Source organism: Ascaphus truei, chromosome 2, assembly GCF_040206685.1.
Source record: "Ascaphus truei isolate aAscTru1 chromosome 2, aAscTru1.hap1, whole genome shotgun sequence".
NCBI classification, from domain to species: Eukaryota; Metazoa; Chordata; class Amphibia; order Anura; family Ascaphidae; genus Ascaphus; species Ascaphus truei.
Genome location: NC_134484.1, coordinates 67,895,718 through 67,967,806, shown reverse-complemented (window position 1 = coordinate 67,967,806; position 72,089 = coordinate 67,895,718). Strand labels below are relative to the sequence as shown.

At 43.5% G+C, this 72,089-nt stretch overlaps 1 protein-coding gene and 1 long non-coding RNA gene across 2 annotated transcripts; one reads left to right on the top strand and one right to left on the bottom strand.

Moving 5' to 3' along the window:
* The first annotated feature begins 13,247 nt into the window (after positions 1 to 13,247).
* Positions 13,248 to 28,127, top strand: LOC142488099 (uncharacterized). Its single transcript, XM_075588473.1, has 4 exons — positions 13,248 to 13,618; positions 15,416 to 15,493; positions 15,859 to 16,850; positions 28,098 to 28,127. Exons 1-4 carry the CDS (start codon positions 13,342 to 13,344, stop codon positions 28,125 to 28,127), a joined length of 1,377 nt encoding a protein of 458 aa, XP_075444588.1. The 5' UTR covers positions 13,248 to 13,341.
* Positions 28,128 to 31,068: 2,941 nt separating this feature from the next.
* Positions 31,069 to 37,584, bottom strand: LOC142488515 (uncharacterized). Its single transcript, XR_012799461.1, has 2 exons — positions 36,418 to 37,584; positions 31,069 to 35,061 (listed from the first exon to the last, which is right to left on the bottom strand). It is a non-coding gene; the product is annotated as an uncharacterized LOC142488515 (long non-coding RNA).
* Positions 37,585 to 72,089: the final 34,505 nt, after the last annotated feature.

The following is a 72,089-nucleotide window of genomic DNA, read 5'->3' as shown; positions in this document are numbered from 1 at the left end:
AGGGATATGGGGTGGAACCCTTACAGAGAACTCCCACACAGGGATTGAGAGATTCCAGTCTCAGTCAGGTCTTTGGTTAAAAGCAGCAGCAGCTCTCTTTATTGTACATAGCACCCAGCACCCAGCAGCAGCACAGTGTTCACTCAGGTACAGGGTCTTCTCTCCCTCCTGACTGCACACCCTCAGGATGGCTCTGGATCTCTGTATCCCTGCCACCACCCCAAGCCGCGGGGCTCAGGGTGGGGCTAGCTCTTCTCTCACCCCCTAGGCAGGTTGAGAGGCACTGGTCCACCGTAGCTCTATCAGCTCTAATCGGGGCCTGCCTGATCTCCTCCAACTGTGTCACACTAACAGGCTCTCTCTCACCAAAGAACTGACACTGAACTGCACTGCCTGTCACTGACAGGACCTGGCAACTAAATAGAGACAGCCCTGCCCATCATGATGTCAGCAAACCCCTCCCCTGTGTCTCTTGCCTTCCACACAGGGTCAGGTGGTCTACCTTCACCACTCAAAGCAGGGCTTGAGGTGGGGGAAACCCATGATAACTACTGGCAGCCTGCCCTTAGCAGGACTTACACCAGTAGGAGGAAAGACATATAGCCCTATTTCTTACGAGGGCTACACTTGTAAAGCACACCGAGCAGAAACCCCCCTGAAATGTAGCTGTCATCGGAGACAAGGACTTTTAACATTTATATTTTTCTGGGTTCACAAGGCGAAACAAGATGGTGGAACAAAATGAGGTTTATTCGGGTAAACCCGTGTACTCACAATGAAATACAAAATACAGACACAATCACACTTACTGGGAGTCTGGGGTTGAAAACTAGCCTGAACTAGTGCAGGGTTCCTGCTTCAGCAAAGGCTTACCCTGTCCGCTCCACGTCACTGGAATAAACCTGGAACAAGCAACATTATTCCTCAGAACTTGTCCTCAGCTAGGCTAGGCTTCCCTGGCACCTCAATGCCTAGTGCTTTGCTATTGCGAGCAAAACACCTGGGAAAACCTGCCGGCGCTTCACTGGACCCAGTCCCAAGGTCCCAAGGTTACCTGTAAGTCTGGAAGACGGAGAGAGCTCTGATTGTGCAGTCCTTTACATAGACTTCGGAATCCTATGTCTAACATGGAACAGAGACTAGCGGCCAATCAGAGCATGGGAATATTTCCCACCAGCCAATAAGAGCGGGGGCTCATCTGGCTGCTGATGTCAGAGGAGGGCGCATGTCAAGCCGGCTTGAAAAACCGGGTGGGCGGGAAATATGAATTAGCCAATGGGAAATGCACCCACAAACAGCAACTTCCCCCAGCTAATTCATATCCCACCTGCTGGCCAGGCCACACCAGGTCTGGCAGTTACAACGGGGCTCCAGCGGGGTGCCCCCTGTTCTCTGGAACTCCTTCCTCCTTTTAACTTTAATGTCTATGCAGACATCCCGGCACCTATGTAAATGAGAAAACAGAGTGCAACAAAGTGCAAATAAGGGTGGCGCAGTGATAAAGGGCATAAAATAGTGCCGTCAATATGTGAATATATCATAAAAACTTTAAACAAAGTGCAATAGTGTGTAATAAAGTGAAGAAAGTGAAGAAATAAAGAGATTTGAAGCTCAAAACCCTTTAAGTGGATGGTCTGCTGAATCCACTTCAAACGTTGATGGCCTCAAGGTACAGTATGGGGGAGTACAGGTTCAATATGTAATAGAAGATGAATAAAACATAGTGCAAATACAGTTTGTAACCATCGAATAAGTTAGATACTCGATCAAATGGAGACTCACGTGGTGTCAATCAAATTAAGGCGTTTCAGATATCAGTGGCAATGAGCTTGACTCTGGTGTATGGAAAATGCAGGAACTTCAGTCAGATGGGATAGTATACGGTGTCACTCAGGGATATTCACCAATCAGGGTAAGAGAGAAAAGACATCCATAGCGTAATCCAATATAAAGAATATTTTATAGAAACAATTAAAAAATGAACACTTACACAGTGTCATAAGAAATAAGACACACAAAATGCCGATGTCATCAGATTGGCTTGCTCCCCGTTACCTCAGTCACAGACCTCTCCGCTTCAGCTCACCGCTGTCCGCATCAGTCGTGTGTGAAGCTGCATATAATCCGGCAATTTCTTCCGCTCTTCCATCGTCCATCTCTCTATCTGGAGTTCCTGCAGTGGATGACAAGGTCCAGGAGCTACAGTCTCACTGGAGGAGGATTCATGTTAACGTAACTAAAGCCTCCCTTCAGCAGAAAGATCATGTGGATAAGTGTCGGCGGCCAACTCCGCAGTTCCAGGTTGGAGATCATGTATGGCTATATCAGGAACATCCGTCTGAAGATTCCTTTTCTGAAGCTCGGGCCCAGGTTTATAGGTCCCTATAAGATTGCGAAACAAGTAAATCCGGTCGTGTTTAAATTGGAGCTACCAGATACCCTAAAGATCCCTCCGGTCTTCCATGTGTCTCTCCTACAGGCAGTTGTGTGCAAGAACTTCTCTTCTGCTCCCACCCTCCCAGGCCGGTTATGGTAGATGGCCAAGAGGAGTATGTAACTCATCGGATTCTGGATTCCATAGATCTCGAGGCAGTCTCCAGTATCTTGTAAGGGATACGATCCAGAAGATAATTCTTGAGTGAAGGCTAGTGATGTCCACATTTCCTCCTTAGGGTTAATACGGGTTAATATGTTAATATGAGATCGATTCGGGGGGGGGGGTGGAAGGGGGTACTATGAGGTTTGTCAAAATCCTTTCTGGGTTTTCATATTTTCGGTTCGGGATTTTTCTCTTGCTTGCCCTCTGTGGCAGAATTATCCATTTTTGCTCCTGGCAACTTCCTTTAAAAGGACAGCCCTGTAGCAGGAAGTTCCACTTCATGCTGAGTACATGCAATGCGCTTACCTATTGTCTTCCTCATTACCAGACCCGGCACACGTACCTCGACTATCCTTGTCTTTAGCCTCTCGACTTCTGCATCTACTCTGACTACGCAACTCTGCTGCCAGCCCTGACCTTCGGCCTACAAATCACAACTCTATCAGGACTCTTTCCCTCGGCCCAGGTCGGTTCTTTCCACCTCCTACCTCAGCCCTGTGGGTCTGTTTCCTGCTTGAGACGAGCATCGTTACACCCTGAGACTGGGAGGGGAAAAGGTTGACACCCCCTGGGTAGATAAGGGAGGGGGTTCAAGTCTGTTGAGAGAGAGTGTGATGGGAGAGAGAGTGTGCTGGTGCAGACAGAGGTTCCCATGCTGGAGGGAGCAGGGCTATAGCCCAGGTTTATATAGGGATCTGGGGCTGAGCCTGCTTCATCCTTAGCTAGGGTTGGGTCCTAGCAGGAACTGCAGTTAAAGGGGAACTGCTGCAAGAGAGACCAGCTGAAAACCTGTTCTGTTTATGCTGTGTCTGCTGGTGTGCAATAAAAGCAAGCAACCTGTTTAAAAGTTCCTGGTGCCCTGTTCTACTTATTCTACATCTACTCCTCACTATAGCCTTGGCCTGGATCCACTAGAGAAGCCTCGAGACCAGAGGTAAAACTGACTGAGCTACACTATGCTGAAGCAGGTGGAACTCCTGTCAGCAGAGTTGAAAGAGACTGATTTCATGTATACCCTATCTCCTTCTGAGGGGGTGGAGGGGTAGGGAGATAGGGGTGTTATAAGTGATTAATATAACCACAAGCACATGAATTACAATGATGTGGGTATAATCTGGCAGGGCTGCTGACTCAATTTGTGGATTACCTCAATACAGTTCCTACGATTATCCGGTTTAGTCTATCATGGAGTAGGTCTACCATCTTATTTTTGCATGTGGAGAACTATATTAAAACTGGAGCATAGTGCCCCTGGCTATAGCCTTTCCACTGGCCTTAACACTAAGTCCTGATAAGAACAGGCAGTGTTGGGGTCAAACACCTGCACAGGGCCTAGCTTGCAGTTGCAGCTTGGATAGATACAATGTTACTCTATCCAGGCGCAGGTCTCACGGCAGTTGGAGTGTCATACCTGGGAGGGTATTGGCTGGGTCACATGCCAGTGGTGTGATGCCTGTCAGTACCTGGACCTGCCTTGTTATGGGGCAGAGTTACAAACCCCTTCCCAGGTATAAAATCTGGCACACCACTAAATTGTGGTTGTTCTGTCCCTTCCCTCTGGGGAGTGGGAACTACTCCACCTTACCCCATCAGGGGTAAGGGGGCTGAGGATGGGCTCATAGGGCCTCAAGCCCCTTGGTTGCCAGCCCAGGGCAGAAAGAGAAGGTTGGAGTGGATGGAACCTAGCTAGGGTGACCAGACTTACAAAAGTAAAAACCGGGACACATTAAAAAAATATTTATAAAACAAATGACCACCAACTGTTCCCCTCCCATTTATGTCTCTCCGCCCCCCCTTCTCACCCCCCCCATTCTCTCTCCCCCATCCTTCCATCTCTCCCCACCCCTCCATTCTCTCTCCCCCTCCCATCCTTCCATTCTCTCTCCCTCCCAATCCTCACTCCCCCATTCCACAAGTCTCCCTCCCCTCCATCCCACCATTTTCTCTCTCCCAACCATTCTCTCTCCCCCATCCCTCCATTCCCCCGCCCTCCCCCCCCCCCATACCTCCATTCTCTCTCCCCCCCCAGTTATCTCTAACTAAAAATGGTAGCAGGCTTATTTCAGATCGTTATAAAAAAAAAACAGATAGAAATAACATGCTAATGTCTACCAGTTTCCACCCCCCAGGTTTAAAGAAAGGATTACCTACAGGTCAACTACTAAGAATAAGACATTTCATTTCAAATGACACACTATATGATCTAAGAGCAAATGAAATGATTGAGAGGTTTGTGGACAGAGGGTATAATATTATATCATTCCCTAGTATTTATAGTATAATAAATATTAACTACTTTTTAAAAAAATGCACAACTACAGAAAATCCAACGACAACATTTATAAAAGCCTAAAACAAAGGATTCCTTTTATTCCATCTTTTGATAACTCTTTTGATATTAAATATAAGGAAAACTGTTAAAATACTGTCCCTTTATGCAAAGAGACCCACACTATGGAGATTATTTTCAAGAACGCACCCTGTTTTCATACAGAAGGGGAGGGGGAGGAATGTAGGTAATTTACTGAATAAAGGAGACATTAAAACTAGAAAGTAATTTCACCACCAAAATGTAAAGAGACATTCCCATGTTCACATTGTGGCAACTACTGTACAATAGTATTATGAAAGGAGCTGCAGTTGTGCATCCCTCTAAAGGTTATAGGATTCTATTAAAGTTTTGTTTCCACATGATGTGACACAATGTTTAATATACTTGCTAAAATGTCCATGTGGCCTATGTTATGTTGGACAAACTAAAAGACCAGTTAAACAATGTATATTTGCACATAAAAGTAATATTAGGACCTGTAATCCAGAAAATGACAAAAAGAAAGAGTCGCTTATTGGAAAACATTTTAATTTAGCAAGACAATGTGGCACAATGGACAATGGATGATCCTAGAACATGTAGTTTTACAGATAGAGGAGGTAATAAAGAAAAAATCCTGCTACAAAGAGAATTATATTGGATAAACTTATTAGATACAGTATCTCCAAAAAGATTGAATGAAGAAAATTATAGATGTTTTCTAAAATGAAAAATTGTACACAGAGAAAACTGTATGAATACACTTTTTGCTGCTGCCACATAAAATACCCTTAATAGCTTTAATAACTGAAATAAGATATTTGTGCTCTCTGTCCCGATGCTCTCTCAAATATTTCTAGTACATTTATGTAAGTGTAACATGTTAAGTCCATTCTACCTGTCACGTCAGTCCTAAGCAGTTTGGGCAGTGACAGGTTAATCTGGGGGCTTTTGAACCCCTCTCTTGCTCCTCTTATGTGTGACAGAAGTGTGGCGGTGACTCATGGCCTGTGTGCAGCCTATCTGGTATAGGTACAGACCATGGGCCCGCCCCTTCTGGTTACTCATGGGAGGAGTGCCCAATTTAATCAGTCCTGCTCTGGAGGAGGAAGAGAGCTGGAGGGCTGTGAGTCTCTCCCATCAGGGAGGAGCGTGCCCACCGCCAGTCATTAGGAGCTGGGGAACATCTGATCTAACAGGAGACCCTGTACTGCCTGGAGTCATCTAAGACCTGCAACGCTGTAATGCCATCTATACAGTGAATGCCTTAATAAAGCCCGTTTTAGTTTCACACCTGCCTGGATCTGAGTCAGTAGCAGACTGTATGAGGATGTGCTTCAAAGGGGGGCTGCCTCAGTTCTATATGGAGCCCACTGAAGCTGGAGGCGCTGTACTAAGGATGAAGAAGCTCAGGAGACCCCCTGCTACAAAACTGTAATTTTTGAATTTTAATAAAAACCCCGCGATCGCCTGTGAGAGGCGCGCTGTTAGAGTGACTGATTCAGACTCTATTTCTGCACGTCTATTCCACAAAGGCAGATGCCGGTATGATTCACACAGCATGGGTCCCTGTTTTGGGCATCTAATGCGTCGAGAGTCATTTCAACAAAAATAATGCGCCAAAACTGGGGAGAATTAGGGGATTATATCGACTTCCAATTTGAGATCCGTTCGAATAACGGCCGCCCCATCAGTAAGTATATATTAACATGATGTTAACAAATGATATATTTGTACTTAAATATAAGACATATTACGAATATTATGTTTTTGACCCAATTCATATAGAAGTTCCCTAGTCTGGTATTTATATTGTGGTAACATTGCCCTATTGCCGCCTTTTTCTTTACTCATGATTCTCTATGAGGCATATCCAAAAACTCTGCCAGAGCGTACATAGAGCAAAGAGATCCCTTCAGGGTGACACTCCACCAAAGCAATTAACGAGACATTAGTAGTTAGTATAACTTGTAATTTTTAATTGGCATACTAAAATATATACAGCTTAGAGATACATGGTGTGTGTGTGTGTGTGCGCGCTCCTAGACTACAGAGAATTAAAAGAATGTTCTTCCCTAGGAAAAGATACTGCACCAGACTCAGGGCTGTGTTAGTAATGGTAGCTAGGTATTTAACGTACAGCAGGGCCCCGCTTCTCGGCGCCCCGCTTTTCGGCGATCCGCCGATACGGCGGCACAGAGAAGGGGACCACCATCTTGGATCTTAAATCACGCGTGCGCAGAACGGGCAATTGCGCATGCATACTGTAGTTTGCACGCGCTGACCATAGGTCGCGCATGCGCAGAACGGCAAAAATGCCGATTTGCGCATGCAAACACCTGAAAATCGCCGGATTCGCTTTCTGGCGATTTTTACTATACAGCGGGCCCCTGGAACGGAACCCGCCGTATACCCGGGGCCCTCCTGTATATGTGTATGGTGTGCAACTGGCAGGTTGACACCCACGGTTTTGCACGGGAAACCAGATGGATCAACACGCAAGCATCTGACAACCTGCGAGTGTGCTAGGTGAATTTTCTATATTTCTCTTGGCAGAAGTGCTAAAGGCCTCTCCCATTCAGGTCCCACTAGCTCAATCATACCTGTTTTCCCAAGTCTTCTCAGTGAGCTTAAGTAGTGGGTACCGGCAGTACATATGTGGGGACGTCCTATACAAGTGAAAGCACCGCTTTGGCCCTTAATCTCAAAATTCAATTTTACTCGAGATGAAATGTTGTTGTAAGAGAGGATGGTATATTTCCTGAACCATGCAAATGCATCTTTAACAGAAAACTGTAATCCATTCCATTATTAGGCTGCATTCCAAGTGTAGTTTGCTATTTGCATATTGTAATGTTAAATGAGCCTGTTGTATTATGCCTAATTTCCCAGGATCATTCTCAACATATACTGATACAACCCATACAACACTAGAGGAAACTCCACTATTAAGGTAAATGGTGTGGAAATAACAGAGACAGTTTCTCTTTAATCGGTATTCAATTATGATCTCAATATTTAGCCCTTACATTATTTGTATCCTAATCTCAAAGAAGTGTACGTATTTATAAAGGTATATAGCCATGGCTGGTCCAGCTATATTTCTGACCCCGTCACGTAAGTTCTCCTATGTGCAGACAATGACAGGCTATCCTGTGGGGTTTGCACCCCTTCACACAGCCTCCCTGCGTGGCAGGACCGTGTGCCGTCCCCTTTTGCATGAGGGAGGATGTTCTAAATTATAGGAGTCCATTCTCTACCTCCCCTCCTGGGGAGAGGCTTGTGTGTGTTGGAGTGTGGGCTTCAGCCCCTCATGGGTGGAGGAGCACAAGGCCTCCTCACATTATCTGCTGACCAGCAACATCCAACATCCAAGCACCTAAAACCCCTACTCTACAATATGCAACGCTGTTATACCATCCTGCGGTGGTTGCTATAAATAAAGATCCCGTTTATATACTTCTGGCTGAGATGCCGTCTATTAGCCTGAAGTATAGGAGTAAGACTGTCATGGTACGGACTGCCTGCAGTTATACTGCATCCTGCTGTAACAGGAGGCGCTGTCACCACAAGGAAAGAACCTAAGGATCACCGAAAGCCTGTCCTGTTACCCCACAACATCGCGGACACTCGGCTCTCCTGGACCCTCACAGGAATGACCGCACCACAGACATAAGTAGCAGCAACATGTTTCCAGAGAGGGAGGGAAACAGGGCTACAGGTACATAAAACCCTAACATAAAAACTAACCTGATGATTATCTTTAAAAAGATAATAATCATGCATTAATATAGCCAGCATCATTGATTACCCATGATGGGTTGTGATATATTGTGATTAACTGAGCAAGCATTACCATTGACTTTTATATAAAATCATCTGTGTTATTTCAGCATATATATGGGTTTGCATGCATTGAATTCATGATCATAAACTCTGTTAATGGGTTATTGCGTGTCATATTTCATTAACCAAACAAGAATTGCAAGTTCAAGTTGCGGCACTGAATATGAATCGTATGATTACACTATTAGCAGCCTATGAACAAAGAAGGAACATTAGTAATTCTAGATGTTTCAAATCTGCATCCCCTATTTTAATATACAAACGTATTATTTCCTGATCGATTCTAAACCCAGAATGCCATTGGAGCTGTTTTGTCTTCATACAAAAGAAAATGATACATATTACAGTATTGGTTCACTATGCAAGAGAACTAAAGGACACATTTTCATATCAAACGAAGCTTTGCCTTGAACATGAAAAGAATGCGTCAAGAACTCTTCACTGGACTTCTAAGGTCTTGTAGCATCTTTTCACACAACTAAAAAGACAATGGGGCCTATGCTATAAGCGTTCATAAAAAAAGTAGCCGGGCCATTTAAATCACCATTTTTGTGAGCGTTACTATCACGTTTTTGAGAAAGCCTCGATTACCTGTGATAGCAAAATTCACAAAACGGGCGAGTAGCCGGCAGCGTGAATATCGCCTTACCCGGCGATTCCTTTCTGTTTCAGAGAGAGCTGCTCAGAGAGAGCCGCCTCTTCCTACGCACATATCACCAGCTATCAACATTTTTTTAATAAATAATGTAATACTAGTGTAGATGAGCAGGGGGTCTCTGGAGTAGAACCGCATTGATTTCAGGTCCGGGGACCCCCTGCTTCCCGAGATACAGGCCTATTCCCACGGTTACGTGACGCGGGACATTTAAATGCATAGAAGATACCGGCACCCCATAACGGGGTCTGTATCTTGGGAATCAGGGGGTCCCCGGACCTCACATCAACGCGGTTCTGCTCCGGAGACCCCCTGGTCATCTATACTAGTAATAAAATGTATATTAAAACAGCTGCTGCCCACAATAAATATTAAAAACACAACAACACTAATACCAACTTCCTCTAACCCCACATGATTGATACCAGAAGCCGTGGGTGTTCGGGGGCTCTCAGGTGGTCCCTGCGGGTATCTGTGGGCCCTTGGGTGGTCCCCGTGGGTGCCGGGGGTCCTCAGGTGGTCCTCACGGGTGTCTGTGGGCCCTCAGGTGGTCGCCGCGGGTCCCTGCTGGACTGCGGTACCAATCCTGTGGCAACATTTTGTACCAATCCTGTGGCCAAACTATGTGTGATGGCTCATTGCCTGCAGCCTTCCCATTGGATCTCTGTGCTTTATATGCACAGCCAGACCATAGGCAAATTGAATGAGCATAAACTTGTGTTTATGTACTAGTGCTTGCCTAAGCAACCTGCTGCCCTGCCATTGCTCTGTGCATTCTGCTTGATCTCTTGTACCTTTGACCTCAGCTTGAACCAGAACTCTACCTTCTCTGACCCCTGGACCTCGGCTATGCACAACGACCATTCTGACCTCTTTACTCCTGGACACTGGCTACACACAATGACCATTCAACTTCTCCAATCCTAGACCACGGCGGGTATTACGACTATCCTGACCTCTCCTACCCTGACCCAGCTACACGACTACGACTCTACAATCCGGACGCGGTTGTTGGTTGGTGTATTCTAACATCCCCACCTCGGCCCTGTGGTCCCGTCCTGTTTGTGGTGAGCACTCGTTACAATTAAACATTAGCCAGCCAGCATAAATAAAGTAAATAAACCTTTCTACTTACCCCTGCCATCATGAAGGATGTCCTCATCAGAATACTGCAGGTCCATGTCATCCGATGCCAGCAAGAATACATGAAAAAATACAATCTAATGGCCCCTAATCCCTTAATCACTTTAGCGGCTACAGTAATTAAGGGGTTAGCCCACCATCCCCGCTAAACACCCGGGAGGCCTAACCACCCATCCCAGGACCACTATACCCACCTTGTGCCCATTGATTGGCATAGTGGCAAAATATGGGCATGATAAGCCACTATAGCAGTCAATGGTCACCCTAATAAAAAAAAGCATGAAGGTCGAAATTACACAATAATAAAAGATATACATAAGCTCCTAAACACCACAATTAAATAAATAAAAGCACTAGCCAACCAATTCAATACATAAAAGCACTAGCAGACCAATCCAATTAAATAAATAAAAGCACTAATCGACAAAATAATTAATGAATTTAGTGGACTCCTTTTCCAAAATGATGCCTTTATTCTGAAGTACTTCTCCCCTTTATGTGTTATTTATATTAGTTGTTATTTATTTGATTGTCACGTGTATTACTGCTGTGAAGCGCTATGTACATTAATGGCGCTATATAAAGACATACATACATTTTCCGCAGCACACATACAGCAATAGATTTCAATACTTATCCCTGTCATCTTCAACAATGACAGGTCCGTCACACTCTCTATGGGGTCTGCAGAGTATTTTTTACAGTGTGGATATAAACAAATAACATAGAGTGAAGCAAAAATAATATTCCATGTTCTTCTTGTTGTGAATATGCTTTCTTGTACATTGCGGGTGCCTGTGTTTTGTCACCTGATTGACTACAGGAAATTGTGCCATCTTTCCACAGAACTGTGCTACTGCTAGCGCCCTTCTAACATCTCTCCCATGTAGGTTCAAGTGCCCTCTAAGAAGCGATACCTAGATGAGTCCCTTCTTTCCTCCTCCTCACAATGGCACAGCGCAAACAACCGGTAGCATCCACAGCACCCTTAATCTCAATACTAAACTTCAAACTATTGTTACTTGACTTGTACAGGATGAGAACGGTTGTCCGGACTTAAAGGCCTAGAGGGTGCTGTTGGGCGGCGGCTCCTGCTGCTTTAAGTTACAACTTTTAGTATGTACAGCATTTATTTTTGTACTAGAAGGCTGCTTGGTGTCAAGTACAACTGCTGTTGCTGATGATTTCCTAGTAGCAGTTTGTATTTTTCTCTATAGTACCACACATTAGTAGTCTTTTCATGCTGCCACCACCACAGCCACTATGACCACCCTCACCAATACCATACCACCTCACAAAGCCCCCTCTTTTGCCAATATCGGCTATTTTAAGACATTTAGGGCCTCATGCAGTAAGCGTCGATTATGTGAAATCGGCAATCTTACCGATTAGTCATGTTATTGGCGATTTTTCCTCTCCGTATGCAGTAAGTGCCGAATACATTCCAAATCAACCCGAAAACAAATCCGCCCACTCTCACGATGATTAGCCGATCACACACAGGTGTATCGGCGTGCGTGGCGCGGTGCTGTTAGGTTGCCCAATCACAAATCTTGCTGAATCAGGCGAAACAAGCATGTATTGGATTGCGCGCCATATTTAAAGGCAACGTGTACTGCTAATCATTCTCTGTGTTGTTGGGAGTGAGAGAGAGAGAGACGCACAGAGCTGGCTGTTTGAACATTTGCATATTGACTGAGAGACTTGTTGTGTATTGGGTGAGCTTTGTCCATTGTTGTTTTGTTTACATCTTTGTCTTGTTTTATATGTGGAAGTGTTTTGTGTGATTGGCTGTACATTTCTTGTCTGTTTTTTGTGAGTGCTGGAAGTATGCCCGCAAAGCGTGGGAAGAGTGATGCTGGTGGGAGTGGGAGTGCTACTCGTGCGAGTACGCGTCGGAGTGAACGTACTGTTCAGGGGAGTGATGTTGCTGAGAGTGAGAGTGGTGTTGCAGGGAGTGGGAGTGCTGGTGCTGCGAGTGGTGTTGCTGGGAGTGGGAGTGCTGTTGCTGGGAGTGGGAGTGCTGTTGCTGGGAGTGGGAGTGCTGTTGCTGGGAGTGGGAGTGCTGGTGCTAGGAGTGTGAGTGCTGGTGCTAGGAGTGGGAGTGCTGGTGCTAGGAGTGGGAGTGCTGGTGCTAGGAGTGGGAGTGCTGGTGCTGGGAGTGCTGCTGGTGGCGCAGTTGCTGATGGGGTGGATGGTGGTGGCGTGCTTGCTGGTGGGCAGCTTTTGGAGGCTCTTCCATTGGAAGAAGGAGAGTCCAGTCAGCACCAGCCAAGCTCTGACCCTAAACCTGCTCGGAAGAAACGTGTGGAGAAGCCACGTAATCCTCGCTTCAATGACCAGGAAAATACAGCTCTTGTCACTGGCATTCTGGAGCACTATGACAGTATATATGGACATTTACTAGGTAAGTGTACCTTTACATTTATTATTCAAATACATGTGATCCTAGGTCATCTGAGTTTTGTTCATATGCAAATATGGGTTCACAATATCTTTCTATGTTAATTAGTCTGGAAACACAGCTTTTTTTCATGCCTTACAAGGACAACTAAACACAGGCGGTCAATTTGCCATAACTGCATACAATATGAATGCAAGCTTGCTTACATGTATAGGTTTAGTAGTGAATGCTCATGTGCTTCACATATTACACCTAAAACAGCATGTTTGCTATCTCTTGGAACAGCTAGCAGTGTAGGAAACTGGTGCTTATATTATTATTAATTTACCTCATATATTTTATATGTTTTTCAAGGGCGGACAAGTTCAGCAAGCAGAAAAGAAATGTGGGACACAATAGTCATTGGTGTCAATGCGTGTGGGAATCATGTGAGGGACAAGCGGAATTGTCACAAGAGATTTGATGATATTAGGTCCAAATTGAAAAAGAAAATACAACACCAACGCGTGCATGCTACTGGCACTGGAGGTGGGCCGACACCACAACGTCTCATATTAAGTCCATTGGAGGAGCTGCTTCGGGCAAAATTACTTCCCGTCGTCGTGGAAGGCTTACCTGGTGACCGTGATATAGGAATTTACCCCTCACAATTTCCACCAGGTGAGAAATATTACTGTACTAGGCGTGTCGTTGCTTACAGTTATTTTGCATACTGCACCGACACACTTTATTCGAGCAAATACCCAGTATGTACCTGGCAGATACCTGGAATGCGCCGCTCCTCACCTCTGACAAGCCCCGTTGCGTTTGCCTTCCCAGCCTGGGTTCATGCCTGGCTGACGGGCGGCTGATCTGTTAAATGATAATGATTAGGATTTAATAGGCTGCAATGCTTCGCGTTTCTACCAGATGGCATAAATTCATGAATTGTAATGCAGTATATATATATATACTGTGCAGTATTGCAGCCAGTGGGAATAAAATGCTTCAATCCCTGCTTGGAAAATACCTCAATGCACTCGGGCAGAAAACAGTCACAAACCTCAATACACCCGGGTATACCCGAATTCGTGGGACTAGCCGAGCTCGAATAAAGTGTGTCGCCAGTGTAGTTACACTGCTTTTTATACTGTCTTCACAATATAAGCATACCTGCATCTATATATGTATATGTCTGATTCTGTATATATATATATCTCAAAATAGACATATATGTTGTAGTCCTACTAAAAGCAGTAACTAATATAGCACGTGCCATTGCGTGCTCATTTACATGTGAATTCCCAAAATGCATTGCTGCAGTGGAAGCAATTGATGGTGGGCAAAGATGGGGAACAACAGGGTAGTACACATGTGTAACACATGTTAATGAGAAATTATTACTAGCTACAGGTACAGAACAGAAATATGTAGAATATTATTGTGTATTTTATTTATTTTACTCCGACAAACATGACATTACTGCCTATTTTAAGCATGCATCAAATATATTGCATGCAACGGCCTACAAACATCACTTGCACTAACACATCTATAGTTGTTTATGAAAAGGTCCATTTTTGCTTTAACTCATATACAGACAGCATAATGAGGCACACGTATCATATTTTATGTCATTGTTTTCATAACTTAAAAACTGCACACGACTATTTAGCTCATCTACCATTGTGTTAAAGCAGCTGCAATTAATATCTCATCACAGCATACACTTCAACAGAGGGGGTGGGGTTCAGCACACACACTAATTACAGCCTCATTTTAGGGTCAACTTAGTTCACACCATTTGCACCTGTTTCAAGTAATTGAAAGGTGTGGCTGATTAGGCTTTTTGGGGAAGGGAATACCGTTCTTACAACCTGACTAGCACAACTGAAGTTAATCACACTCATTTGAAAGCTTCACTTTAGCTACTAAATGCCCCAACAACTCATTACTTATCAAAGCGTACGTCACACATTAGTTCACTCATATCTATAGTTGAACTACTACTATCAACGACACATTATCACACACTGCATGTGTTGTCTTGTTGAGTCACAGCCACATTCAGGTGTGCCACATCTTATATTAATGTACCACACATATCCTCTACCAAAAACAACACTTTTTGCAATATGACCACCTTCATGATAACCATTGTGAATGGTCATCTCATGATAGTTATGTACATTATGATACTGATATCACTACACAACATATGATTTTTATGTTCAAATTTTATCTATTTATCCTCACGCATTACTGCAGAAACATAGTATGTTTTATGTTAGGGAACTCAAAAGTTCTAAGTACACAGGCATGTACATTGTTATTACAACTATTTATGTTCACTTTCACACACACATTTTGGGTTAAGGAAATGATGCTGTTAGGTACTCATAAATACAGAACATACAATAACTGTTTGTTCAATATTTACACATGTAAATGTAAAACTTATGTTATTGTTATATATAGTTGCCCCTGAAGGACATGTGTCACCTGAGACTGAACAAGTGTCTTCACCTGGGTCAGCCAGCTCAACACACCTAGAAGGTGAGTGTATCAGTTGGTGGCCATATAATATGTGCTCTTCTATATGTTATGTTGTCATGTTCATTATTTGTTTTGCACATCTTCTTTAAATAGGATTACTTAGTGTCAGTGAAAATGAAGTGTAAGGCAACTTGTATTGTGTTAGTGATGTTAACTATCATGTAGGAGTTGTGAGTTTACAGCAAGTTTTCATTCACTCATATTTCATACTGAGTCCAAACATTATTCTTAAGTCAAGGTAGTTTTTAATGTGAGGTTATAAAACGTATGGAAACATGTTAGTTGTTACTTATGACACAGTACAATTACATAGTAACACAGCAGAGATTAACATGCCATTTAATAATGTGTACATTTATTTGTAGAACATGATGAAGAGGATTTTGATGATGATGATGATGATGATGATGATGATGATGCCGCCGCCGCCGCCATAGACACACAAATACAAGCAAGTGACCATGAAGAGGTTCCAATTGAAACTGTTTTACCGCCAAAACGTCCAGCAAATACCACATATGATGCAATTGTAGCTTCTGAGGAAAAAATTGTGGAAGCAGAAAATCGTCGCCATTCTGACCTGATGACAGTGCTGGAAAGGATGATTGCACTGCAGGAAGAAACAGTTTCACAATTGGCACATCTCCACAGAGTCTTCATTGAAGTGCCTAAACAGTTGCAAAAAATCAACACCTCATTCGAAGCATTAGTTGTTCAGCAAACACAAGCTAATTACTGGAGAATGACTAATGTACCACAATTCAACACCTCACAGCCAGGATCTGTTCATGCAGGTCAGTTTTCACCACATTCATCTGATATTCATTCACCAGGCCCAAATGTTACCGGTCAAGTAGCAGACATTGCTGTGCAGGTTCCTGATGACATCCTACCGCTGCCATCTGTACAAATTCAGCAGCAGACACCTACAAAGGAGGCGACAAAAACAAAACAAGACACACATGAAACAGACCAACCATCACTTGTGCAGTGTCTACCAACTTGCTCACATGTGTCAGTGGGCACAAGCCCTGTCCGTGAACAGTCACTACCCAAAAGCCCTGTAGGTGAGTCACTGGCCAAAAGCCCTGTAGGTGAATCGCTGCCCAAAAGCCCTGTAGGTGAATCGCTGCCCAAAAGCCCTGTAGGTGAATCGCTGCCCAAAAGCCCTGTAGGTGAATCGCTGCCCAAAAGCCCTGTAGGTGAGTCACTGGCCACAAGCCCTGTAGGTGAGTCACTGGCCACAAGTCCCGTAGGTGAACAGTCACTGCCCAAAAGCCCTGTAGGTGAGTCACTGGCCACAAGCCCTGCCCGTGAAGTGCCAGAGGCCACTCAAAGTGGCTCTGTTGTGCCTAAAGTTGGTGGCAAAAGAAAAAGGAAAATTCAAGAGACAACAAGCAGGCCTGTTACTCGCTCGCAAAAGGAACAAAAAAAATAAATGTTATAATTCAGAAAATATGTCTTTGGCCTTGTTTTGTTGACTTCAGATTATCTAATTACTATTGTATGTATGCTGAAGACTGTGTTGTTTCCAAACTTTCAAGTATGTTCTTGTACACGTGAAGTTTTGGAAATGTTAACACTCCTAATTAATGAATAGTGTTATAAATATTTATGTTTTAATCGTCTGTTCAGTAATGGTCCACCAGGAGCCAGTTGCTAAGTTTAGAGAAGCTGCCATTGACTTTGCAGCAAAACATTGCATTTGGGTGTGTTAATTGATGTAATCATTGCATGTGCATATTATTTTCATGCAATTATAAAAGCACCTATTTAACTGCAAACATCTTTCTTGTACGTGTACAGCAGGATTTTGTGTTAAATATTACTTACCTTTGGTGGCCATTGTAATGTTGTCCTTTAATCATTTATGTGTTCTTGTTTCAAGAACATCTCTGAATTGATACTAATATATATGTAGTATGTATTGATATATGCACACACACACACACAGACACACACTGTGTGTGTGTGTGTGTGTGTGTGTGTGTATATATAGTACTATCTAAACTGGTATAGATGTATTTACAAAAAACATACACTTCATGCTTCCTTGTGAAAACACACTATTTTAATAATACAGGCCTAATGTTTGACAACTATACTAAGTGTGAGCCTCTAACATTATTGGGTGCAAACAAATGTTTATTACTTAATTCACTCATGTTTATCACCATTTAAATAGGTTTCATACAAGGCCTACTTACTGCCATCAATATGTTGTGTGTACTCCTGCAATATAAAAAAAAAAAAAATATATACATTATATATATATATATATATATATATATATATATATATATATATATATATATATATATATACATATATACACACACACACACACACTATACATATAGTACAATATACACTTTATATATATATATATATATATATATTTATGAGAGAGATATATTTATATATATATAGATACACACGTATTTAAACTCATGCAGACAGGTAGTTAACCAGAATTTCAAATACACACAGAAATGTATGTGGGAAAAAAAACATTTCATTTTGCAGGTGTGTGTATTTACTGATATGGCTGTCTAAGCACTATTTTCACACAGTGCTCTTTGATATTTTTCTAGAAAACTCAATGTTACTGAAATAAGTGTAGGAATGTTTTCACAAACGAGATAAAAAAATGATACATGTTTTTCCCACATTCGTCTATCACTAACCACAAAACTTAAACCAATTAAAAGGACACATCCAATTGGCGTTTGAAATAAGGAGTAAAAGTAGTTACTTTTGTTGACCTTGAAAACGAAACACAGGAATTTGTTAGCCATTAAGCAGAATCATTTTGATGAGCAAAGAAGACAGAACTGCACACATCTTTTGTGCTACTCTGACATGGCTGATGAATTCGTTAACAATATGAATCCCCTCTTAGGTTATAAGTACATGGTTTCAGAAGCAATTTTAAACAGTCGCGGACACAAAGCACGCACACGCCAAATCTATGATTTGATTCGAGCTAAATATCCTTATTACCAAGACCGTAGGCATGCGCGTAATTTTAATTCCTCAATAAGATTCACTTTATCAACTAATGACTTTTTTGAACGTGTGCAGGATAAGCTAGAACACACCTATGGTTTCTGGAAGATTGCAAAGGAAAAGCATTTTACCCTGAAAGAGGGCACATATATTGTTGTGAAAGGCATATTTATTCCTAATGCCAATAGCAATGGATCCGCTACTACTGTTCCGTGTGAATCGATACCTGCTGCAATATCTGCACCCTCCATTCCTGAAACCCACATTGTACAACAACAAAAGTACTATGATTATGTACCAAGCCTTTCAGCTGAAAATGCATTGGAATGGGAACCAGAAGAAATGAACCTACCTCCCGACCAATTGTTTGGAGAAAGCAGTGGCGATTCCTATGAGCGCTTCATGGAGGAGATGTGTGTCATACTGGATTCAGCGGGTGGGTCAAGCGTGGATGAAAATGCCTTGCATTTCTGGAGCGACCAGTTGCAGCCAGACGAACAGTTAATTCTAGAAGAATGGTAAATATAACAACCGTTATGCGTTGACTGTGCGTTTAAATGTTTTTTTTTTTTTTTTTTTTTTAACCACCATTTTCCCTTTCAATGCGTGGATACAGCGTAACATTGCAGACTGCATAACATGTAGCGATCACAAAGAAATTGTTGCCGAATACAATATAGTATAACCTGAAAGAGTAGTACACATTGCTGACGGAATAAATATACGTACTTTCCTATCCCTTTAACCATATTAGCAACATTTTAACATAACTCTAACACATACCTGTTTTGTTATCATGCAACATTTAAAAGCGGGTCCACCACGTATGACGTGGGACCCTTGTCATGGGCCAAGGTGTCCTTAAAAAGGATTACGGATGTAAGTCCCGCCCCCAAGCGACGTGCGCGCCTCAAAGCCTATTGGCTGTCATGTTTTGTTATAGTAACGGTAACTGCAGTGTGTCATGTGTGCGGCTCAGTGTTTGTAGGCGCCAACTGGGCGTTAGCTGAATGTTAATTGAGTGGGAGGAGTGTTAGCGTGCGTTTCACGCTGGTTTAACATGACGTCACACGTATTGCATTTGCGCATTGTGTTATCGGCCGTCCTTTCTGTCCAAACACGTCTGTTTAAAAAGAATACAGATGTACTCGTTTAGAACGAATGTAGTTTCGTATTCATTGTATTTGAAATAAAGATTTTATGTTTAATGGTATTTTCAAGATGTATTGAACGCACAACGTACGCTTTGTTTTGCGCATGCGCTAACAGTTAGTGCAGCCAAGCGTGAAGTGCGTGCGCACACTAAGATGTGCGCGCACATTTTTCAGTATACAGGCAACGTTCACATCATATACATAGTTATGCCTGCTACAAATTTAAAGAAACATTACATACTGATGTACACTTGTACTTCTAACATATAAGTGAGTGACGTGTGTATGTACACAATCATATAGAGCTGTGTAATGCGTTGTCACGGATACATATATAGTAAGGTGCCATATTTGACCATCATGTGTTTGCTGTATTTCAGAGATGTCGGGGAAGATACAATCGGATCAATGTATGATTTCAGAAGAGTCTACCTTTATATGAGATGATTGTGAGGAGGAGTCACCGACTACTATACTACATATGGAACTAATTTTATATTGCTTGCAGCGCTTATTAACAAACAATTAAAAATGTGATACCCTTATGCCTATATTGCATAAGCACTTAATTAACATAATGATGTTGCAAAATAGTGCCTCATGAATTTTTATTGAGTGTTCTTTAATGACTACTATCATTTTATGGCATGGTGTGTTTTATATATAACAACCATTCCCACTCTGCTAACACATTTGTGAATTATATTGTGTAATGGAACGTATGACTGTCGAAACTATGTATTATTAATAATAATAATTATAATATGAGCATGTTCATGTATAGCGCTGCTAGTTGTACACAGCGCTTTACAGACAGATTTTTCAGGCTGAGGTCCCTGGCCCGTGGAACTTACAATTTATTTTTTGGCGCCTGAGGCACAGGGAGATAAAGTGACTTGCCCAAGGTCACAAGGAGCCGACACCGGGAATTGAACCAGACTCCCCTGCTTCAAACTCTCAGTGCCAGTGTGTGTCTTTACTCACTGAGCCACTCCTTCTCCCAATGTAAAGGACACTTACAACCAACTAGCCATTTATTGTTAAAAATCTCTTGTTACATGGGTATGTTGATAAAATGGTTTGGGACTGTAGCAAATAATGTTATTGGCCAGATGTTGTGGTCCCCTACAATGCATGAAGTTCTGAATATGACATCAACATCATGTAATGAAGTACGTTTCTGTGTATATTTCATTAACCTAACTAACTATAGTTTACTGTGTTTATTAAACGTTATAAAAATACATAGTATAGTCAATATGATGATATAAGCTACCATAATAAAGCTGGTGTTATCATTTGTCGGTGTTATACATGGATCCTATACAAATTGATACAGACACAAACAGTTGTCTTACAAAGTGTGTCTATGCTAATGTGCACGTGATTGACGTTACAATTGTGAAAATACTTGATAATTATCATCATGATAATGATGAAGTGACGTGATTTATATTCCAAAAATATTACCAACATTGTCATATTGGTAAATTATAAATGCTAAATGACAGTAACATTAGCGACAAATTTGTCTTCTCTGTTAACAGTTTAACACTTGGTACATGTAGGACACATCCACACACGTGTGACTTATACATACACATGTCACAAATTTAAATTAATGTTGACTATTAATTCCTAGCATTACAAAACACCAACATTGCTAAATATAAGATGTAGTACGCATTGTTGTGATTGCAGGCATTCATGCATGGAGTTTTATGATCAGTCAATTTCATCCGTGATGAATGATCTCCCGTAAGTAAAGAAATAAGTACAGTTATCCCCTTGTCTCCAAACACCTCTATATTACATTAATGGAATTTATAAGGAAACATACATAAAATGTGATGAAATGGGAGTAATCATTTTCTAATACAATGCACATGAAAGCTCAAGAGTAGCTAAATGCATATACATGATACAGAAAGTACATATATGTAACATTTGTGTTTAAACCAATATGTTGGGTTTTTACTACAAATAATTATAGGAAGATTGATGTAGGCACATCTTATGAGAGATGTCAGCAAATATACATACTATGATCAGTCATACTGGAGATATACCTATAATGCAAAGGAACAATATATAAATTGCAAACATTGACATGCCATCTTCAGTACCGTTAACAACACAGCAAAGTGTGTATTTGGTGTTAAATGTGCAACACCATGTATATTTCATGACATTCAAAATGTAAATCAGGCTGGTGTACACATCATATGGATGTACATGTTACACTGCACCAATAACATTGTATGTAAGCATACTAGAAGCATGAATGAGTATGGGCATAATATGTGTATTGTGTTAGCATAAGGAACAACACAATGCTAAAATATTAGTGCTTTGTTACCCCAGTTGTATTCACATACACACAACTAAAGTAAAATTGAAGAGGGATTATATAACCTGTGCAACAATAACATACCGGTGCCACATCCCTTTGTGCACACAGCAGAGAGAAGAAAGGTGTGCAACCCATATTCATCTGTGTCCTACCAGAAGGGTATATAAAAAAACATTATTGTTAAGATAACATAATGTAAGTATAAAAGTATAACTTGGAACATATATGTTTTTACTTACAAGAAAAAAATGAATTGATGAGATTCTGGCGTGTCTGGCCACCACTGGCTGTTTGTTCATTTTCAGCAGCTACATGGGATGCTCGTCTACCACAGGCTCAGCTAGGTCTGACTGTACATTGTGCCTGAGTGCAACATTGTGCAAAATGCAACAGGCAAGGATAATATCAGACACTTTTTGAGGCTTGTATAGAAGAGCCCCACCAGTTCTGTCCAGACACCTAAATCTGGTCTTGAGTAGGCCAAATGTCCTCTCTATAACAGATCTTGTAGATATATGGGCTGCATTGTACCTCTCCTCTGCTTCAGTTTGAGGGTTTAGCACCGGAGTCAAGAGCCACGGCCTAATTTCGTATCCTGAGTCACCTATAATGAATGGAGCACACATAAGCTGACATTAGTGATCAAATTGTACAATGCCAACATTCCTAAATAAAAATGTGTTTTGTGTTATAACATGTAAATGTGTACTCACCCAGCAGCCAACCATGTTCAAAATGTCCCTCTTCGAACGCATGGAAGACTGAAGAGTTCCTCAGGATGGAGGAATCGTGACTGGAACCAGGGAATTTGGGTACCACATGCATTATCCTCATCGTCGCATCACATACCACCTGTACATTGAGTGAATGGTAGTGCTTCCGATTGCGGTACACATGCTCACTCTGACTAGGTGCAATCAAAGCAACATGTGTGCAATCGATTGCACCCAGCACACATGGTATCCCTGCTATATTATAAAAGCCAGTCCTGACTTCCAGCCACTCTGTCGCCTCTGTAGGAAAATGAATATAATTCCTAGCGCGTCTATTGAGTGCATAGAGAAACTGGGTCAAGGCCCGTGAGAATGTAGATTGCGAGACCCCGCCCACTATGCCCACAGTTGTCTGGTATGACGCGGAAGCAAGATAATGTAATGAGCACAGCATTTTAACAAGCCCAGGGACTGCACGACCTCTGGCTGTGAAAAAATCTAAATCTCCCCTTAACTCCTGATAAAGAGCTAAGATTGCTGCTGAACTCAAACGATAGCGACTTACAATCTCCTCCTCACTCATCCCATCTAACAGGGTTCTCTCCCTGTACAGACGCGGACGAGGCACAAGTTGTCTCCTCTGTCTTCTCCTCTGATCTCCTGTCCCTCTCCCTGTCTCTGTCGTATCCGCCTGACTGTCCCTGTCACTGTCACTGTCCCTCGGTGTGTCCCTCCCTTACCCTATATGATTGTCTTCATCATCAAGCATGTCATAGAAAAGAATGTTCCTCCGTCTCCTAAACAATCTCAACATTTTGAAATGAGTAGCTGTGAATGATCAGGTAATGGGCGTCCTTTAAATAGGTATGTGATGATGTCAGGTGACATAGTAAAATGCAAGGTGTTACATTAACATAATAAAGTACTTCTGTGGCAAGCTGTGTGCAGTTGTTGTTATAAGTATTTGTTGTGTGTATTCTGCAGGGAATGATGATATTTGGCAATGATGTGACGTGAACCTTTGTAGAAACATTGCTTGCAAATAAATAGTTGCATGTGCAATGCATGTAACACTTGTGAACGCAACAGTCAGTCATGTAATTAGGCAAAAAGGCTGAGATTGACGTGGGAAAAGTTTGGTGTAACATGTGTAATTAGGCATGTTATTGTGACATGTTGACAACAATGAATAGTCGTGTGCATATGCATGCATTTCTGTAAGGAGGATAGTTGGTATAGAATGAGTTAACAAGGTGTCCCAATGCTGAATTACTGTACATGTGTGTATAAGTTAGGTTGAAGTGCTTGTAATGCTACGGTTACAATGTAAACATGCAATGTGATTGAGCGTCCAATAAGTGACGTCATGAAAATAGGGAGGACCCAAAAGTATATGTAAACATGAGAATACAGATGTACATGAACGTTTAAAGATGCGTGACACATTACTAGCATTGTGTAATGTAAAGGAAGATGAATATACTGTGTATGTGTGACATGTGTGACATGTGTAACATCATGTAAATAATTGTCGCTCAGTTCATTAAAATGTGTGATATGATGTGAGGTTCTCCTTTAAGAGTTGAGTATAGTATTTTCCCTTGGCACATCATCACATGATGAGTAATGTGACCCGCAAATGCTGCAAACATGTAAAAGTATAATGTTATGCAAATAATACACATCAGCTGTGACACAATGCAGGGAATGCCCCACACTGTAATGCAAATGACGTTTGTATTGTGAGCAATGAAACGTAAACAGTACTATACTGTTATACGTCCCCGCTCCATTGACTCCATTGATGTACAGAAGTTTTTTTTTTCTAAGTGCCGTTGCGGCAGCCTTAGCGATCGTTCTCCCCTCCAAACTGCCAACTTTAGTTGGCGGGAGAAATTGGCCATAACATCTCAATTTCGTAGTGCCGATCAGGCCCGATAAGCTGTTTTTTTTTGTTGAATCCAGCCGATTTAAAAAAGTGGCGATCAGTGGCGAAAACAGGCTTATCGGCAGGCGAATGGCCATAACAAAATAATCGGCTCCGAAACCTGGCGAAATCAAGCACTTATCGGCGCTTACTGAATCTCAAACCCAATTTTGCCTATAAAATGGCGATAATTCCCTTATCAACGCTTACTGCATGAGGCCCATAGTCATTTAAACCCCTTTTAACCAATACAGCTAAACCCCGTTATAACGCGCCTCGTTATACCGCGATTCGGTTATAACGCGGTTTTCCCGTGGCTCCCGTTTAAAAAAAAAAAAAAATGGTTTTGCACACTGCACACACTGCACACACTCATTGCACACACACTGCTCATTGCTCACACTGCCACACTGCACACACACTGCACACTGCACACACACTGCTTATTGCTCACACTGACACACTGCACACACACTGCACACACACTGCACACTGCACACACACTGCTCATTGCTCACACTGCACACACTGACACACTGCACACACACTGCACACACACTGCACACTGCACACACTGACACTGCACACACACTGCACACACACTGCTCATTGCTCACACTGCACACACTGACACACTGCACACACACTGCACACTGCACACTGCACACACACTGCTCATTGCTCACACTGCACACACTGACACACTGCACACACACTGCACACACTGCACACTGCACACACACTGCTCATTGCTCACACTGCACACACACTGCACACTGCACACACACTGCTCATTGCTCACACTGCACACACTGACACTGCACACACACTGCACACACACTGCACACTGCACACACACTGCTCATTGGACACACTGCACACACACTGCACACTGCACACACACTGCTCATTGCTCACACTGCACACACACTGCACACACACTGCACACACACTGCACACACACTGCACACACACTGCACACACTGCACACTGCACACACACTGCACACACACTGCTCATTGCTCACACTGCACACACTGACACACTGCACACACACTGCTCATTGCTCACACTGCACACACTGACACACTGCACACACACTGCACACACTGCACACTGCTCATTGCTCACACTGCACACACACTGCACACTGCACACACACTGCTCATTGCTCACACTGCACACACTGACACTGCACACACACTGCACACACACTGCACACTGCGCACACACTGCTCATTGGACACACTGCACACACACTGCACACTGCACACACACTGCTCATTGCACACACTGCACACACACTGCACACACACTGCACACACACTGCACACACACTGCACACACTGCACACTGCACACACACTGCACACACACTGCTCATTGCTCACACTGCACACACTGACACACTGCACACACACTGCTCATTGCTCACACTGCACACACTGACACACTGCACACACACTGCACACTGCACACACACTGCTCATTGCTCACACTGCACACACTGACACACTGCACACACACTGCTCATTGCTCACACTGCACACACTGACACACTGCACACACACTGCACACTGCACACACACTGCTCATTGCTCACACTGCACACACACTGCACACTGCACACACACTGCTCATTGCTCACACGGCACACACTGACACTGCACACACACTGCACACACACTGCACACTGCACACACACTGCTCATTGCTCACACTGCACACACACTGCACACTGCACACACACTGCTCATTGCTCACACTGCACACACACTGCACACACACTGCACACACACTGCACACACACTGCACACACACTGCACACTGCTCATTGCTCACACTGCACACACTGCACACACTGCACACACTGCACACACACTGCTCATTGCTCACACTGCACACACACTGCTCATTGCACACACTGACACACTGCACACACACTGCACACTGCACACACACTGCTCATTGCTCACACTGCACACACACTGCTCATTGCTCACAATGCACACACTGACACACTGCACACACACTGCACACTGCACACACACTGCACACTGCACACAATTATTATATAAAACTGCACTTTAACAGATGTATTTTGCCTGTACACTTACGCACACACACTCACAGACACTCACAGACACTCACAGACACTCACACACACTCACACACACTCACACACACTCACACACACTTACACACTCACAGACACTCACACACACTTAAACACACTCACACACACTTACAGACACTCACACACACTCACACACACTCACACACTCACACACTCACACACACTCACACACACTCACACACACTTAGACACTCACGCACACCCACGCACACTTACGCACACTTACGCACACTCACACACACTCACACACACTTACACACACTTAGACACTCACAGACACTCACAGACACTCACAGACACTTACAGACACTCACACACACTCACACACACTCACACACACTCACACACACTCACACACACAGACACTCACAGACACTCACAGACACTCACAGACACTCTCAGACACTCACAGACACTCACAGACACTCTCAGACACTCTCAGACACTCTCAGACACTCACAGACACTCACAGGCACTTAGACACTCACACACACTCACACACACTCACACACACTCACACACACTTACACACACACTCAGACACTTACACACACTCACAGACACTTACACACACTCACAGACACTTACACACACTCACAGACACTTACACACACTCACAGACACTTACACACACTCACAGACACTTACACACACTCACAGACACTTACACACACTCACACCCACATACACACACACACTTTCTCTCCCATATATACATACACACACACACTCTCTCACTCTACACAGACGGGGGGTGGGGTCGGAGCAGAGGAAAGGCCGCGACCAGCACCACCACCCGCTCCCCCCCCTCCTCCCGCGCAGGCAGCGGGAGCGCCAGGGACAGCGGTGGGGAGAAGAAACCCCACCGCTACCACCTCCATGCAGGCAGCGGGATCTGAGGTAAGCGGCGACCTGAGGGACATCCCCGCTCCCATCTCCTGCCCCGCAGGCTGTCACGCGGTGACAGGGGGAAGCGGGGACAGGAGGGACATCCCCGCTCCCATCTCCTGCCCCGCGGCCTGTCCCGCGGTGACAGGGGGAAGCGGGGACAGGAGGGACATCCCCGCTCCCATCTCCTGCCCGCGGGCTGTCCCGCGGTGACAGGGGGAAGCGGGGAGCGGAGGGACATGCCCGCTCCCATCTCCTGTCCCGCGGGATGAATATGCGCTAAAGCGCGGCGGCCATTTTTTTTTCCGCGACCCCGTTAGTAACGCGGTGGTCTCGGGGTGGACCCCGAGACCCGCGTTATAACGGGGTTTAGCTGTATATGCTAATTTAAGTGATTTAAATGACTTTGGTGTGCTCCTTTTAGTGTTCAGGCATCTCACCACATGTTGTCTAAAGGTGTATTTGGGGTGACATATAGTACTTGGGACACAAGTAAAATATGGCTCTTTCTCCCCCAGTGTTAGCCTGAATGACCGTTAGTGGATATGCAATGTTAGGGGGAACGCCTCTTTTGCACATCATTAGCACACAAAAATAACCATACGTTATTTAAGGATTATAGGCTAAAGCTGTAAAATTCCGGGCATTATTGAAATCCCTGCTCTCTGATTGGTTAAAATTCCGGCCATTATTCATCAGTAATGGAAAAAGAAATAGCAGCCCTAACTAATTGACCAGGAGCTAATATTATCTAAAACCAATGCAAATTGAAATAATAAATATTAATAATGTACTTTAGTCCCACAGCTAGATTTCAAGGAGGTAGTTCCAGTCCCTCCAGAAACAGATTGTAGGAAAAAGGAAAAGTCCTCCAGTGCATAGACTCAAGCAGTCATCCCCAATGTATAGATAGGGAAGATGAAAACAAATACACAATGGTATAGTAAAAGTATATCTAGATGCAGCATATACTAGATAAAATATGTGAAAATAAAAACACTTACATGTGTATAGAATGTAGCTGGGATGTAACAGGGTATATACTTCACATCATCCAATAAAGTGTGGTTTTAAAAAGTAGAGAAAGAAAGAACATAGCATAATAAAAATGTAATAACAATAGATAAGAAAACCGGATGCACTCACAAACAGATAATTCACATGGGCATTTGTGAATAGCTTTCCAGCACTGTCTCTATCCAACTTGATTCTGCCCTTCCACATCTGTCACTCCTCCTTTGTTAGCATGTAGTCCACATGGTATCCGTATCAGCTACTCTTTAACCCCCTTAAATCCTCGTATGGCCATCCTTGTGATTCCTTTGGCTTGTGCACAGCCAGGTTGGAGCCTTTCTGTGTTAGCCCTTCTTGAAGTAAGGTTTGCGCATGCGCACAAACGTCCGTGGAGGTCGGCAGCTGATTGGACAGTGGCTTTTCTGGATCCAGGCTCACTTGTGAGAAGATCCATGTAGCATAAACTCATCCCCTTTTTAAAGCACACAAAGTCCTTCTATTTCCTTCAACTGTATTGAGTGGGGCTTACAGTAATATAAAAGTACTTGTGGCAGGAAATATCTCTTGGAGGCGAAGTATCTTATTTGAGAGAAAGTGGCTTTTCTATCAGGGGAAGGTAAAAAGGAATACCTTTCTAAGGGAGCAGTGGAAGATGTGTCTACTCACTTTGTCTGATGATGGTAAAAGAGAGCACACTTTTCTTTCCAGACAGGAACAAGCCAAAAGGGCATACTAATTAACAGAGAAGGGCAGGGGGAGAGGGCTAAACCAATCTCAAACTATGAGCATTGGCAGATTGCCAAAGCAACTGACTAATGGCTTGTGGAAAAGGTGATATGTAATAACTATGTTGCAATTTACACAGCAGCACTGGCTGCACGAACAGGTAAAACATGAAACTTTCCCTGGGGAGAGCTCAAAGTCTGAGAGCAGAAAAAATACACAGAAAATATACAATCCAGTGGCAGTCTTTGTGAACGACGGTGGCCTGTGGTGCTCAGCAATCATCAAACGCGTTTCCCTAAAAGCTTCCTCAGTGATGTAGCTCAGTGGGGACATGATATACTTATATTGCGATCTAAATTGGTGCTTAGGTGTTGCAGCTGTCAGATAAGTGCTACTCTAACTGAAATCAGTAGATGCATACAATCCAATGCACTCATATTACTTACACTTAATAACATACAGTAGAGTGTGTATTAAAATAGCTATATTACAGGCATAACATACACCAATGAGGTGGAATAGATTAAAACAAAATGTTAACACTTCATAATGAGAAGGTATAATAATTACTAAAAAGAGCAGCAATAAAATATAGATAAGGTTTTGGAATAAAAGTAGTCCACACTCCAGATGTTACATACAATGATAGAAAACCTAATATATATCAGAGCTGTACACATCACATAATATTGAAGGATATATGCACACAATGATAACATTTAAAATGCAGGGAGTGGAGAAGAATGTCAAAGGAAGGCAGCGTTGTCCATGTCTATATTAAGTCCTTTCGGTACTAAAGTCAACAGGGTGAAAATCCAAAAGGATTCTCTCTGGGATATTTTCTGTACAAAATCTCCCCCCGCTAACCCCCCCCACCCCACCCCCCTTCAATCATGAATGACCTGTTCCATACCCCAGAACTTTAGGCATCCTAGATCTTGGTTATGTACCATTTTGTAATGTTTGGACACGCTGTGAGGGTTTCTAATCCAATAATAATATTCCATATGTGTTCCCCATCTCTAGTTTTTAACTTACGTATTGTTCTGCCCACATACTGGAGCTTACAGCTGCATTCAAGCACATAGACAATTCCCTTGCTACTGCAGGATATATTTGATTTTATTGTATAATTAATTGATGAAGTTGTACAATTAAACTCTTATCTTCGATTCTTGTCTTTTATTATTATTACATACCCTACAATTTAGGCACTTGAAAAAGCCCTTTGATGCTTTACTTAACCAGCAATCTTCTTTTTTTGTCTTAAGGTAACTCGGTGCCAATTTTTGTCTCAAATTAGGAGCCCTTGAAAAGATTACATCAGGTTGATCTTTAATAATCTCCCAAAAGCACTCATCTTTTTTGAGTATATGTGTAGCACTGTCGTGTGTCCCCCCCCCCCCCCTTCCTCCCCTCTGGGAGATGTTGCTGCTGCTACAGGTGTTTGTGGTGCGGTCATACCTGTGAGTGTCCAGGAGAGCTGAGTGGCCCGCGATAGTGTGGGGAATAGGACAGTCTTTTGGTGATACTGATGTTCAGCTCAGGGTGTCAGCCCCTCCAGCTTCAGTGGGCTCCAGGATTCCCGAGACAGTCCCCACTAAAGCAGACTTCTTTCACACCCTTGCCCAATAGACTGAGAACTCAGGCAGGTATATATAAACAAAAGGGCTTTATTCGCACACTGCAGATGGTACACACACACAGAGGATGCAGGGGTCACAGAGGATTCCAGGTCTTTGGATGGTGCTTGCTCTCTGCTATTCTTGAGACCTCCTTGCTTCCTCACCCCAGGAGGGTGGTGTAAGGACTATGGACTTGCAACTGACCCACGCATCCTCCCGAGCACCACCGCGCACGCACTGGGTGCCAACTGACCGCACTCCTTACCTGACGTGCAGCAGCGCACATACGCGCCAGGATGGCATCATCCGACGCCGAGAACTTAGGCTCCACCTCCGTATCACGCTGCACACTACCTGTGCACGGCTCTCGCACATGTCACGTGGCCACGCCCCCAAGCTCCGTGTCAACATTCTTTAAGCTGCACAAATAGCTACACCTGCTCGTTGAGCCTTGGACCTATCACAGCCGCCACGGAGACTGCGCCCCGCTCCACCCCCCTTGGGGATTGGCTGATCCAGCCTATTTATGCTCACCAATGTCATAGGCACATTGGCTGAGAATAGATACTTGTTACCTGTGTTTACCCTTGCTGGTCCTGCCTTGTCCCTGTCCTGTGTTTTGATCTTCTGTGTACCGAACCGGCTTGCTTTGACTACTCCGACCTCTGGTTCCTGATCTTGGCTATCTCAGACTCCTCGCTCCTCTCAAACCCTGACCTCCACAAAAGTACCTTCTATGCTCCGGATATCTTCTACGTTGAACTCGGCAAGTATAAAGACTACTCTGATCTCTATATCCCTGACACGGCTGCCAAGACAAACTTACACTCCGGACGTGGCCCCCGTGCCTGTGACTGGTGTTTATTACTACTTCCATCTCGGTACCGGGGTCTCGTCTTGTTTGTGGTGAGCACAGCGTGACAGGTGGGAGCTGGACTGACTATAATTTGGTCACGTCCTCCCTGAGGCTCAGAAGGGGTGGGCACAGGATCTGCACCATGATAGGCCGCACACAGATTTCTATGTCACCACCACTTCTGTCACTCAGAGAGTCAGCATAGCCTGTCACAGCATGTAGCTACTAAGGGCTTACGTGACAGGGGGTAGAGAGGCAGTCTGGACCAGCCATGCTACATATGCCAGTGCTTTTTTAGAATTTTTGTAATTTTACCTGACTGATTACTAAATTTAGTTAAGAAAGGAATAAATTCTCTCTCTGTGGTTGGTTTAATTTCTTGTTTTCTATACACTAGCATAATAGCCCTATCAATAAGATCTACTTTGTTAATTGCATCCTCTATTATTGTTTCTTGATATTTTCTGTAATATATTACAGCAAGCAGTGAATTCAGATGCTTAAAGAGGAACTGCTCAAAAAGGGAGGACTATGAGAGCCAAATTAAATCCATGAAGAATACATTTATTGACAAAAAATATCAAGAAACAATAATAGAAAAGTTGGTATAATGTTTAGCCACATACATTCGTATTAGTTTAATCAACATATTTAACTAAATAATTAAAATAAAGAATGCAGAACAAAATCACAGAAAAAGTTATACGAAACTGATATGGGTAACATACATACAGGACAACCATCACCATGGCCTGTTTAAGATGAATTTCTCCCCCCTTCCCTCCATTATTGTGGCTAAATCTGTCTGTACATTGTCCCAAATGAATAGTATTAAAACTAATGTAAGCATTTTCCTTTTCTACCTTACAAACCGAAATAGCAAGACCTTTTCCACTTACGTATAAACAGAGCGTGCAACATTTGTATTATGTTGAAAGATTGGGTCTGTAAATTCTTCTTAGCTAATCTTTAACCTGCAAAATAGCAAAAGTCAATTTACATGTTTGCACCGATTCTTAACCAATAACATTTGTAATCTTTGGTTTCGGATTAATGAACACCTACAGAAGGTTAACACTTAAGACAGTTGCACTATTAGACAAATACTTTAATTAGCCAATTATGTACATTAGTGTTCCATTTTGGCCCATGTATTACTACTTACAAGACCAACATAAAAAAAAGGACATTGCTGGTACTACATTTGCACAAAAATCAGATGAGGTGACTTTTGATTAGTAATGTGAGAGCATCAAACACAGGCCATAAGGTTATGCAGTAATGCTTGTGTTTAGCATTGTTAATGAAGGACTAATGACCACTTAATTTACACATACATGCCAGGTTTAGTTACCTCTCAACACACAGATGTATAACACATTATATGTATTCAATATTGGCGATATGGTTGCCAAACAACCATAATATGGACATTGAAATAAGCTAAAGAACACTGTGATTAAAGATCTTAGACCCAATAAATAGCCAATACATAAGTATCAAAAGCTATCAATACAAACTCTTATAAAAAATTGTAGTGCAAAATATAATGTACAAATTTCGTACATTTATACATTATTTAGACCAGCTAACAATTTGTGTTATATTAGAAGTATAAGACAACTATATTGTAGAAACATAACGCAACTTGAAACAGAATGGCGTAAAAGCTCAGTAATGCCCATTTTTAGTCTCCATGCACACCATGAACCCCCTCTCCTGCATGTATATAACAGCCATGGGTGAGGTGAGATTTATTGGGAAAAGGGTAATAACATGTTCCTGGGCCTACTCCCCCCCCTAGTTGTGTGCTCCCTAACACCTTCAGCAGGCACATGAGGATTGGCCTCCATTCGCATCTATGTTGCCTGGGAGATTATGGCTTAGTGCAATGTTGAACATTAGGAGAGAAAAAGATCCCATATTATACACTCCCCTCCACTGGTGATAAAATACCAATTTTATTATTAATAAAGAAAAAAAAATAGTTTAAAACCTAAATAATAGCGCCTGGTATGATAAAATAACAATTTTATTTATAGGGGAGGGGAGTGCATCTTATGGGACCTTTTCTCTCCTAATGTCCATAGTCTCTATCCCAGATAGCACCACTCCAGAAAGTTTAATCTGTTAGCTGAGCAGGACCAATTTTCCCCCTCTTTCCCTTTCCCTATTGAATTACGTAGTGCAATGTTGTGCAGAATGTAGCAAGCAATAACTGTCAGCAAAAATCACAGGCGAGTACTGTAGGGCACTATCAAATCTATCCAGACGTCTGAACCGACAAGTCCCAGTTGTCACGGGACTATAGGAGTGCTCACCACAAACCGGACTGGACTGCGAGGCCGAGGTGGGGATACAGGAAAACCACCGCCCTACAGCCGCGTGAGCGGGTCCGGTAAGCAGAGTAGTGTGGATAGCCTGGGTCGGGGCAGGAGAGTGTAGAATCGTAGAGGTACTTGCCAGAGTCGGGGTCGGAGAGATCAAGAGTAGTCAAAGTCCAAAGCCAAAGTCGAGGAGAGGAGAAGGTAGAAGTCTGTAAGGCGAGCCGGGGTTCGAGGATGCCAGAGGTCGGGAGTCCAGATTCAAGCAAGGGTCTGTAACGGAATACAAGAGCAGACTGCGAAGTAGCTTGTAGCAAGCACAACCAGAGACTGACTATGCTCAGCAATCAGCTTTGGGCTGGTAGCACTAAATACTGATAGGAGCCAATGAGAACTACCAGCGGTGATGTCAGATGAAGGTAGAGCGCTGATAGGCTGAGGCAAGATGCAGGGCAGGTGTGGGAGGAACAAGTACATTGGCGGCAGTGGAGATGGACATAGTGGCATTTTCACGTGCGTGTGACGCGCGCAACACGCGCGACAGAAGGGGAGGCGGGAGCACTCCAGGAAGGAAGGCAGAAGCCGTCGACGCGCGCGGGGGTCTGTCCCGGTGGGGCGCATGTGCGGGGTGGATGGAGGGAGAGAGGAGAGACCACGGGACCGGATGCCGCGTGGCCCGGCAGCGGAGGTAAGGACAGAAGCGGACGCCGTGGGTGGCGGCCTTACACCAGTGTCCCCTCAATGACTCTGTGTATGGATGTGTGTGCCGCATTACAACGTGCTTCTGCAGGAGTTTGAGGGTTAGCCAATCGGGCAAGGATCCGTTTCCATATCTTGCATCACCTGTAAGAGAGCAAGAACAGATATCAAGTCACATTTTACCATGTAATTATGTGGTTAATTGGGTAGGTATGTGTAATGTGCTATCACATGAAACAGTGGTTAACAACAACACTCCTCCAAAAAAGAACCAACGTGTCGGAGTTTGATGGTATGCCAGCTTCATCACAGGTGTATTAATCACTGGCTGATACATACTGATTGAACCACCTGTGTTGAGGCAGGGATATCCTTACAAAATGACGGCTTTTGCTTTTAAATGAGTCAACCTGAAATTTAAGGAGACATGGGGGAAGATTATTTTAAAAAGGTACTTCGTAGGAATGCGTTTGTAACCCCTCTTTATTTTACCTCAGATTATATAGCCTATCACTGAGGTGGGAACCTGAGGCCTATAGGTTCCAGTTTAATTCTTATAGTATGTGGTACATGTTGTGTGAGACTGTAGTGACTAGACACAACACAGTGGTAATGAATTATAACAAACATTATATACACATATAGTTATTGTGATTGAACCACCTGAGTTGAGGCAGGGATATCCTTACAAAATGACGTGTTGTTGGTTGTTATATAGGATTGGAGTTGAACAATAATGCACTACATAAAAACAGTAGAAAAGCTAGTGAAAAGAGCATGCATTTAGCTTCACCAAAAAGTGAGAGACTATTCTGTGATTGTGAACATTTTCAATACATTACAATAACGTTTGTATGCAAGTGCAATTAAAACACTCAGCTGTTTTACATGTCAACATTTATAACCTACAATTAAGTGGCACAGTCCATTTGGCATTCCCTTTACTCACCCAACAGCCATCCTGTGACATATTTATCCGCCTCAAATGCACAGAATACTAATGAGTGACACAGTATATAGTAATCTTGACAGGAACCTGCATACTGTATATGGCTATTGCCGAATTTTCTTGTGCACATCACATACGAACTGCACATTAAGGGAGGGGTAAGGTTTCTGGTTGCAAAAACCTCCTCTCTTTTATGAGGTGGGGTCAGCGCAACATGTGTGCAAACAATTGCACCCATCACATCTGGTGACCCGGCTATGTTGTAAAAGCCAATCCTGAGTTCCTGCCAGTCTATCTGCTCACTTGGAAAATGTATATAATTCCTAGTGATTCCATTCAATGCGCATAGAAACTGGCTAAGAGCACGCCAAAAATGTTAGCTGCGAATCCCTGCCTACTATGTCCACAGTTGACTGAAAAGAAACGGAAGTGAGAAAATGTAATGAGTACAACATTTTAACATGGCATGGGACGGCAAGACCTCTGCCGGTCAGGGGCTCTAGGTCTCCCCTCAACTTTCATAAAGAGTTAAAATGGCTTCTAAACTCAACCTGTATCTGCTCACAACCACCTTCTCTGTGAGGCCGTCCAAGGTAGTTCTGGGCCTATAGACGCATGGCCTATGCCCTCGCCAAGTCCACGTCTACTCTCTCTTGCTCTGCGTCTCTGTTGTATGAAGCACACATTCTGAAAGAATCCATGTTGACAATGAGGAAGTGAGTGTTTGTGTGGGGGTTTAACTAGCCAGCTAATTAGGATTTGGCTTTTAAATGAGTCAACCTGAAATTTAAGGAGACATGGGGGAAGATTATTTAAAAAAAAGTACTTTGTAGCAATGCGTTTGTAACCCCTCTTTATTTTACATCAGATTATATAGCCTATCACTGAGGTGGGAACCTGAGGCCTATTGGTTCCAGTTTAATTTTTATAGTATGTGGTACATGTTGTGTGAGACTGTAGTGACTAGACAAAACACAGTGGTAATGAATTATAACAAACATTATATACACATATAGTTATAATTTGTGGTATTACATATCACATATGTAAGGAGTGGCTCAGTGAGTAAAGACACTGGCTGGCATTGAGTTTGAAGCAGGGGTTCAAATCCTGGTTCAATTCCCGGTATCAGCTCTTTGTGACCTTGGGCAAGTTACTTTATCTCCCTGTGCCTCAGGCACCAAAAACATAGATTGTAAGCTCCACAGGGGCTATTATTATTATTATTATTATTATTATATGAATCAGTACGGTGACTCTTAATCTCAGAATCACTCCATACACACATACTTAAACTATACCAACAGTGCGAACGCAGCGCAAACAAATAATAACTTTTATCTCTGTCCATCTTCCCAATCATGGGGTACTGGCCTGTAGATGCTGGTGTGCTAGCACAATCGTTGTAGCTCATAAACTGTGTGTGTGTTGAAGGACTGGTGCTTCACAAAGATCAAACTGTGATGGCAATATAACTGCAGCTTATATCCTTTGTGGGTCAGCCTGGTGTAATTCATGCACATCTGGGCTCCCTAATCTCTCTCTATAGTAGCATCTGTCTGCCTGCTTCCCTCTGCACTGTCAGGTCCTGGTCCCTGCTGGGCCCTGCTGCATGCACTGGTCAAGTGGGGCAATGATCTCTCTCTCTCTTTGCAGTTCTCTCTCTCTTAGGGGTCCTGCAGGACTCTCTGTGCAGGATGGGCCTGCACACCCTCACTCCCTCAGCTCCCTTTCCAACTGTCACCAACTGTCATTACACTGGCTAAGCACAGTCACATGGTCCAGTGGAATGTAATTCTTAAAGGGGCCATGTCTTGTGCTGAAAGCAAACACAGGGGGTTACACGTTTATTTGTATAGATATTTTAACAGGGTACCCTGTACCCTCAAAATATTTGCTATTGTACATCATGACTTAGAAAATACTGCAGAATGGCATACATTAAAATAGAATACTTGATTAGGCACATTTAATCACTGACGACATGTTGAGCACCCCAGAATTGATGTGTTGCTTTTTGTGATACTAGTTCACATCTATTAAGCTGCTTTCGACACCCCTGGGGTGTCAAGAAAAAAAATTTGAGTTTGTTTTAAGCGGATTTAGCATTGGTACTTAACAGAGCTACTAGAATTAGTTAGTTGAGACATTTTGGTCATATCGCTCGGATTTGAAGAGCTAAAGTGAAACCGCATCAAATAAAGCCTCTCTCACATGGTTTGGACATGCGACAATATATTACAAAATACTGAAATCTGCATATCACAACTCACAGCTACTAGAATATAAGAAGAAATTTGTTTAATTGATGATTCTACAAAGATTGATTAAAGATTTTGATATGAGCGATAAAAAATACATTGTTTTCATAAGTTACTGTTCATTTGTTGAAAGGCTACTTAATGAGCATCAAACAGGATTTGTTGCTAAGACAATATTATATTGTACACAAGATCCCTGTATATAAAAAAAAAGTATGTTTGCAGTGATAAACTACTTGAGCTTCAACACCAAAATGAGAATCTGCACAAAAAAGTACTAATATCTAAATTAAGTGTCCAGCTTTATTCAACCAGTAAACAGTAGCAATAGGTATACCACTAAAATGAAATGGATAAAAGAACAACTCTGTGGAATAAAGTATAGATAATAGAAATACAGTAGTAATAGTATTATCCATAAAATTGCATCTGTGTGGCAGGGTCTCCCTCTGGGCTCACATTAGCCCCTTACCTCCGCTGCAGGTGGGAGCATTGCGGGGGTGTGCGGCGGCCAGTGGGGGAGTGCACATGCACCTCTGCAGGGCGCCGCCATATTGGATTGCATTGCACATGCGCGAGGTGCTGAGCATGCACATTGGTAGGCAGGCGAAGCAGGCATTAGACAGCAGGCTCCGTGGGGAACTAGAAGCCCCATAATGCAAAGTGGCAATATATCACATGGCGCAGATCAGCCAATAGGGCTGCAGCTTCCCCTGGAAGGGGAATATAGAAACAATTTTCATGCGGCAGCCACATTAGTCGGAGCTGGGATGTCATCAGGGTAGGGTGTATGTGTGCAGGTGTCTGTGGCACCTGCACTAGGCCAGATACCCCCATTAAGCCCCAGCTAGGCCCCGACTCCCCTCAGCTTGTGCTTGCTGCAGGGACAGGCCCATAGATAGGGACACTGCCCCTGTAGTATAACAGTGAGGGACAAAGCCAGGATGCAGCTGCATTCTGGCCTCAGGTGTTCTCGGACCAGACACCCATCCACTGCAGAGACTATACACAGTGGTACAATCCATGCGGGACCCAGCCGCCATAGAGGCGGAGGCTTCGCGGGTTACTATCACGGATCCGTGGATCCCATCACAAGCACAGCATCTGCGTGCCTGGGTGTAGACACACCGGGCAGATACCCAACTAAGTGCACCAACTCACCTTCACCTTTGTGGACAGCGCTGTCTCACACACTTGGGTGGGTGATTCTGGGAACGCTGGGAGGTACGGTGCCCGGAGCACCTCAGTACATTGGGGTAACCCCACAGGGGTATGGACACAGTGTTGGGAAGACATGGTGAGGGGTTGTAGCCCTGTAAGGCCTAGTAGTATCATTGTTTATCATTGCTGCCTAGGCCTAGTTCAGGGAAGCACTGCTCCTGGACCCTACCTACTCCATTGCCTCCTCTGTCAGGACTGACTCGCTGGGTTTTTGCACTCCATGATATCCTCCTCCGTCCCCCTGCATCTACTCCTGAAGATTCTAGAACATCTAGTCCTGCTGTACAGTATCTGCGGAGCCATTCAAGATGGTCGCCGCAACTTACACTGTGCGTACGCACCTCGTCGCAGTGAGCATGCGCGACAAACAAAATGGCCGCCCTCACAATCCCTATCTGCGTGGAGCTCCGGCGACCTCCGATCAGCCAGGCAGCTGACCCCTCCCACCCCCCGCACCGGAGGTAAGAAGGGGGCTCGGCTACATCTGTATGTTCTATTTCCCAATTCCTTAGTATGATTCCTCCATAATATGTACATTTCTCTTATTTGATAGTAGGTCAATCCGCCACACAGATTTATTTAAAATCTCCCTTATATTCTAGAACCTGGTTAGTATTAGAGTTGGAAAACTTGAAGTGTGAAACAAAACGCAGTAACATTTCAAAAAGCCTGGGATCTATTTGAGAATTTACCTTCTGGGCATTCCTGTCTTATCCGTGATATTAGATTTAAAAAACGTACACCTCACATCATATTCTTTTTACTATGTTTTTTCTCTATTGACCACTAAAATACTAGAGTTTAATCATTAGCAAAGGGAGACAAACAATACTTGATCATCTTTTACCTCTATTTGTATTATCATCTCAAGGTATATACAGTAGAATGATATGTAGTGTTTCCATTATAAATCTCTCCCTTTCTCCATCCCTTTTCTTATTATTCTTCTATTTCATTGAATTACTTGTGTATATTGTATGTCAAATGTAAGAAAAAGTAAACAGTAACAATTTAATTCTTCATGTTCACTGTTATTTATACAATACAAGACAAAAATACCCAATGCTACATCCAATATGACAAAATATACATAGTTAAATACTTAAATGTTTGTATTCTCATAAGTAAGGGTCATTTTGTTAAACTCTTTGGCCAAAGTGTTATAACCCTGCAGCCACGACGTCATGGCCTGACCACTATGCAGGTCCTATATTCACAGGTAGTGCTAGGACCTGCATAGTGGTCAAGCCCTGACGTGGCTTATAACACTTTGGCCAAAGAGTTTAACTAAATGACCCTTACTTTAAATATTTAACTATGTATTTTTTGTCATATTGTATGTAGCATTGGGTATTTGTGTCCGGGATTGTGTATTTGTTCATTGTCATTTATCAGCTAAAATTGTCCTGTTTCAAGGCTTTGAAAAATAAGACAAACCGGAACAAAAACATCAGAGGAACATCCTGCGGGGTGAGGATAGGAAAGGCTCAATCAAACGGCAGCAGTGCTGAGCCTGGGTATTGCTTTGAAGTGGGAGCCCCACCTGTGAAAATCACTTGAATTGTGAATGCATAGAGTGGATTCTATTTTATTTTCCGTTCAATAAAAAGGTTTACACCAGGGGAGGTGTTCTTTGTATATTATATTTTTCCGTGCCTCTGCTTGAAAGCACAAGGAGTTTGGGGATATTTCTTGAAGAAGCACCAGCCTTCAACCTATGTTTATTTATGGACTTTTGATGGGCTTTTTATGGTATCTTACCTGTAGTGCATTGTGGTTTATCCTGGTTTTAATTATTTCAATGCTTCCCAGGTAAAATACAACGGTACTGTAAAACCTAAATATGCACAATGACAGCAAATAGTTAAATCATGTACCAAACCAACATGATAAACAAATGTAAAGCTTTCAGTGTTTGGGATTTCATCACTGCTGAAATGAAATCAGAATGGAGACAATGGCCGTAATTCTGTAAGGTGTGATAAGCACAGTGGACAAGCTATCGCATGAAAGCCCCATTGACTTTAATGGGGCTTTTCTGTGATAGCACATGATCTGTGCTTATCACAACCTTACAGAATAAGGGCCAATGAGTTTTGGAATGTTAGAAAGGAAAATGATAAGGGCCCATATTAATCCCAAGAAAACAATACGGGAATATTCACTGAGCTGTGCAAAATCAGAATGGTATTCAACCAGCAAAACAAATCAGATAGTTTGCACAGCACTGAACCCTTTATGAGAATATCAACTGGATCAGCAGATATACTGGTGTCTTTGAGTGCATCAAGGTGAAAGAAGGTTCATCTCCCCACGTAATTAGATTGTATGTGGTTAGTTGTTTTGTTTCAGAACATTAGGAAGATACAAATATAAGCATCAAACAGCATGAAGAAATGCCTCTGGCTTTTTTGATGATTCTCTATTTTTATGTTGTACAATACATGTGCTTTGTGGATAATTCCTTTACTAAGTAAAAATGGAATAAGAACAAAAGGGGTTGGGGGGGAGTTAAATGTGCAGTTCCAACTAGAACAAAGGTGAACCAATAGTAGCAACATGTTTAAAGCTGCAGTTCAGTCTTTTTTTTTATTTTTATTTTTTTATTCAATAGTTTCATGTGTGCAATCTCTAATTACCTAAAGAACTGTATAGCTGCCAGTTAATTCGTTCTCCATGTATTCATCGGTGAAATTTGGCAAAATCTTTAGATATGGGATATGTTTTTTCCTCTGCTTCTGTCACTCAGTGGAAGCTCATGAATATTCATGAGCACTCCTGCACCGACATGTGCTAGAAGGAGGGCAGGGCTGACAAAGGGGTGTGCCAGGGCTTGTGACATGACATGAAGGGGCAGTGCCTTAGTAAATGGTTGTTAAAATAGAATACAAAAAAATTGGTCTTTCAAAGTTGTTCTTTTAAAAACAGAAAATGCTAAAAGTATTTTTTCTTACTACAGAACTGATTTATTTAAAAAAAACACATGCAGGATATTGACTGAACTGCAGCTTTAAGGGGTAAACATAGTTACATAGTTACATAGTTACATAGTAGATGAGGTTGAAAAAAGACATGCGCCCATCAAGTTCAACCTACTGTATGCAAAATTTAGACAACAGAAACGTTATCCTATATCTATACTTACTTATTGATCCAGAGGAAGGCAAACAAAAAACCTCAGAGTTATATCATCCTATGTGAAAAGGAAAATCAAGCGCAAATAATATCACAACAGATCAAAGGTAACACAGATGATATACTATCCTTAATGAGTGCAGCTCCTGACGTAGAATTCAAACAAATTCAATCAGCAAACGAAGGAGAAACAGGTGTGCAAATCACATCAGGACATGTAAAAGAAAGTAAAAACACAAAATAGTGCAATATTGTCTACTTCAGCAAATTAGCTTCAATGCTGAAAGTTCTATAAAATTTGCACTCACGTGTTTAACGTGAAATGAAAGCGTTGTGGTTATTCAAAGTTACCAACTTATGTCTCCAGACAGGTACTCCAGATCCACATAGAGAGGGGGAAATTCCATATACAAAAGAGGGGAAAAGCAAAATAGTATAGTACTGTTTTAATGTTAAAAACACAAAGTATTCCACTTACATAAGTGCCTTTGTTTGAGAGCATTCAGACCACACTGGGTCATAGGGTCAGACAAAATATTCACAGCAACAGCATCTGCTCCACGGCCGTCACAGCAAGTACTGGGCTGATTAAAGTTGTCCTCCACTCTAGATGTCATCAACAAGGGCTCCTTTAGTGGTCACTGATATCACCCAACACGTGTTTCCACTGTAAAGTCTTCCTCAGGGGCTAATCAGTTTTTTTTAATAAAGTGTCTGTGTTCATGTTCATTTAGTAAGAGGTTAGCTACCTAGATAGAGGTAGGGCTATTTACATGGCTGCTCTAGACATAAATATTCATCTATACAGCTACGATTCATTTATACCCCCTCTTACTCCCTGTAAGCTTATAGTTATCCCCATTCAGCCTCTTTTTAGGATTTGATTGTAAGGGACTAGTGATATAACAATATCCTTACTATACTTACCTGTGTGACACTTCTCCTACACTTATAGACCATCAAAGGGTTAAATAGACTGACAATAGGGTTTATATATAATTACCCTATGTACTACCCCACCTCTCCGGTCTTTTATTATTTTAATTAACTTTTTGTCCTGCATTTATGGTTACTCCAAACAGTTTTATTTTAAGATTATATAATAAATATTAAGTTTTAATTAGGGTGTACTCTCTTAGTGCCACAATATAGGGATTCTGCCTTTCCTCTCACTTAGTACTTTTTACAAATTTTCGCCAAATGCTCATGTGTGGAAGCGTGAAATAAGGAAAAAGTTATGTAGCGATCCATGTTTTTTTCGTATTGATCCCGATTTTATTGGAGGGTATTGGTGTCTATCACCGGGTTTTCCCCGTATCTATGATCATGAAGATGGCAAAAGGCGAAAGGTCGTGTTTAAACCAACTAAGAAACGTCAGTCGCTGGCAAGCAATGCGACAGCGACAGCTTCCAATAATGGTCCGACCGTCAGTGAAAACCTGGTGACCTGCAACCCTTGCTGTCTGTCCCACCTGCTGTCTAGACCCACCCGCAGTACACCAAGTAGGACACGTGGTGCTTAAAAATTAACATGCCATACTTCTGGGGTAAACCAGCACTCATCACCCTATACATCTCCCTGAGTGCCGGTGGCAGCTCGCGCAGGATGATGTCGGGCACCGTATCGATGCAAGCGTATGTAGTTTGGATTCTGGGAGCGGGTGTTCTTCTGTGAGCAGGTTTATTTGTGGCGGCGGGCAAGGGTAGGTTGTCTGGGAGGAAGCTTTCCTCCTGTCTTGGTCGCCGTGTTGTCTCCTGCCGTGGTCTTGACGGGGTTGTCATGTTATCCGCCTCCTCAAGGGCATACATGTACACAAATTCTTCTGGTGGAGGGGGTGCGCTTGGTGTTGGAAGGCGGTCAAAGGTCCCATTCATCACATCCATGCCACCCTCCTGCTCCGGCATCGGGGATACAGGGGCATGAACACCGAGCACATTATGTATCCCCGCTATGTCAGTCTCTATCTTCTCCATCCGTTGATCCATCTTCTCCATTCGTTGATCCATATTTAGCATGGTCTCCAGAAGCAGATCTATCTTTACCAGCATAGTAGAGTTCCCGGGGATATCCACACTTAACCCATTCAGCATGCGGTCTAACGAGCTGGTTCTTGTGCATGGGGTGCTATGGACATCTGGGTGGATGGTTGCTACGGAGGATGAGATGGGGGTTTCATGGAGAGAAGCGGCAGCATCGTCAAAGAAGGATGGATGAGGTGACCTGTGGATTTCCGGGAGAGGAGAAGCGGCAGCGTCGTCGAAGAGGGATGGAGAAAATGACCTGTGGATTTCCGGGCGAGAAGCGGCAGAGTCGTCTAAGCGTAATAGAGAAAGTGACCCGTGGATTTCAGGGGCACCAGCGGCAGCGGCGTCGAAGAGCTGTGGCGAAGATGGCCTGTGGATTTCCGGGACAGCGGTGGCAGCGTCATGGACTAGTAGTGGAGAAGATGGGCTGTAGATTTCCGTGAGAGCGGCGGCAGAGTAGTTATTTCGGTATATTTATATAACTACAGTATATCTATTGTGTATATTGCTGCATATTAATAGAACTATATATTGTGTAGATCTATCTAATTTTATAGTTACATCGGTATATTTATATAACTACAGTATATCTATTGTGTATATTGCTGCATATTAATAGAACTATATATTGTGTAGATCTATCTAATTTTATAGTTATTTCGGTATATTTATATAACTACAGTATATCTATTGTGTATATTGCTGCATATTAATAGAACTATATATTGTGTAGATCTATCTCATTGTATACAATTTTTACTGCAAATGATGTGTTGTGCTTGTGGCCTACTGCATTGTAACTTACCAGATTGTTGTTTTTCTGTACATTGTAGGGAGACAACTCTTCTGGTCGACAAAATAAGTGAAGAGAATGATGAGAAGAGTGCATTAAGGGTCAAATATACTCTGCAGCAAAATCACAATCTTACTGTATCCGAGACCAGCATAAAGAAGATGAGACGCAGAATTGGATGGAAATATGGACGTGTGAGGTTAGTACTGGACAGTACAGGAGATAAAAGTGTTGTTTAAGAAACTGTACTGTACCTCTAAAATTATTTATTCCTTGTCATTACAGAGCGTACCCTATGATAAGGGACGTTAACAAAATCAAGAGAGTGGTCCAGGCCCAGGCATGGATCGACAGTGGAGAAACTTTCCAGGATTGCATCTTCATTGATGAATCTACTGTTTCGCTGGAGAGATTTGCCACCTTTGCTTTCCACAAAAAAGGTCGCATATCTATGAAGCCGCGTCCAAAACTCCCAGTGAAGATGCATGTGTGGGGTGCCATCTCTAGGCGTGGACTAGGATGCATCGTCATCTTTGAAGGTACAGTAAAATGTATGTCACACGTTTGTGCCTTACGCACTGTACTGTACTAGTGTGCAGTTTTTTGAGCCCTTTTCTTGTTATAGGAATCATGAAAAGATGTGCATTTAAGTGAATTTTCCTTGGTACGCAATCACTTTGTGTCCCCCTTTTCTACGTTTTAATGCACACAAAATGTCTTTGTATGCTGCGGGTTCTTAGCGTCTGTGTTATCCTATTTTCCTTAGTCACGCTTGTGGCTTGGTTCCCACTTGTTGCTAATTTAGTATACATATATTTTGAGGGTATGGGGGGAGAGAGGGGGGTTATTTTTGGACATTTAGGGGAATGAAAATATCCCATGGTTCTATCTTATTTTGAATAATACACTGGGGCATGTGTAGAAGACTGCATATGTTCCTTCCTGTTCATTATAGGAATGCAGTATATGTGTAGCCCTCATTGAGACCTTGTGGGGCCATAGTGCCCAAAGTGTATATCCATTTAGCTTCTGATTTAAGGAGAACCTTATCCAAATCTCCTGTCCTAATTTCCAAAGTGATATGATTGATTCCCTGAAAGGATAAATAGGTTAAACTACCTCCATGCATGTTGTTAACATATCTGGTAATTGGAGTGTCATTGTGATTCCTAATAGTGCTTACATGTTCTAAAATTCTCCTTCTAAATTCTCTAGATGTTTTGCCTACATATTTAACCCCACAGGTACATGTTGCTAAATAGACAATCCCTACTGTTTTACAGTTTATGAATTTCTGAAAACTGAACTTTTTTGAATTGTTCCAGTTTGAAAATTCTTTGGATGTGTCAATCAAGGGACAAGCCTTACAGGTACCACAACGGTAAGTGCCTACAGTTTTAGACTTCAGCCAGGTATTCTTATGTGATTCCTGAAAGTGACTGTGTACTAACGTGTCACCCAAATTTGGAGGTCGTCTGTATGTTATGGAGGGGGTTGGTGAGATAGTTTTCCTCAACCCTGCGTCATTTAGTAAGATATGCCAATGAGTATTAAACGCGGTTCTTATTTCCCGCCATGGTTTGCTATATGTTCCTATAATACATATAGGATTTGGACCGGTCTCTGGGTCCTTATTGTCATATAGCAGACTACTACGAGATGTGGTTTTGGCTCTCTTGTACGCTTTATTTATAGTACTTTGACTATATCCCCGTTGTTTAAATTTACGATTCATTATTTGTGCTTGTTCCTCAAATGTAGCATTAGTGGAGCAATTCCGTCTTGCTCTTAGAAATTGTCCTGTGGGGATTCCCTGTATTAGGGGTTTTGGGTGGTGGCTGGTGGCCATGAGTAAATTGTTAGTTGCCATTTTTTTGGTGTGGACTGTGGTTTGTATAAGTCCGTCCACATCTTTTGTAATTTCTAAATCCAAAAACACTATTTTGTGAGAATCTATCTCACTGGTTAATTTTAGATTGAAATTATTGTTGTTCAACATTTTGACAAAATTTTTAAATTGTAACTGAGTGCCACTCCACAACACCAACACATCGTCGATATAGCATGACCATAACTCGATGTGTTGTGTGTGGAGTGACATCTCTTGGCAAAAAACATAAACCTCTTCCCACCACCCAAGATATATGTTGGTGTATGTAGGGGCGCATTTTGTCCGCATAGCTGTCCCTTGTAGTTGATGGTAATACTTGTTTTGGAACAGAAAGTAGTTATGAGTGAGAACATATTTCAATAGATCCACACTCCAATAGCCAGACATGTTAACAACATGCATGGAGGTAGTTTAACCTTTTTATCCTTTCAGGGAATCAATCATATCACATTGGGGATTAGGAAAGGAGATTTGGATAAGGTTTTCCTTAAATCAGAAGCTAAATGGATATACACTTTGGGCACTATGGCCCCACAAGGTCTCAATGAGGGCTACACATATACTGCATTCCAATAATGAACAGGAAGGACCATATGCAGTCTTCTACACATGCCCCAGTGTATTATTCAAAATAGGATAGAACCATGGGATATTTTCATTCCCCTAAATGTCCAAAAATAACCTCCCTCCCTCCCCCCATACCCTCTCTGTCATGATATGGCAACAAGTGGTTTCCTAACAACACATTCATAACCACAATAGATGCATTAATGTAAGTATACTATTTGACATCTTGGACAATAGTCACTTTTTCACATATCCATTAGGAATAATGAAGAAATATATGTGTAACCAGCTGTAACTCATCTATTTCTTTTAACCATATGAGACAGTTTATTTCATTTTTATTATTTGTCCACTAGGTGTCAGTGTAGCAAAACGGAGAATACATCCTTACCTTTTGATCGCTCCGATACACTTCTCCTGTTGCGTCCTCTCCAATTAGGGTTACCATGGAAACCCAAGGACATAAAACCGGGAAACCTAGTGAGTCACGCCCACCCCCGATGAAGTTCCGGCAGTGAACGAAACGCGCGTCGGGTGATGATGACGTCATAGTCTTCTCCTCTCTAAGCGAGACTGCAACAAAGGTTGCAAGTCTAATTTGCCTAAGAAACGATTCTATGTATCTATATAGCAAGTGTAACTAAGATGTGGACCGTGAAGGAATCCACTAGCAGTTAGGTTTCTGCATACAGTATACTCCTCTTAGAACTAAGGAGACAAGCGGAGGGTATAAGGAACAGCAAGGACACAGTGCTTTATGTAGCACCCTGTGAGTTCCAATTATCCACACAACCGACAGCTCCTCTACTGTATGTGCTCAAGCCTAATATATGCAACACAAAATATATGTATACTAAATTAGCAACAAGTGGGAACCAAGCCACAAGCGTGACTAAGGAAAATAGGATACCACAGACGCTAAGAACCTGCAGCATACAAAGATATTTTGTGTGCATTAAAACGTAGAGCAGTGTAATCTGAGGAGAACACAAAGCACTTGCTAAAAGAAAACATTCTGTTTAAGTGTCCTATGGGGACATGTAACTATCATGTGTACATATAGCAGACCACTAGAAGCTGTTTAAATGAATACACCCTGTACTAATTAAAGCACCGTTTACTGATATAGTTACTAAGTTTAAAACAAGGGAATACACCTTTTCGCTTTATATATATTTTATTAGGAAGCAAAACAAAGAAAAGATTAACCACATGCATCGCAATCACAAGGACGCAAGGTTGTAATCACTTTATTAACAATATACATCACAATTTATCACTAAATGTACACAATGATATATATGTTTGTACCTTGATAGGTGCACTTTATTTATTTAAGTTTGGGGACACACGACCGACACTACACAATTCCTTTAACTTTAGCACTTTTATTTCACCTTTTACTTATGCGTGTGAGAACCAAGATACACCATGTAAATTACTAAAGGCATTACTGTCAAATTAGTCTTATTTATATATAGGATTAATTTGATACACTTATTTGAATATAGGTTTTAAGATATAAAATTGTGCAAATCAAAATAAAATACACATCAGTGGAGGTGAAGTTTCACCTCTTTTAGAAAAAAAAGGCTCTGTTTAAGAGGTTGAGTGCAAGCATTACAGGGATTACTTTCCTCCTTTTTCTACCATTATTTCATATCCCAGTATATACCCCTCCTACCAATAATTACCTACAACCATTTAGCTGAGCAGAAGCTGTTGCTTTATTTATCCATGAGACGTGAATGTGCTCACAAGTGATATTTTCAAAAGATCTGTCCAAAAGCATACGCCAATTGTTTCCTACCTTGACTGTTGCAAACATCTATTTGGATTTCCTGCCTCACAGCGCTCTACTTTACAATCTGTTCAATTCTCAGATGATTCATTTTGTCTCTCTCTGCTTTTATCCTCCTGAAATCACTTTTGCTGACTTCTGAATAAAATTAGTATTGGTATCCCCCTCCTTCTCAAGGTCCTACAAACCTCTGCTCTTCGTATGTCAGGTCAGCTGATCTTGGGGCTATTCACCAAACTTCAAAAGTGCCGATCATGGATCATGGCACTATCTCATGAAAAATTCCCATTCTATACAATGGGAGATTCAGCTCAATAACTTCCTGATTTTCACTGTTGCAGTTTAATGAATAACTTCCTATGTCCTTCATGCAAATGTGGGCTGGCCTAGGGGGTAAGGGGTATATAGAAAGTATCTGGCACACGTCTCAAATGAATAGCGGGAACTCAGCTGCCGGTGCTCACGGAAGTGAAGGGATGTCCTGAAAGGTCCCAGTAAATTTGCATGAAGATAGAAGAAATGCAGGTACCTTTAAGAGGTTTTAATCAGCAGTGTAGACCAACGTTTCAAATGCCATGCATTCTTTATTAAGGTGAGGGCTGACAAATACAACGAGGCACACACATATATACCCTATGCTTACCTTATCCTGAGTCATTGCAGGTGTATCTTGGTGCGAAAACGGACAACTCCGTGACATCACGGCCGCGATGGATGTATACGGGACCAGCCATGGCAACAGAGTTGCAATGATGCAATGAGGAAAAGCCCCCTGATGATCAGGAATAAAGGAGAAAACCTAATCCTATGTATAAGTTGTACCACCCTATTCCCATAAATATAGGGTAAATACCCTTAAGAGCATAAATAAGACATGTACAAACCAGTAGTGTATATACAAGCTAGATAACAATAAAAATAAATAAATAAAGTGGACATATATATAAATAAATAAAACCCTACAAGCAAAACAAACTACAAAGACAAACTACATATATCACAAACATAACAGAAGTGTCACAGAGCACGATGTAAACAATCTCAGAGTAAGAGTAAAACTTCCAGCATCCATATTAATATAGAATGAAGCAGACGGTGTTACGAAGGCGCAGGTTCCCCACGGTAATAATACGATCAATGCCTGTCAAGAAAACATTTAAGGTTCAATTGTTCATTGAGCCCACCTCCAGTACTAGTCCTTAGTTGAAATATCCAATATGCTTCCCTCCTCAAAAGTGCAGTATCTCTATATACAGCTCCCTTTAGTAGTGATACAGTTTCAATACCCATAACTCGCATGGCAGATATAGGGTGTTTATACTGGACACAATGTTGCACCAATATCATAGGCTCAGTACCCTTTTTTGAAGTTGATCTTTTTAAATTTGAAAGACACTTAAATATAAAATCTTTCTTTTCTTCCAGAGCATCGGAGGTGGAACAGCAGACGACTACCACGTTCACACCTGAAATTGAGAATACGCCAAGGGAATGTAAGTTGAGATCCACCTTCATACCTCCTATTAGAAACCAATAGGTGAGTACTTATATCCTTTAGTTAAAGCGGATTTAACTAAATGCTGTATGCCAAACGGAATACTAGAGGTTCATTTAACATGAGATTTAAGCTGCACTTAAATCGTTAACAGAAAATAAGGATATTATTGCCAAAAGAGCAGACAAAGGTGGAGCACTTGTTATCCAGGATTATGTTGAGTATAAGGAGGAGGCATTACGCCAGCTCTCTGATAACAGTTATCACGAACAGTTACACACGAAATGCCCGTGAAATTAGGGACATTATTACGATCGGCCGTAATAACCGTTGGTTATCAGAGAAAGAGGCTGAATTCCTGTAAATGGAACATCCTAAGTATAGTACATGCTACCAAAAATACATAAAAGCATGATTAAACCCCCTGGTTGACCAATTATTGCTGCCACATATTCCCTTAATCAGTCATTGGCGATTTATGTGGATAAAACCTTACAACCTTAGTGGTCTATACTGAGACACCTCAGATTTTCTTATCAAATTAAGGGCTATTTGTAAGTCCAATGCCAGCCTGATTATGGTTACCATGGACGTAGCTTCTTTATACACTATTATACAGTATACCACACGATGAAGGTCTTGAGGTGGTTAAGCCGGCATTAATATTCCATTATGCAGACTCTGTTCCCACTGAGTATATGCATATGCTTCTCTTACATTTTATAATATATAAGAATTACTTTAAGATTGAGCAGCAGTATTATTTTCAGATACAGATAACTGCTTTGGGTAGCAACACACAACCTCCCCCTACCTTGTCCCAGCATCGACTGACTTCCTGACTCAGCGCGCAACAATGTAACTCATTTGCAGCAGCAGAATCTGTAAGCCCTATTGGCTGTAATGCAGCAGGTGATAGGGATGAAAGGGCAGTCCCCAGAGGCTTCTGGTTAATGTAATTCCTTTAGAGCCTCTACTCTATTGGCGCCGCGTGCTCTATCTTTACTGCGCATGCACAATCCTGGAATGGCCGCCGCTACTCTTCTCTGCGCATGTGACTGTGTAATGGCCGCTGCGTCAATGGATCTCCTGCACATGCTTCTGCGCATGCGTGAACTGTCGCGCCAACCCCAACATGGCCACCGAACGCCTTTTGCGTATGCACGAGCTTTTGCGCATGCGCGAATACTCTAAACATGGTGGCGCCCTGTAACTGATGTCACCGGGAGCCCCCGGTGATGCACTCGCCCCCGCAGCAGCCTGCACCAGAGTGAGGGTAAGGGAGGGAGAAAGGGGAAACCGGGGAGCAAGAGGGGACCTGGCTACATAATCATTAGGTTGCACTGCAGAGTTCACATAGCAGCTCCTCTTCTCCCAGGCCGGTTCCTCTTTCAGTGTGCTGGTAACAATAAGTGTATGTATATGCAGGGCTGCCGACAGGGGAGAGAGCAGCGACAAATGTCCCGGGCCTGGCAACTCTGGGGGGTCTGCCCAAAGGACCAGAAGCATAGGAGAAAAGCAGTGAAGGTGCTCCTCCATCCTCCACTGTGATTGGTTTAGTGACAGGCAGCTCAGCCTGTCAGGATGCATATTCACTCCCCTGCCTGCTACTGCAGGAGAGCAGGGTGGAGAGAGGAGGGTGAGAGACAATGCAAGTAGTATGTAAATGACAGCTGTCTCATATTTATTTATGTTCTCCACTAGTTATTTTAAAGAGAGGAATTTATTATAGACAGTCTCTCCCCTTGCCTGTTACAGCATTTGTCAATAGCAATGATTCCCAACAGGGGGTTTCTATGAATCTTTAGGGGTATGCAAGGAGTCTCCAAGGAGTTCTCCAAAATAAATATGTAATGGTGGATTACAGGCAGTATAATGGGTTCCTGAGCCAGTATGAGGATCCTCCCCAGGTTCATAACTACCCCCTCTCCCAGTCCATTACTACCTCTGGCCCTTATTTCCTTCCCACCCAGGCCTATATCTCCTTCTCCCCTAGATCTCCTGCTCCTTCATTTGTCCTGTGTCCCAAGATTTCTGTTGGCGGACATGTGTATAGTGTGTATATATTATATGTAACCCCTCTATTTTACGTTAGACTGTCACCTGCTACTATGGTGGGGGCCCGAATGTTCCTTCCTTATTTCTTACCCAACAAGCAGGTCAGACAAATGGAAACATCCACAGTGATGTGAGTAACACACAAGAGTATTTATATTGTAGCTCTCTTTAGACATCAAGATAATATATGATCCCCGGACAGGAGGATCATTCATTTACACAATATATACACACACACATATAATATATATTATATAAATATTAACAAATAAATAAAAGCTCTTTTGTAAATACAAAGTCTTCAGATTGTAACTATGGCTATATATATATATATATATATATATAGTGACAGAAACCCGGGGATGGTAATACATTCCATATATAGGGCTCCCAGGATACTGAACAGCTTCTATCCGGTTTAGGCTGGTAAGTGCAGCCTCACTTGGCAAGTGCTGGAACTGAGGGATGAGGGATCCAGACCAGAGTTTGTCTGCTGCCTGATTTCTGTCACCTCTCCTGCTAGATAGAAATCAGGTATTTAAGGCTGATTTCCTGGTTCCTCTCCCTATCTCCCCAAGAGACTGGAGGCAGGAAGGCTGCTGGAAGCAGAGAGGGGAAAAGCCTCGCCCCAAACAGGTTAAATCATTCTGTTCCTTTCTCAAATTACAAAGTTCCTTATTTTTGTTTGTTGGAAGTGGATAAGCCGCCCCAACCCCAGTCAGGGTGAACCTAAGTTAAGTTATTGCTCAGGTGAGCAGGGTTTTGTTTTGCTTGTGTTTTCTTTTGTATTCAGTGTGGCAGTCTCAGTGCCTGGGACTGAATAAACCAGGCAGTAGCCTGTTTAAAGGAACAGCACGTTACACCTCGTCATTTAACCTACCCTAAAAGACCGTGTTCCAACAGTCCCGGACAGACGGCGGAGCCCCGGAGTAAGCTGTATGTATGTATGTATGTATGTATCTCTCCCCATAACCACCAGACGCTGTGTTTATAGGCCTCTGTATACACTGGCGACACACTTTATTCGAGCACGGCTAGTCCCGCGAATTCGGGTATACTCGGGTGTATTCAGGTTTCTGATATTTTTCAGCCAGAGTGCATTGCGTTATTTTCCGGCAGGAATTTAAGCTTTTTATTCCGGCTGGTTACAATACTGCAATGCCGTCAAAATACACATGGTGGCGCTTGCGAGCTATTCTCTGTGAAGCCGTCCCCTATAATGAATTGTAATGCAGTATATATATATATATATATATACTGTATAACAACAACCCCTGTAAGCCCTAACATACAGTACTGTACAGTACTGTACTGTACTGTACTGTATATGCACATACATAAATGATACTACTGTATGGGCGGCGGGGGCGAGATGTGTTTGCAGCAGAGAGAGATCCGCTGCTCTCTCTCTGCGCAAACATCCGCACATTAAAAATTATTTGAAATACATTTTTATTGATAGTGTAGATGTGCAGGGGGTCTCCGGAGCTGAACCGCGTTGGTTTTAGGTCTGGGGACCCCGTGCCCCCCGAGATACAGGCCCCTTTAGGGGGTGCCGGTATCCAGCTCTGCGTTAAAAGCCCCGATCACGTGACCGCGGCCTGTAAACCAAGCAGAGCAGAGGGATACCGGCACCCCCTAAAGGGGCCTGTATCTCGGGGGGCACGGGGTCCCCAGACCTGAAACCTGTGCGCTTCTGCTCTGGAGACCCTCTGCACATGTACAGTATCAATAAAACACATACAATATACAGTATAAATAAACACTCGTTCTTTACCTTAGCGTCTATGCGCTATAGTAAAGAAGCATTATTTTAATAATATTGTAAAGTGAGCAGGGGGTTCCCTGAGCCAGAAATTAATGCTCAGGGACCCCCCCTGCTCCTGCTCAATATTATTAAAAATACAGAAATGCTGCGTCATTACCATAGCGGATAGCCGCTAAGGCAATGAAGGGGTTAACCCACCGTGCCCGCTTTATTGTGTGTAGTGGGGATGGGTGAGGGGGGTATTTGGCCCTTGGTGTGAGTTTAGGACTTGCGGGAGGGGGGGGGGGGGGTTGCGGGTGCACTTAACCCCTTCACGATCGTAGCAGTTAATACCGCTACGGTCATGAAGGGGTTAAGCCCTCCCGCTACCCCACCCCCCCCCGCAAGCCCTCCCCAACCATCGTTGGGGCGAATACCCCATTCACCCACCCTCCCGCAACCCACAACAATAAAATACTGTACACACAGCAGCCGCCAAAAAATAAATAAATAAATGACAATAAATACATTTGAAATACATTTTTATTGATAGTGTAGATGTGCAGGGGGTCTCCGGAGCTGAACCGCGTTGGTTTTAGGTCTGGGGACCCCGTGCCCCCCGAGATACAGGCCCCTTTAGGGGCTGCCGGTAGCCCTCTGCTTGGTTTAAAGGTCCGATCACGTGATCGCGGCCTGTAAACCAAGCAGAGCAGAGGGATACCGGCACCCCCTAAAGGGGCCTGTATCTCGGGGGGCACGGGGTCCCCAGACCTGAAACCTGTGCGCTTCTGCTCCGGAGACCCTCTGCACATGTACACTATCAATAAAAATGTATTTCAAATGTATTTATTTTTCATTTATTTATTTATTTATTTATATTTATTTATTAATTGTGCTGCTGCTGCAAGTCGTAAACTCACACCAAGGGCCAAACACCCCCCTCACCCCCAATAAAAAAAATTCACGCACAGCAGCCCCACAATTAATAAATAAATCTAAATAAATAAATAAAATCTATGTAAAACCCCCTCCCCTATTCTCGCTTTTAAAACGCCCTGCCTTCTCTCTAATCTATGTAAAAAACCCTCCCCCTATCCCCCTATTGTGTGTGTGCGTTAAGCTTCCCTGCAAGCTATGTAAAAAAACCTCCCCCTATTGTGTGTGTGTTTAAATCTGTCTGGCCTGTGTTTCTGAGTGCTGAGTGCTCTGCGTTTAAAGGTCCCGATCACATGATCGCGGCCTGTAAACCAAGCAGAGCAGAGGGATACCGGCACCCCCTAAAGGGGCCTGTATCTCGGGGGGCACGGGGTCCCCAGACCTGAAACCTGTGCGCTTCTGCTCCGGAGACCCTCTGCACATGTACACTATCAATAAAAATGTATTTCAAATGTATTTATTTTTCATTTATTTATTTATTTATTTATATTTATTTATTAATTGTGCTGCTGCTGCAAGTCGTAAACTCACACCAAGGGCCAAACACCCCCCTCACCCCCAATAAAAAAAATTCACGCACAGCAGCCCCACAATTAATAAATAAATCTAAATAAATAAATAAAGACATGAAGAGAAATAAATATATACTGTACAGTATATACTTTGTATATATATATACACTGTATATATATATATATATATATATATATATATATATATATATATATATATATATATATATACAGTATACATATATACACTGTGTATATATATATATATATATCATACAGCTATATATATATATATATATATATATATATATATATACATACTGTATGTGAGTGAAAAGAGAAAAAAGTAACCCGTATGGGAGCACTCAGGTATGCAATTGATATATTTGTTTATTTATTTGACACAGTGCAAAAAGGGATGAATAAACAGTACAGTACATGATTTAAAAACACTTAAAAAAGAGGCATGGACCCTTAAACACTAATGAACAGCACTAGGGAACGACACACACTGTCAACCCTAAACATGAAAAGGATAGTGACTAAAAAAACACTAGGGAGAATCAAAGTGAATCACAATAGGTTACTGGGTTTAAAGGCACCTACAGTATACAACGCTAAGGATAATGCACACTACACACCAAAAGGTAGACTTGTCAAAGTATAAATGACAGTCTCAAAGCATCACACATCTGCATTAGCATACAGTAATATAACCAATGCCTAAAGCACAAATCATGTGTAGGAAAGGTGGTAAGGTGGAATGAAATCCCTAGATGTGTAGAGCAATGAAGTTAATGAATAGCATACAGTATACAGTAAAACATAACATTACAATCCACACAGTACATTGCATTTACAGTACATTGTATACTGTAAATGATGCATAGCATTAAATCTATGCACCATATACAGTACTGTACATTCTGCAAATGAATGTTAACAATATAATTGCAAGCTACTCTACCAGTAAATACTGTACAAACACTTCCAAACAAGTCAACTTAACTACAGTATTTTAACCAAGCAAGTAAACCAAAATCAATATACTGTATACTGTAAGTAACAACCAGAAAAGACAATTTAAAACCAAACTAACCCTTACAATACCAAGGATTACATCTATCTAATTGTAAAAAACCTTATACATTATACACAGCATTGTTTAAAAACCCCTTCCCCCCTAATGTTTGTGTTAAGCAGATTACACTGAAGGGAGAGAGATATAAAGGCCTAAAGCCCCTTCCCCCCTAATGTTTCTGTTAAGCAGATTACACTGAAGGGAGAGAGATATAAAGGCCTAAAGCCCCTTCCCCCCTAATGTTTCTGTTAAGCAGATTACACTGAAGGGAGAGAGATATAAAGGCCTAAAGCCCCTTCCCCCCTAATGTTTCTGTTAAACAGATTACAGTACATTGAAGGGAGAGAGATTTTACAGAAACACACATTAGGGGGGAGGGGGCTTTAAACAGATTACAGTACATTGAAGGGAGAGAGATGTTTCTGTTACCAGTAAATCTCCCTCCCTGCATTGCTAACCACCCTCACCCCCTACCCACATACCGTTAACCCCCCCCCCCATCCTGGCTATGGCCCCTCCGCTTCTGCAAAACAGACACAAAAATTAAAACATACAGTACAAAGTAATGTCCCCTAACCCCTTAATCACCATAGCGGTTATTAACCGCTACAGTCATGAAGGGGTTAACCCACCCTCACCCACCCACCACTCGGGATGCCTACATACCCTCCCACACTAACCCCCCCTCCCCCCCCACCCGTGAGGCCTAACCACCCAGTCAGTACCCACAAGGGAGGCCTACCCACATACCGTTGGGGAAACACCCCACCCCCACCCCAGTACCCACAATAAAAACAGTACAATCACCCACAATAAACAGCATTCTATTTATTAAATACATTACCCACCCCCTGTGCCCCCCCCCCCCCCATAAATACAAGATTTATTCTTTTACATTCAGGGTCCATAACGTAGCCCCACGCTAGTCCCCGGTGGGCTGGCAGGGCACCTGGACAGACCTACAGTTTACCAGCAGCATTCCACAGGTTCTGGAGGCCTGCTGGTGGATCCTGCCAGCACCATGGCGCCCAGGTGGTCTCCTTGGGTCACCGTGAGCCTCAATTGGGTCCACACGGTAGGCCCAAGGATGTCTGGGAGCCCCGGGTCAAACCCACAGGTGTCTGCGGGGCCTCGGGTGGTTCCCATGGGGGTCTGGGGAACTCACGGGTGCTCACTACGGGTCCGCGGTGCCCCCACAGAAGTGGGACCACACATCATCATCCCCGCACCTACGGCTCGGAGGTGCCCCCACAGAAGTGGGACCACACATCGTCATGCCCGCAGACTACGGGTCCGCGGTGCCCCCACAGAAGTGGGACCACACATCATCATCCCCGCATGTGTCACCCGTGGAACCACCAGCCTGCTACCCTTTAGGATACCCGAGGATTCCCCGCGGGTGGTCTCCAGAGGTCCCACGCAAAACCACGGAAGTAACCCTGAATGTAAAAAAAATAAACCTGGCCAATACATTCAATACATACACCCTCCCCCCCAACACCTACAGTACAATAATGTGCAAAATAACTATTATCCAGATATGGATAATAGATTAATTGCCCATTATTAAAAACATTAACTAGCATATACAAATAAATAAAGTACTACTGACCTCATCAATACGAAGTGTCCGTTGCCAGCAAAATCCTTGTCTTGTCCACAACATACATAGCAAATACAAAGCCAATACATTGCAATTACATTCAGATATCAATTAACCCCTTAAACACCTTATCGGATAATAACCGCAAAGGTAATTAAGGGGTTAAGCCACACAGGCACGATACCCACCCTTCACCCATGAATTTGTACTGTGGCTTCATCATGCAACTATATATATATACTGTATATATATACATACAGAGAGACAGAGAGAAAGAGAGAGAGAGAGATATATACAGTATATATATATACACACGTTATATACACACCCATGATAAACCAAATATACAGTACAAATAAATGTAGAAGGGTTATCAAAACCATACTGTTCTACAACCAAACACTTCTCCATACAGACACTACATTAAAAATCAATTTCCTTTAAAAATCCTAACTGATCTCACAATCTACTGTACTGTATATGATCACAAACCAATGAAAAAAGTCACATTCCAAAATGCACCATACTGTATACATTCTGCAAATTAATCAACGTAAACAAAAATCAATTAGCAATCATTATTTACATCCCTTAACATTTCACACTCAATCATGAACAATGAAACCATTAACAGATTCACGCCTAGAGCAGAACAATTAAGCCTTTGAAAAAAATATAAGTACCGACAAAAATACAACCTTTACAGTACAACCAAGGCTATCTATCCCTGACCTTCCTCAAACACACAATACAATACCAAGGAATAATACATCTATCTAATTTTAAAATACTTTAAACTCACAAAATAATTAAAAACACATCTAATCCAGCTTTTAAAACATCATCATTTCTTACCCTGAATGTATACTGTACAGTATATCTCTCTAGACATACAGTATATATTGTACATACATACATACAGTGGCAAGAAATGATATACCACAAACAAAAAAAAAATACACATGTTAAAAAATCCTTTTGAAATAATGAACAAGTTAAATAAAATACATTTCTTTACTGTAGTTCACTTACCATTACTTGCCCCCACCGACTCCCGTTGCCCAGCTTACTCACGAACCAATCCACGATCAGGAACCCATAAAATAATAAACCATTGAAAATAATAAACATTAAACTAAAAATCCAAACCAATCCAAAGGATGTGACGTCAATAAGGATAAAGTTCCCACGCTCTGATTGGCTACCGTACCACGTGACAGGTTTTCATTGACGTCACATCCTTTCTCCCCCAAGCCCCTGACACATGGTATACCAGAGCCAATCAGAGTAGGGATAAAGTTCCCACGCTCTGATTGGCTCTAGTACCATGTGTGCACGGCCATGTGCCTTTTCATGACGTCATCTTAAAGGCAATTGAAGCAAAGCCATTCTGATTGGCTGTGCTTTCATTCCCTTTAAGTGACGTCATCATTTTTTTATTATCGGCCAAAACACATGGTATTCGCCCCAACGATGGTTGGGGAGGGCTTGCGGGGGGGGGTGGGGTAGCGGGAGGGCTTAACCCCTTCATGACCGTAGCGGTATTAACTGCTACGATCGTGAAGGGGTTAAGTGCACCCGCAACCCCCCCCCCCCCTCCCGCAAGTCCTAAACTCACACCAAGGGCCAAATACCCCCCTCACCCATCCCCACTACACACAATAAAGCGGGCACGGTGGGTTAACCCCTTCATTGCCTTAGCGGCTATCCGCTATGGTAATGACGCAGCATTTCTGTATTTTTAATAATATTGAGCAGGAGCAGGGGGGGTCCCTGAGCATTAATTTCTGGCTCAGGGAACCCCCTGCTCACTTTACAATATTATTAAAATAATGCTTCTTTACCATAGCGCATAGACGCTAAGGTAAAGAACGAGTGTTTATTTATACTGTATATTGTATGTGTTTTATTGATACTGTACATGTGCAGAGGGTCTCCAGAGCAGAAGCGCACAGGTTTCAGGTCTGGGGACCCCGTGCCCCCCGAGATACAGGCCCCTTTAGGGGGTGCCGGTATCCCTCTGCTCTGCTTGGTTTACAGGCCGCGATCACGTGATCGGACCTTTAAACCAAGCAGAGGGCTACCGGCAGCCCCTAAAGGGGCCTGTATCTCGGGGGGCACGGGGTCCCCAGACCTAAAACCAACGCGGTTCAGCTCCGGAGACCCCCTGCACATCTACACTATCAATAAAAATGTATTTCAAATGTATTTATTGTCATTTATTTATTTATTTTTTGGCGGCTGCTGTGTGTACAGTATTTTATTGTTGTGGGTTGCGGGAGGGTGGGTGAATGGGGTATTCGCCCCAACGATGGTTGGGGAGGGCTTGCGGGGGGGGGGGGGGGTGGGGTAGCGGGAGGGCTTAACCCCTTCATGACCGTAGCGGTATTAACTGCTACGATCGTGAAGGAGTTAAGTGCACCCGCAACCCCCCCCCCCCTCCCGCAAGTCCTAAACTCACACCAAGGGCCAAATACCCCCCTCACCCATCCCCACTACACACAATAAAGCGGGCACGATGGGTTAACCCCTTCATTGCCATAGCGGCTATCCGCTATGGTAATGACGCAGCATTTTCCGTATTTTTAATAATACTGATCAGGAGCAGGGGGGGGGGGTCCCTGAGCATTAATTTCTGGCTCAGGGAACCCCCTGCTCACTGTACAATATTATTAAATCTCTCTCTGCTGCAAACACATCTCGCCCCCAGTATGTGCAGTAATTTACTGAACATGTACTGTAGAATAAATGCATAGTTTTATTTATTCGGGTTTATTACACAGTATACTGTATGGCCGGAAAACATCAGCATACAGTACAATATAATCCATCGAAATCCCCCCATTAGCCGTTTTCTTTTCTGAGGAAAAACAAAATGAAAAGTTTTAATGTACAGTAATGGTCAGCCCCCTAAAGAAGTTCCCAGCCAGCCCCACCAAAATAATACGGCAAAAATACAGTACTCACCATACTGTACAGTATTACTAAATTTCCCATTCAGCTTGCGCTGGCGCCGGCCCACTTCCAGTCCAGCTTTCATCATTTTGCAGAGGGACTAGCCCACCTGTAGTCAGCGGGAAATCGCTTAGGTACATGCAAGCTTCATCAAAACTGGCTGCGAAATCCATCTCAGAGTTGTCACCGACGGCGGGACCATGATGATAAGCTGGTGCTGCTGCTGGTTCTGGTTCTGGTTCTGGCGCATTGCTTGGCAGGGACTGTCGCTTCTTATTTCGTTTTAACACGACCCTTCGCCTTTTGCCGCCTCCATTATCATAGATACGGGAAAAACCCTGTGACACACACCAATACCCTCCAACAAATTGGGGCTCAATACGGTGAAAACAGGGGTCACTACATAACCTTTTCCTTATTGCATGCTTCCACAAATGAGGAGTTGGCGAAAATCTGTAAAAGTCATAATTTTCGATAAAATACTGATAAATTTGAACAACTGTTGCCATCTTATCCTCTGTTGCATTAATAGCGGCCCATATCAAATAAGCATAACTTCTGTCAGGTTTTTGGAACACGGGCTCCACTTGAACACTCATGTCTCTGTAGAATAGTGTAAGTGAAAATGATCTTTGTCTTTATTTAATACATTACTGTATGTAAAGCCTAAATTGATACATTTTTTGCAACTCTCCCTTCAGTCTCAAGGACAAGTTACAATACTGTAGCATACTGTACTGGGATAAAGTATCTTTTTTTGGAAACGAAACAACTTGCAAAGGCCACACATTACTTAAGTCATGAGTTTATGCCATCTGGTGGACAATCGAAACATCGCAGCCTAGTAAATCATTCTCATTATCATTTAACAGATCAGGCCCCCGTCAGCCAGGCATGAACCGTGGCTGGGAAGGCAAACGCAACGAAGCATGCAAGAGGTGAGCAGCGGCGGATTCCAGGTTTCTGCCAGGTACAAACCAGGCATTTGCTCGAATAAAGTGTGTCGGTGCAGTAGGTGCCGGAAAATCATTGGAGCTCTTGTAGTTAGTTTTTGAATGTAGCAGGCTTGTGCTTCACAAAGACTTCGGTACCACCTTACTTGTCTTGCGATGAGGATCCCCTCAGTAGTTACTCACACCTGCAGAAATCAGGCAGGCTGCTGCTGAGCTCTGACTCCACTACTGGATTAAATCTGTGATCTAGTCACCCAGCCTCTGCTGAGTCATACCACTCACAAACTAGCTCCTGACCACTTGCATTGCCCCAAAGTCCCTCAGGTTCACAGCAGCTCTGCCCCTGCATGCTTCCCCCAGGGCTTCTTAAAGATTCCTCTCCTCTAGTCCCCAAAGCAGATAGTTTGCACAGCACTGAACCCCTTATGACAATATCAACTGGATCAGCAAATATACTGGTGTCTTTGAGTGCATCAAGGTGAAAAAAGGTTCATCTTGCCACGTAATTAGATTGTACTGTATGTGGTTAGTTGTTTTGTTTCAGAACATTAGGAAGATACAAATATAAGCATCAAACAGCATGAAGAAATGCCTCTGGCTTTTTTGATGATTTCGCTATTTTTATGTTGTACAATACATGTGCTTTGTGGATAATTCCATTACAGTCGGAGTTCCACCTAGAACAAAAGTGAACCAATTGTAGCAACATGTTTAAGGGGTTATTTGTGAGTGATTCCCTTTTTTTTCTTTTTACAAAATGTATATGTGTGTAAGTCATATGTTAATATTGTTTTATGTTATTTGGTAACAATTGTAAGCCTAATTGTGGAAAGGAAACTCACTTTAGTATAGCAGGGGTCCCCCTGGTACCCTCCTTCATCCCCTTACCCGCAACTGCAACTGGCAGCGGAGGCTGGGGAGAGTGCGGGGAGGGCTGTGGTAGTGCGGGCCATTAGGGAGGCGAGTGCATCGCCAGAGCTCCTTGGCACAGGTGGCGACCATCTTGCAACTCCCCGCGCATGCGCAGTATGGCTCGCGCATGCGCATAGGACTTCAGAGAAGCGGTGGCCATCTTGGCACACCCCGCGCATGCGCAGAGCATCACTAAGCGGCGGCCATTACAGCAAGGGCTCTGCATGGGTAACTACAACCCATTGCAGCCCCAGGGGCGTCTAGTCAGGTGCAGGCACCAGCCAATAGCGCTGCAGCAATCCCCTGCGACTAGGATTGATAGATTTGGTGTGCCTGCACCACGGGTCTGTCAGAGCTGGGACACGGAAGGGTTAGGGTGAGTGTGCAGGGTGTCTGTGAACCCTGCACTAGGCCAGAGAACCCCTTAGGACCCTACTTCCCCTTTGAGCTTGTGGCTGCTGCAGGGACAGGCCCAGTAGATAGGGACACTGCTCCTGTTGTACCAAGCGTGAGGGACACAGCCAGGACGTGGCGGCGACCACACAGAGAGAGACAATTACAGTGGGACCCTCCAGCTGGATACCACCACACATGGAGGCGGACGCCATTGATGATGCGACGGCATGGAACTGGACAGATATCTGTCTTCAGTCGGCGCTAACGTGCGTCTGCCGAAAATAAAATTTAGGCAAAAAAAAGACGACTTTTTCTCTTATCGCCAGCTTCTCGCTGCTTACTGAATCTAGCAGGCATTTTTGGTGAGAAACTGGCGAAAAGTGCCATTTCGCCGCTTACTGCATGACGCTCATAGTGCTTGACTGACGTCGAACCGGATGGGATGAGGCGAAATATTCTGTATCGCCACTTTGAAGTGATTAGGAAGGCCCGTCTTCCATTCTTTCATTTCGGTTACCACCCTGAACCTTCTCCTGGCATCCTCTTCGGGTGTGGTCTCCAAAGAAAAATACCAGTCAGCTTCGTCATGTCCCAGGTAGTTTGGTACCGCGACCATGTGCTTCACTCCTCCTGGTGGAATATCGGTCAACTCCTTCTCGAGATTGAAGAACTGGACGAATCCTTCCAGGGCCGAGATCTTGTAGGCCCTCTTCTTTGAGTACTAGATGGATCCATAGAGAGTATAGGGGTAGTTCACCGGCCTCCTGTTTGTAGGCCCGGATCAGTGCCCGCACCACATCTGCGTTGGTCCCCAATAAGATTGGGGAACTTGGATGTTCCCAGGGCCGTGCACACCGTGTGGCATCCATCACCGGTGCACTAACACAATACGTGCTATTGGGTAAGAGTCCCTATCTGAGGCCTTCCCTACAGCACACAAGCTACAGGGAGTTGGGGCCTAGCTAGGGCCTAAGGGGCAAACCTAGGCCTAGTCCAGAGGAGCACTGCTCCCTGGACACTACCTCAGTGGTTGCTCTCCTCCTTCCGACTGGTGCGTGGTCCTTAGCGTGCCAAATGTATCTATCATCCTCCTGGGGATTCTGCAGCCCTATTGGCTGTGCTGCCCCACGTGGTGAACAGCCCCTGGGGCTGTAGGACTTGTAGTCCTGTGCGGAGCCGTTCTCTAATGGCTGCCGCCCTAACTTCTACTGTGCATGCGCGAGGATCGTACTGTGCATGCGCGGGTAACCAAAATGATGACGCCCTGCAGCGGCGGTCCGCCGCGGAGTTCCGGTGCTCTGGCAACTCTGCAGCCGTGCTCCTTACGGCCAGGAGGTAAGAGGGTCCCGGCTACATATATATCACCTATCTCTAGCTCTAGTGACAAACGGCTTCCTTACATGGTGCTGCTGTCTGTCTGGGCTCTTTATGACAGTCTTTTAGGGTTGCTAAATAGACAGAGGGATAACACATAGCACAATATTGTATCATTCAGAATTTTGTCTGTTTTATTCCGTCCCAGTAGTAGCAACTTTAATGGCTTTACATTTGAGATACTCAGTCCTTAACCTTCAGTGGTTGATTCTTCATATCGATGGTGGGGTGGGGGGAGGGGGAGGGGAGTTTTTCTTTCTTACTGTGGTCCGCTATCAAGATCTTAAACAAGGTACACAGTAGGGTAATAAAACACTGATATCTTTTATTAGGCAACCACAAGAGTGCTATCTTATTGCTTTCGCTCTATTCATCCCAGGCTTTGATACCAAGACTGCTTTGTTCACGTTGCACTCTATGGCCCAGATCTACATAACAGTGCTAAGCTTTAGCTTATGAATGGCAGCTGAGGAATCAGCACCCTTTTGTGGAGTTGGGTCTATAATGGTTACAAGGCTGTGGTTCATATTGCTTAACTCTGAGCCGAACACATCATTATCAAGCGTAGCATATATATTTTTTTAAAGATATCTTGAAATCTGGTGATTTTGCAACAATTTTAATTTGAAGGATTACCACTGTATCGGGTTGCCCTTTCATTTCCCAGAATCCCTGATGGTCTCATTCTTATCTTCAGGTGTACAGTCTCAAATATAACCATCCACCGATAGAATAAGATCTTCTATAATACTTATAAATGAAGCATTGCCAAATTCTACACTAAATGAAAAAAATACAATTTGGAAAAAAGTTGATGGAATAGAACTGTTCTGTCACTTATGCTGGTTCTCCAAGTCAAATAAGGATACGCGTGGTAATATTTTTCAAGCTTACCCTTGTTCCAAGATTGGTCTATTTTCAGAGTTTTGTTCTGCTAAACTATCATGTTCTATTTAGTCTTCATTCATGTTTTTGCATTCATTATAGTGGAAGAATTTGAAAAACAAGTTTGCGAGAAACGTCTTACCTGAATGGCGCTCAGAAAATATTTTTGCAAATATATAAATCTCTTCGTTAAATGGTTAAGTCGTAAACCAACATCAGGATGCGGGTGCTCTTAAAGGAGTAGTTTATAGATGCATGCAGATTTAGTAACACCTTCTGGAATGCATCTTGATTTCTACATAGGAGACCACATTCACAAAATAATAAGGAGGTTTACCTTGAAACATGCAACTGCTGGTAATCATCTGAGGTGACAAGAAAATAAACAGTAAATAGATTGTAAAATGATGGGTGGGGGTGGGTGATGATATAAAAGACAGCTTCATGCTGAAGTTAAAGTGAAGGCGAGTTAAGTCCTGGTCTATAGGCTCATCTTGGCATACGGTTCCCACAAACATATAAATTGGGCCAAATAATAGTGTGGCCAAACTTGAATACTTTTCACAGTCTTGTGTTTATTCACATGAACCAGATCTTTAAAACATCTGATTAAAAGTAGCAACAGATGGCTTGTTTGTCATTTATTATTTAGTGGTTTAAAGTTAAGCATTTCTCTCAAAGAGAAAATTGTCATATTTGACTGCAAATGTTTAGATTTGTAGCAGGTTGTGTATATGTAGATGTATACATACATACCTACGCAAGCATTATTTTCCTCATAACTCTCCTTCTAATGTTCTAGTAGAATTAAGTGGAGGATGCAATAATACACAAGTTTTTGTAAAAGAAACATTAAGTACAGCCGGATAAGCCGCCTCAGTGGGAATGACAACTCTGTCAGGAACGTATTGTGCTTCAAGAAGGCAGTGGATGGAATTAGGTACAATTTAGATTCTACCTCCCCCTGCTCCTTCCACCTCCCTGAAAACTGCAACGTGAATCACAATATGAAGAAGTGCGTGTCTATGACATAAACTGAGCTGTGTGTGTGCTCCCACATGTTTTAACCCCCACTAATGCAACCTGAATGAGACTAAAATGACTTGTATGTTGTAATCTGCATGCCAAGACATTTACAGTGTATGCATTTCACTCTACTACAGTCCACAAAGCTTACAAAATAATTGAGGTGACAACAGCAAAAATGTTTTTAATATAGAGTAAAAATGAGAGCATGTGTTGCACCTTTAATTCATCCACAAAACCTGCACTGAATAGTTGCTTAGATATGCTATCCAAACAGTAGTATTGTTTTACTGGCTTTGCAATATGTATCTTTGAGCACGTGCATGTACTTTCTCTGTAGACCTGGCTGTTCCTCAAGAGACAAACTAAGGAGAGAGGCTGCTAAATGTATACACTGAAACGATAATAGTTACTTGCATTGTGCTACACTGGTCGTCAACATAGAATTGCCAATCATTGCCTGCCATCTGCTGTTCAGAAGCAGTATCTCACTATACACATCTAGTTGGAAAATGAGCATCAGATACTGCAGTGGTGCACACAGTGGGGGGCATGAGATTTTCTGGGAGGGCACGGCTATTGCAAAGGCCCCGCCCTTCCCCAAAGGCATTTAAAATAAATGCCGGGAAATCGTGCGAGGCCTCTGTAACTTTTTACTTATGTTGCCTTGCAGCGACGCGTCTCCATGGCAACCCGGCGCCAAATGATGCCTCCGGGTCACGTGATGTCACGTTGCCATGGCAACATGATGGCACATGACCCCCACGGCATCATTGGACGCTAGAGCTGTGCAGGGAGGGAGGGGGGCACGCAAGCTGGAGGTGGGAGGAGATAGAGGGGCGCACCCCTGAGATACTGTACAGAATAGCATGGGCGTAACAAGACCAAGTATAATGTGGAAGAGGGGAAAAGGTGGAAGAAATGTAGAGCATGGGAAGGGGTGGGGAGGTATGGGCCTGTGGAGGTGGTATGGGCCTGGGGAAAGAGGGCGAAGGCATGAGCCTGGGGCGCAGGTATGGGCCTGGGGAGGAGGGTGGGAGAGGTATGTGCCTGGGGAGCAGGGTGGGGGGGAGGTGATTATGGGCCTGGAGTGATAAGGTGGGCATGCTAGTGGCCCACAGAGGGGCAGCAGCAGGCAGAGAGCCTTGTAGGCTTGTAGGAGGCATGGGGGCCCCTTGACTCACTAGGCCATGTACAGTAGACCACGCTGTACCACCTGTCAGTGACCCTGATGGCAAACTGCATTGGATAGTTTAATGTCTTAGCTGATGTTTGACTATTTCAGACAATGGAAGTGATATAGAAGTGTTTTTTCTTTTTATATATAAAGTATATGGTATAGACCAGCGGTACGGAAACTGGGGAGCTGGAGGCATGAGATTTTTGGGGGGGGCGCGGGCGATTACAGACATCCCGCACTCTTCCCCAAGGCATTTAAATTAAATGCCGGGTGACCGCGCGAGGCCTGTGCAACCTCTACTTACCGGGATTCAGCCGGCATGAGGATGTGTGACCATGGCAACACGGCATCAAATGACGCTGCGGGGTCATGTGACATCACGGTTGCCCTGGTAACGTGACGTCAAATGACGCCGCGGATCACGCGACGTGACATCACACGATGCCGCGCGAGGTGAGGAGGCCAACAGAGGAGGTAAGGCAGGGGGGCGCCGCAAAAAAAAATTGCGCGCCCCTGGTATAGACAACACTACACTATAATTAAATGATTGGTAACAAATTGCCTAAAGAAGAGGTGCAACGGGAACCACGTGGGACCCCATTTCCCTCAAAGTTAACACTAAATCAAAGGGGGATTTCCCAGCACTCAAATGTAAAAGATATCAGGAAATTCTAGGAACGTAAAAAAAAAACAGTATTTACTGAAAAAGTCAAATAGGTCAACAGGGCTAGTGCAGAGACCACGGTATACACGTAACTTGCAATAAGAAGAGACCACTCTATACATGTGTAACTCCTCCTTGTTTGGCACATACCTGTAAGGAGTTGTTGTAGTGAGGTAGTGTGGGAAGGTGCAGATGTTGGTGCACAGACTCTCATACCTTTTCTCAGGGTGCTGGGTGCTGGGTTCCGGGCTGGCTGTATATAAGCGTTGAAGTTGGAATAAAGGGGGCCGGAACTTTGTTGACCAAACAGGACAGGCTTTATTGACAGTCCTATCTCACACAGACTTCTTCCCAGGGGCTTAGGCAGCTCCCCAGGGAGGTACACATGGCTTTGTCACTTATTTTAGTTTCCATTGGTTATGGGAATGTGCACTCCTTTACTCTAAATGGTTGGATTCAATTCCTGACCCCTACCAGGACTATGTTCAGGGGTGCACCTTCTATCGAAGCTCCTTTTACCTGTCATCTTGTGTAGGCCCCGCTAGACCCTACAATGGTGGTGTGGTGTGCCTAGGCATTGTATTGGCACTAGAGCAATCCCATTGTGGCACTCCCCCTGAGTCCCTGTTCTAGGGATCCCAGGCCATTAGTCACCACGCACTTTTCTCCTTTAGCAAAGGAGTATAAATCTTTCCTCCACACCGCAGTGGCCCTTCAAAGGTAAGGGGCACTTTTCCTCACTAGAAAACAATAACGGTGGCCTTACTCTTAAACACAAAGTTGCACATATAAGACCAACACAACAGGGTGAGATCCCTGTCTGCTCCCACTATTTATACCTAATAGTGACATCATGGGTCACCATTCCCACAGAAGGAGTGATTTGGATCCTTTGGTGTCATACTACACCAGGTGACAGATTAGGCACCTCCTTAGGAGGTTGTTGAAGCTAAGATTCTGTATGAACGGTTTTGCAATAAATATTGTAACGGTCACAGTACTTTGCAACAGCCCATATACTTAAACATTTACATGAAAATTACACAACTGATTTATGGTAACTGACCATAAGAACAAAGCAAAAAAGTGCAACAATCAATAACAACTATACCATGGGTCTCCCTCTGGGCTCCCCTTGGTCCCGTTGCTTTCCTCCGGATTCCCCTTCATTTCCTTACCTGCCGCCACGGCTGCGACCAACAGCGAAGGTTGGGGAGGGCTACAGGCGGGAGCTGAAGTGGCGGGAAGGTTGTGACGGCGATCATGTTGCCGGCGGCTCCCTTTGCAGGGCGTCGCCATCTTAGTGGCCATTGCGCATGTGCGAGATGCTGGCATGCGCAGGACAAGGGCACGAATGGTGGCCAATAGGAAGAGGCTCCGAACTACGACTACATATCCCATGAGCCCCGGAGAAAAGTCATGGTGTGTATCAGCCAATAGGGCTGCAGCTTCCCCTGCAAAGTGAATATAGATAAATTTTGTGTGCTGCAGCCACGTTAGTCGGAGTTGGGGCAAGGAAGGGGTACGTTGTGTGTGCAGGGGTCTCTGGCTCCTGCACTAGGCTAGAGACCCCCCATTAGGCCCCAGCTAGGCCCCGACTCCCCTCAGCTTGTGGTTGCTGCAGGGACAAGCCCATAGATAGGGACACTGCCCTGTGGTACCAGAGTGAGTGACACAGAGAGGGCACAGCGGTCTCCTGGTCACAGGTGATCTGGGACCAGACACCTGCAACAAAGAAACACTGCATACGGTGGTACAATCCATGCGGGACCCACCCACCGTAGAGGACAATACTGGCCGTAAGAAGGTAGCCTACATTTATAACCTCCTAACAGGCAGCGCCCTAGCTTGGGCTTCCCCGGTCTGGGAACGACATCTAGATCTCACCCAGGATTACCCGTCCTTTAAAGCAGAGTTTCAACAAGTGTTCGATTCCCCCGCACGTCGGGAGATGGCATCTGTTTCTCTCCTTCAGATCACTCCAGGGCGTCGTATGGTGACACAGTACGCTGTGGCATTCTGGACCCTTGCCGCCGAGACTAACTGGGGACAAGAGGCTCTCGTCTCTGTATTCTGGCAAGGCCTGGCCAATTCCATCAAGGACGAACTCTCTCATCAACCCAGGCCAGAACAATTGGAGTCCCTAATCGAACTGGCAGTCCGAGTGGATCAGCGCATCCAGGTACGCCGCTCTGAACGGCAGCGCACTCCCTTCCATAATTTCCAAGCTCCTTTCCTCAGCACGCCCAGCAGTACTCCAGCACTTACCACTGCAACCATCTCGCCTCGTCCTGTCCCGGATTTTCCTGAGCCAATACAATTGGGGGTACAATGCGTCCGCACACCGATACAGCAGTTCCGCCATGCCGGGGGATTCTGTTTCTATTGCGTGTCCGCTGAGCATCTGGTTCGGGAATGCCCTCTACGTCCGGGAAACGAGAACACCCAGTGAGTACGGAGGGGCACTCTCTGGGTGTAATGTCCCCACGTCCCCTTCATCAGGGAGAACTCCCTAAGAAACTGACCATACCGGTCTCTCTTTCAGGTGAGAACTTTCAGACTTCTACCACGGCTTTCATTGACTCTGGAGCAGGTGGGAACTTTGTGGATCTAGGATTCGCTAAGCTTAATCACATTCGCTCGTGAGGAAGAAAAATCCTATTGCACACGTCGGAATAGATGGACTCCCCTTTACATCTCCTTAGAGACGGCTCCTCTGCTTCTTACCACGCATCTTCACAAAGAGACCGTA

Excerpts from the sequence above, each read along its gene's own strand:
- LOC142488099 (XM_075588473.1), top strand. The coding sequence starts at position 13,342 with ATGTGGGACACAATAGTCATTGGTGTCAATGCGTGTGGGAATCATGTG. Across the intron at positions 13,619-15,415 it reads CCCCTCACAATTTCCACCAG|TTGCCCCTGAAGGACATGTG; the intron begins GTGAGAAATATT and ends TGTTATATATAG. Across the intron at positions 15,494-15,858 it reads CAGCTCAACACACCTAGAAG|AACATGATGAAGAGGATTTT; the intron begins GTGAGTGTATCA and ends ATTTATTTGTAG.